Below are 72089 nucleotides of genomic sequence, written 5' to 3'. Positions count from 1 at the left end.
GCTACTAGTTACAAGGATTCCTATCTCTTAAGTCTTCTGAAACTTGGTCTTGAGTCTTGAATGGTGCTTCATACAGACTTTGGATCTGAACCTTGATACTTGCTAGTTGTAGGCGCTAGTTCTTGAGCAGACCACATTTGTTCTCCACTTCCGTAATTTGGGTTCTTTTCTTTTTTTCTTTTTTTCTCTCTTTTTTCTTCTTGTTTTTTTTTTGTTTTTTGGTGACCAGCTTCTGTTGATCATCCCAGACTGTTGGCTTGCATTCTTGGGGCGAGCTTCTTGTTGCTTCTATCTTGGATTGAGTGCTGGGGATTTTTGTTGTAACCTTCTGCTTTCCAGTGGGTCACTGCTTGATCTTGAAAAATGTTTCCCCGTTCTACAGGCGGACTCCTGACTTCTTCTATCTTCGACACGCAACAACCTCCGTTCTACAGGCGGGTCCCTGACAATTAAAACAAACAAAATTTCCTAACCCAGTTTGTACTGGGAAGGTTTGTGAGTCGTTAGCAAAATCGTAACTTACTTACACTACTGATGCAATGATGAGAGTGAACTAAAGACTAGGCTAGGATGTGCATCTCCTATAAGTAAAACCAAAACTCTTGCTAGCAAATGTGTCTGCTAAAATAAAAACCTCAACGACTCAAACTAGAAAGTGTGTCTTCTATGGTTGAATCGGAATGAGCTAAACTAGGAAGTGCGTCTCCTAAGGGTGAAAACTTCAGTGACTAGAAACTAGGAAGTGCGTCTCCTATGAATAAAATCTCGATTAGGAAGTGCGTCTCCTACGGGCAAAACTAAACTTTGAGGAAGTGCGTCTCCTGTGGGTACAATAAACTTAGGAAGTGCGTCTCCTATGGGTACAATAAACTTAGGAAGTGCGTCTCCTATTGGGGATAACTGTTCTTAGGAAGTGCGTCTCCTACTGGGTGAAACTATTCTTAGGAAGTGCGTCTCCTATTGGTACAACAGATCTAGGAAGTGCGTCTCCTATTGGTAAAACTTAGCTTAGGAAGTGCGTTTCCTATTGGTAAAACTTAGTTTAGGAAGTGCGTCTCCTATTGGTGAAATCAACTTAGGAAGTGTGTCTCCTATTGGTGAACCTATTCTTAGGAAGTGCGTCTCCTAATGGTAAAACTGAACTTAGGAAGTGCGTCTCCTATTGGTAGAACTAAACTTAGGAAGTGTGTCTCCTATGGGTGAAATGAACTTAGGAAGTGCGTCTCCTATGGGTGAAATGAACTTAGGAAGTGCGTCTCCTATGGTGAAACTGAACTTTAGGAAGTGCGTCTCCTATGGTGAAACTGAACTTTAGGAAGTGCGTCTCCTATGGTGAAACATATCTTAGGAAGTGCGTCTCCTATTGGTGAAACTTTCTTAGGAAGTGCGTCTCCTATGGTGAAACATATCTTAGGAAGTGCGTCTCCTATTGGTGAAACTTTCTTAGGAAGTGCGTCTCCTACTGGTGAAACTTGCTTAGGAAGTGCGTCTCCTACTGGTGAAATATTTTTAGGAAGTGCGTCTCCTACTGATAAAACTTGCTTTAGGAAGTGCGTCTCCTATGGTGAAACTGAACTTTAGGAAGTGCGTCTCCTATGGTGAAACTATTCTTAGGAAGTGCGTCTCCTATGGTGAAACTATTCTTAGGAAGTGCGTCTCCTATTGATGAAACTTGCTTAGCAAGTGCGTCTCCTATTGGCACAATGGATCTAGGAAGTGCGTCTCCTATTGGTAAACTTAACTTAGGAAGTGCGTCTCCTATTGGTGAACCGAACTTAGGAAGTGCGTCTCCTATGGTAAAACTGAACTTAGGAGGAAATGCATCTCCTATGGGTGAAACTGAAACAAACCTAGGAGGAAATGCATCTCCTATGGGTAAAACTAAAACTTAGGAGGAAATGCATCTCCTATGGGTAAAGACGTGGAATGTATGCCTCTATTATCTGGGCGGGCTCCCAATTTCAACACTTGAAATAAAAGACTGAATGTATGCCTCTGTTATCTGGGCGGGCTCCCAATTTCAACACTTAAAAAGACTGAATGTATGCCTCTGTTATCTGGGCGGGCTCCCAATTTCAACACTTAAAATAAAAGACTGAACGTATGCCTCTATTATCTGGGCGGGCTCCCAATTTCGACACTTAAAATAAAAGACTGAAAGTATGCCTCTATTATCTGGGCGGGCTCCCAACTTCGACAAAAAATAAAAAGACTGAATTTATGCCTCTGTTATCTGGGCGGGCTCCCAATTTCAACACTTGAAAGTAAAAAAGACTGAAATGTATTCCTCTCGTTATACAGGTGGGCGCCTGGTTACATGAAATGCAAGTACTGAAATGTATTCCTCTCGTTATTCAGGTGGGCGCCTGTCAAACTAGAACATAAAAGTATTCCTCTCGTTATTCAGGTGGGCGCCTGGTTTCAACAATAACTTTGAAAATAAGATCCTATTTGAGGGCGGATGAACCCGACAGATCCTATTTGAGGGCGGATGAACCCGACATATCCTATTTGAGGGCGGATGAACCCGACAGATCCTATTTGAGGGCGGATTAACCCGACATATCCTATTTGAGGGCGGATGAACCCGACATATCCTATTTGAGGGCGGATGAACCCGACAGATCCTATTTGAGGGCGGATTAACCCGACATATCCTATTTGAGGGCGGATGAACCCGACATATCCTATTTGAGGGCGGATGAACCCGACAGATCCTATTTGAGGGCGGATGAACCCGACATATCCTATTTGAGGGCGGATGAACCCAAACATATCCTATTTGAGGGCGGATGAACCCAACATATCCTATTTGAGGGCGGATGAACCCAACATATCCTATTTGAGGGCGGATGAACCCAACAGATCCTATTTGAGGGCGGATGAACCCGACAGATCCTATTTGAGGGCGGATGAACCCGACAGATCCTATTTGAGGGCGGATGAACCCGACATATCCTATTTGAGGGCGGATGAACCCAACATATCCTATTTGAGGGCGGATGAACCCAACAGATCCTATTTGAGGGCGGATGAACCCGACAGATCCTATTTGAGGGCGGATGAACCCAACATATCCTATTTGAGGGCGGATGAACCCAACATATCCTATTTGAGGGCGGATGAACCCAACATATCCTATTTGAGGGCGGATGAACCCGACAGATCCTATTTGAGGGCGGATGAACCCGACAGATCCTATTTGAGGGCGGATGAACCCAACATATCCTATTTGAGGGCGGATGAACCCGACATATCCTATTTGAGGGCGGATGAACCCGACATATCCTATTTGAGGGCGGATGAACCCAAAATATCTTTAAGACTTGAAAATGTCTTACCTCGAATACTTGCTGGGGATTGGGATGAACTTTCCTTTTCTACCTTCCCCACTTTTTATTATTATTCTTTTTTTATTATTATTCCTTTTTTTGTTTTGTTTTTGCATAGCTTCATCCTTCAAAGACTACCTCCCTTGATTTACTTACCTGTTGGGGGGTAAAATGTTATCAGCTGGGGGTACCTGACTTCCAGAAAATTTTCTAAATGGAAGGAAAATTTTCTGCCCCAGTTTGATAATATCCCTTGTGGCACGCAGTTCTGGCATCAATGCCATTTCCTTTACCTGTTTCAAATCAAACAAAATTGTTAGTTTAAAACATGGTGGTTGGTTGTGATACTCCTACTGGGATGGCTTTCCCTTTCTCCTTCCTTGCTTTGCGTTGCACAACTTATTGGGGATGATATTATGTGCTGGGGATAATCCCTTCCTGCTGGGGGATATCCCTCTTCTTTTGTAGCATAGCTTGGAAACTGGCATTTCCCCGACCTCTTAGTCTAGTATGGATTTTGCCAAATCATGCTCACTGCTCTCCTTGCTCTGTTCATGGGCCTTTTGCTGGGGATATATATTTTGACACTGGCCTCGCGCTTGTTCCTCGCTGACTATACCACTTGGATGTACTAGTCAGATCTCATTTTGGAAAGCTGATGCATACTTGTTCTGACCAGACAGACTCTATTGGGGAATTTTTTATGAAAGGAGAAAGATAACAGAAACAAAATAAAAGACAAAGGAAACAACGACTCTTTTATAAAAGAAACTATAAATAAAAACCTATCAAACGCAGATACCGACTCTAATGGCCATGACATGCGTATGTGGCCTATCCTCTACCGTCAATCATCTTTCAAGATCTTCAATCGGCGATTCCCCATCTGATTCTCAATCTTATTCGACTTGTAGTGCCCGAAGGGTTTTCACTATCAAGTCTCTCTCATTTTTGGCTTTTCTCTCAGCTTTCATCGCCTTATGGTGCCTGTGAAGGTTTTCACCGATAAGACTCTCTCATTTGTATCATTTTCCAACTGGGGATTTGGAGTGTCGCCGGTATGACTCTTCCTACTGGAGATTAGAGTCCTTTCTGCTGTGGAACAGAATGTTATGTTCGCCGGTAAGACTCTTCATTTGTCTGACTTGGCATCTTTTGAAGACTGATCGGAAGGTCTTTCTTTGGACCGTAATGTGGGTTTTGGATAGGGCTAGAAAGAAAGGGTATAAAAGGCTCAAAAATGCATTAATTTTGGGTTATTAATTACAACCTTCGGAATTAGATTTATTTACAACAAACGCAACTTTTGCCCCAGTTTCTTGCTTGGGGATATTTTAATTGATGATTTTTTCATTTTTCAAAACTATGACCGAGCCGTGAAGCGCCTACGTATCCTCTTTGAGGAATCAGGTCAAACGTAGTTCCCAATTCCTCTATTTCATTTGACTTTCCCTTTTTTGCTTTTTGTTATCATTTTTCTTTTCTCTTTTTCTTTTCTCATTTTCTTTCGTCGTTTTTTTTTCTCTTTTTCTTTCATTCTTCTTTTCCTATTTTGTTGTTTTCTTTTCTTTCTTTTCTCTTACCCGCCATGCTTGCGTATTTTATTCGTTGCTACTAACTCCGAACGAGGGGTATGAAAGAAAATAAATAAGGCTCAAAAGGGGTAACAAAGGATAAAGTGTTTGGGTAGCAGAACAAAATGCCTTCGTCATTCCAGTCTTCAAAACATGCCAAGTGCAAACAACACACTTTAAATTTGTAGTCTCTTCTGATGGTGCTGGACTTGACAATTATGTTAAACATTTTATTTTTCCTTTGTCATTTCTAAGCACCGTTGGGCGACACTCTCATTATCATGACCGACCCTCATGCCAATTTTGCGAACCTTGCTTTTAACGGTTTTCTTTGTGCTTAACTTGCCCCAGTTCCACATGACTCGGGCTTCAAATAATCCCAAACCGTTCTTATTTCCTTTAAATGGTTTGGTCGCCTTTCTGGGATTTTATGATTAACTTTAAAGACTAGGCCCAAAGTGTGTGCGCATGTCATGTTCCTAGAATCGGCATTGAATCAAAAAATGATAGAAGAACTAAACAAAAAGATGACTGGAGATAAATAGAGGACCGAATTTTTTATTAGATTACCGGTGAAATGGTTTGAAGAAATAAAAACAAACCGAAACAACCAGAATAAAATCCTAACACAGACTTGACAAAACTTACACAAACTGATATGACAAAAGGAAAAGATAAGAAGGTTTGACACAAGACAAAATCAACATTACAACCTTAATAATCCGGACAACAGAAATGACAACAAAATAAGCCACCAACTGCTTCTTTCTTGTTAACCAAGGAACGGAGCGTCCTCCCATTTTATCAAACTTGGCATCGTAGCCACTGAGCTTTGCATTAGTATTGAAATGACTTCAATATCATTACCCTTAGTCAACAAGTTCCCAATAGGACTCGAATGCTTCTGTCATCAGGCCTGATCCCCGCAGAGTGTGCATCATGAGGTGCAAGTAAAGGATTCCGGGTGTCATTGCCCGGCTTACCACAAACCAACCACCTTAACTTTTTTGCAAAACAAACAGGTTAGAATGGACTCAGTCGGTCCTCATTATTAACAACATCTTTTTTCTTTTTCTTTTTCGATGTTCTTCTTTTTTTTCTTTTTTTTTCGCTTTTTCTTTTTCATTCTTTTTTTCATTCTTTTTTCATTTCTTTTTTTCATTTCTTTTTTCATTTCTTTTTTCATTTCTTTTTTTCATTTCTTTTTTTTGTTGTGGTCGAATCTTATGGAGATTGCCTACGTATCATGACCCCGCATGAATCAGACCTTGCGTAGTTCGGCCAAATAAACGATAAATAATAATAAAACATTTTTTTTTTGAATTTTCAATTTCATAATAAAACAAACTTGATTACAAAAGTTTAAACACTAACAATACTAACAGATTTTGACAAAAGATAACAAACGGTCTCGAAAATCAAATAACCTGCATACTCTAAAATATTATAAACTCAAAACAAAAGGCCAGCTCCCTTTCTCCGTTTGACAAATGAAACCAAACGGTCATTTTTGCAAATGTGGCCCCTGGCAAACTTCACATGAATTTTGAGGTTGGGGAGGATTATTTTGACACTTTACAAGCTTGTCCATTCTTTTACGAAAATAACCTTTCGACAACTGAAAGATTCTCTAAGGCTATTTCGGCAAGAACGGTTTAAGATGCGGCCGAAGCTGGCTCGGCTCATTATGACAAAATTCAAACGGTATTCACCTGACCGCCGACTCTTTGTTTTTTTTCTTTTCAAATTTCAATAAGAACCTGGTGTTGCAAACACGACCCTTCAGCGCCTCGGGGACGAAGATTTTTAAGGCTGTGTGGGTCCATATCTCAGAATGACCCAAAGGTGGCTGTTTACGCAAAGTCAGCCTTCCGGCGTCCCTTTCGGGAACATTCAGCTATTTATGACAAACAACATCTCCTGACTTAGTTATGGCTCTTTTATTGTTTTTTTCAAAAATAGGAAACTCAATATTGCAAACACGGCCTGTCAACGTCTCGGGGACGAAGATTTTTAGGCTGTGGGGGTCAAATGGACCAAGTCTTAAAAATGACCCAAAAGTGGTTGTTTATGCAAAGTCAGCCTTCCGGCGTCCCTTTTGGGAACATTCGGCTATGTCTTGATAAAACAGCATCACCCGACTTCTTTATGAAACTTGACATATTTGCTATTTTTTGTAAAAGGGGAAGTTGGACATCACCCGACTTATTTATGAATAAAAACTTGACATGTTTTTTTTTTTATTATTATTATTATTTGTTTTTGGCCTTTTTAGCAAAAAGGGGGTTGGACCCGATGAGGGTTGCCTACGTATCTCACATCCGGTGAGAATCAAACCCGCGTAGTTCGGGCGAATAAACTATTATTGAGAAGACCCTTTTCCATTTCTATATAATTATTATTCTTTTTTTTCACAACAATCAAATAGACTATTATTTTTCACTCATAACAAACAAACATATTAACGAAAAACATAAAACATCCCTTCTTTTTGAGAAGGTGGGGTTGGACCCGATGAGGGTTGCCTACGTATCTCACATCCGGTGAGAATCAAACCCGCGTAGTTCGGGCAAATAAGAATAAGTAGGCAAATAATAATAAAAAGATGAACTAACTTTTTTTTTGAATTTTCGTTTAAAAGAACTACTTTAAAAGAAGCAAGGAAATATTATTTTTTGGTTGATTTTCTTTTTAAAAGAAAGACTAATATTTTTGAATTTTCGTTTTTTTTTATTCTAAAGAAAAGAAAAAAATATTTTTCGGAATTTTACCTTTACCTTATATTATATATTTTTTTTATTTTTATTTTATTTTTTTATTTTATTTTTTAAAGAAACAACTAGAAAGACTTTCTAAAGAAGTCAATAATGGAAAATATTTTTGGATTATTTGTTTTGAAAATTGGGATTCTAAAAACTTTTGGTAAGACAAATGTTCTTGCAACAGATAAAGATATATATATACATATTTGGGAATAAAGAAAAACTTTTTGGATTTTTTTTTATATATATATATATATTTGCAACAAATAGTAAAACTACTTTCAGCACCCAACTCTTTTTATTTTATTATTTTTATTTTTATTTTGACATTTTAATAAATAGATAAATAAATAAAAACCCATTTTAAAACAAAACCTTTTTTTTTTATTTTTATGGCAAAACAAACTATTTTCTTTTCTATATTTTTTTTAAAAACAAGACAGAACAATGATGATTTTTTCTCTATTTTTCCTTTGCTTTTAATATAACAAACTAATAAGACCTTTTTTCATTTTCTCAAAATTTCGGCAGAGTTTCGATACTACTTTTTCTTTTTCTTTCTAAAAATAAGTAGTTATATCTCTACACTGCCATTTCCTCATCTTTTCACGATTTTCTAATTTGTGGAAAATGATGACAACATACAAAATCTTTTGAATTTTCATGCCTTGTTTTTATATGTATTTTTATTTTTTTATATTTATTGTTATTTTCAAAATGTGGCATGGGAAACATAAGGATTTCCAAGACATCTTGGATTTCGCAAATGTTCCCCATGCGCTTTTTCCAACATATGAAGCGTGGGGGACATATGGGAATTCCAAGACTTCTTGGATTCCACAAATGTTCCCCATGTGTTTTCCCAAAAAGCAAGCGTGGGGGACATAGGGAATTCCAAGGCTTCTTGGATTCCACAAATGTTCCCCATGCTTTGATTAAAATAACATCATGCTGGAAATGACCAAATGACCCATTCGCCCTTGACTGAATACAACATGTAGCACATAGGATGCCGAAAGATTGTCTATTATTTTCAGGTCGTTTGTCCTAGACGGACCCAACCCCTATGTTGAGTCCCCTAAGTCAAATGCACATGATGCAAATAAACGTTCCTACTAGGGATCCGGCATGTGGCTTTGTTATACTAGGTTCAAAAACCTGGGTCGGTGTTCTAGACAGTGTACCCGAGCGGACAACTCGAGCTGAGGAAGGAGCTCCTTTCCGGGAACCAAAAGGCCAGCCGGCTTAGAAACTTTCCGAGCCTCGTTTATTTAGGGTATGACACTAACAGAATAGGGAGTCTCAACCAGTAAGCACATCCCCGGAGGTAAGAAGAGAAAGGTTTCGGCACAGTTTATATACAGTTCAAATAATATCAAAGCGGTAAAAGCAGCATTTAGCACATTAGGCTCAAAACATGTAATAATCAGATAATAAATAAAGCCAAATAATAACAATTATTCTAAGCTCGAATTCTTAACCCTAAACCAGTGATTCTGGGTTTTCATCCCCAGCAGAGTCGCCAGAGCTGTCACACCTCCTTTTTCCGCGCCCGGGGGCGCAGGGGGAGTTTTTTCCAGTTAAAGGACAATCGAAACGGGATTCGTTTAATTATTTCAGAGTCGCCACTTGGGAGATTTAGGGTGTCCCAAGTCACCAATTTTAATCCCGAATCGAGGAAAATAATGACTCTATATTACAGTCTGCGTACCAGAAATCTAGATAAGGAATTCTGTTAACCCGGGAGAAGGTGTTAGGCATTCCCGAGTTCCGTGGTTCTAGCACGGTCGCTCAACTGTTATATTTGGCTTATTTATCTGATTTTTAATACACTATGAACTTATGTGCAAATTTATCTTTTAACCGCTTTACTATTATTGTTTTTAGGAGAATGTGAACATCGTTTAAAACACGGCTTTGGACTGCGTCACATGAAATGCACCCACAATCCGGAACGCATTTTATTTGATGTTTTGAGATTTGGATTTTGGGTCGCATGAAATGCACACCCGAGCTTAAGAAAGTAAATTATTAAACACGCGCCTAAAGAGACTATCGCGTTATTATTTTGGGAAGGCCACGAAATTCACTAAGCGGCCCTCCTGAATTCTAAGTAATTTAAAACAAGTATTTACTGAGGGCCCCGCAATTTGTATTTTTATTCGGCGAGGCTCATCTCATTCTTATTTTTTAAAGGAATTTGCAACGTCATGGAAATACATCTCGGCCACGCCACAATCAATGCGCCCGTGACTAGAGACACATTTCGACTCCGTTGAGATTTGGATTTGGGTCACATAAATGTGCACCCGAGTTTAGGGAGATAACATTATTGAAGGCGCGCCTAAAGCAACTAGCGCATTATTATTTTGGGGAAGGCCGTAAAATTCGCTAAACGGCATGTCCCGAATTCTAATTATTCTAATATATACATTTAGAGGGCCCCGCAGCTTGTGCATTTTTCGAGGCTCGTCTCATTTTTACTATTTAAGGGCAAACTTAAAACAACTACGATTTCCTACTAGTGAAGCCATCCAAGATTAAACGAAAAGAAAAAAAAACGATTCTAACAGGTAATAATATCCATGGTAAAAATGAAAAATAGAATAACCTCGTTCATATGCTCACATTTACTTTAAGCAAGCAGTAACTAAACATAACATAAACATTTTTAACACAACAACACAAATTGCATTGTTGACATTCATATATATCGAATATTCTCATTTATTGCCTTGAACCATAATATGCAAAACGAACAAAATGAAACAAGGGACGAAGAACACCAACCTTCGAACCTCGACAATCCTAGAACGACAAACAGTGCTTCCTACGGAACTCGAATCGGACCTCACTCGACGAGGAATAATGATAAAACCTCGGACAAACACCTCGACGTACCGGACCTCGACGAAAAATAGAAAACTCGGCAAGGCGGGATCGCGGCAACCCACAACTGCTCGCGAAAGACGGAACGACGTCGACAGCAGTAAGGTCGACGCGGGGGGGGGGGGGGGGGGGGCTACTGACGGACCTGTTTGGTGGTGTACGCCGGTGGCTTTGGACGCGAGGGTTTTGTTGGTGGTTTTGGACGTGAAGGGGTGGTGTGTGGGCAGTAATGGAGGAGTGGGTGTCGCGGACGTGAGGGAGTAGTCTTTTGGACGTGGGGGGGGGGCCTAGGGTCGTTGGGTCGTCGACTGGTGGTGGTCGATGGTGAGGCCGGTAACTGGAGGTGGAAGGGTGGTTGTTCTTGGTGGTTTTGGGCAGTAGGGTCGACGCGGTGGAGCTGGAGGTTGTTGGGGTTGTTGAGGGAAGTTGGTCCGGTGCTGGGGAAGGTGACGGGGTCCGTTGGGTGCGATAGTGGGTCGACGGAGGGGAAGTGGTTAAGGTCGTTTGAACCGTTGACGGAGGTGGAGGGAGCTGGTGGTTTTGGGTTGAGGTCCACGGGAAGGTGAGACAGAGGGTTTGGACAGTAGGGTGTTTTGGTAGGGTTCCGCTGGTGTTTGCTTCTTCTTCTTCTTGAAGAAGAAGATTCAACAGTGGTCGTCGGTTATGGTGGAGGTGACGGGGAGTTGGTCGAGACGGGGTGGTTGGACAACGACGGCAGTGACGGGTTGACGATGGTGGAAGGCCATGAGGAGTTGGGCTCCCTTTTTTTTTGTAGGGTTTTTCTTCTTCTTCTTTATGAAGAAGAAGATGATGAACATCACTCTTTTTTAAAAATCCCAAGTTCTGAAAGTCTGTCCGTGTTTTGTAATGCTTTGCCCATGAAAATGAGCCCCACGCGTGGTGGGGTTCGAGGCATATGTCCCCCACGCGTGGTGGGGTTCCCCACGTGTCCTGGACACGGTTTATTATGGGCTAGGTCCGAAAATTAGGCCTAAAACTGGGTAGTTTAAACCCGAATATTATTCTTTTGCCCGGACCCGAGAAATAGGAACACGTTGCTTAACTAGTCCTATGTAAGCAAAATAACTACCAAAAATAAGACTAGTATTTAAACAAAACTATATCTTTTTAAATATTTTTCAAGGGTTAAAATAGCTACAAAATATTAATAAAACTATTTTTTTTGTAATTTTCGTTTTAAAATATTAAGATAAAATATGAGGTAATATTTTTGTATTTTTTCAAAGTTAAAAATGCCTATAAAACTTTAATAGAATTATTATTTTTGTATTTTTTCGAAATTATATAAGGTACAAAAATAAAGTGCAATTTTTGTATTTTTCAAGTTTATGGGAAATACATAAACTAAAATTTATATATATATTTTTTGAAATTTTCTTTTTGCAACGAAATAAAGTAAAAATAGTTAAAATAGCTATACTAGACCCAATTTCACATATTCATGCTAAAAATGTGAAAATTCTCGGGGAGGGTCAAAAATCACGTGCTTACAGCTGCCCCTCTTTGACTGGAAACACGAAGAGTTTTCCGACAAAGAACGACTAGACGTGTTTTTGACCCGACCATTACTTGGACGGACTACACTTAAGGAAAGGGAGGGAATGTGACCGAGCCCTGGTATCTGAGCTGCCTACATATCCTTGGTTATACAGGAATCAGGCCACGTGTAGTTCGGGAATGGAGAGAGATGGTAGAGTGTACCGAGGTGAAGAGCCGATCGAGGTGCCGTTCCGTTGAGGTTCCGGTCCGCGGTCCTGTCATTACAACAAAAATGAAAACTGAAAAAGACTAACTAAGCCTATCAGCTACTAGTTACAAGGATTCCTATCTCTTAAGTCTTCTGAAACTTGGTCTTGAGTCTTGAATGGTGCTTCATACAGACTTTGGATCTGAACCTTGATACTTGCTAGTTGTAGGCGCTAGTTCTTGAGCAGACCACATTTGTTCTCCACTTCCGTAATTTGGGTTCTTTTCTTTTTTTCTTTTTTTCTCTCTTTTTTTCTTCTTGTTTTTTTTTTTTTGTTTTTTGGTGACCAGCTTCTGTTGATCATCCCAGACTGTTGGCTTGCATTCTTGGGGCGAGCTTCTTGTTGCTTCTATCTTGGATTGAGTGCTGGGGATTTTTGTTGTAACCTTCTGCTTTCCAGTGGGTCACTGCTTGATCTTGAAAAATGTTTCCCCGTTCTACAGGCGGACTCCTGACTTCTTCTATCTTCGACACGCAACAACCTCCATTCTACAGGCGGGTCCCTGACAATTAAAACAAACAAAATTTCCTAACCCAGTTTGTACTGGGAAGGTTTGTGAGTCGTTAGCAAAATCGTAACTTACTTACACTACTGATGCAATGATGAGAGTAAACTAAAGACTAGGCTAGGATGTGCATCTCCTATGAGTAAAACCAAAACTCTTGCTAGCAAATGTGTCTGCTAAAATAAAAACCTCAACGACTCAAACTAGAAAGTGTGTCTTCTATGGTTGAATCGGAATGAGCTAAACTAGGAAGTGCGTCTCCTAAGGGTGAAAACTTCAGTGACTAGAAACTAGGAAGTGCGTCTCCTATGAATAAAATCTCGATTAGGAAGTGCGTCTCCTACGGGTAAAACTGAACTTTGAGGAAGTGCGTCTCATGTGGGTACAATAAACTTAGGAAGTGCGTCTCCTATGGGTACAATAAACTTAGGAAGGGCGTCTCCTATTGGGGATAACTGTTCTTAGGAAGTGCGTCTCCTACTGGGTGAAACTATTCTTAGGAAGTGCGTCTCCTATTGGTACAACAGATCTAGGAAGTGCGTCTCCTATTGGTAAAACTTAGCTTAGGAAGTGCGTTTCCTATTGGTAAAACTTAGTTTAGGAAGTGCGTCTCCTATTGGTGAAATCAACTTAGGAAGTGTGTCTCCTATTGGTGAACCTATTCTTAGGAAGTGCGTCTCCTAATGGTAAAACTGAACTTAGGAAGTGCGTCTCCTATTGGTAGAACTAAACTTAGGAAGTGCGTCTCCTATGGGTGAAATGAACTTAGGAAGTGCGTCTCCTATGGTGAAACTGAACTTTAGGAAGTGCGTCTCCTATGGTGAAACTGACTTAGGAAGTGCGTCTCCTATTGATGAAACTTGCTTAGGAAGTGCGTCTCCTATTGGTGAAACTTGCTTAGGAAGTGTGTCTCCTATTGGTGAAACTTTCTTAGGAAGTGCGTCTCCTACTGGTGAAACGTTCTTAGGAAGTGCGTCTCCTACTGGTGAAATATTTTTAGGAAGTGCGTCTCCTATTGGTGAAACTGAGCTTAGGAAGTGCGTCTCCTACTGGTGAAACTTATCTTAGGAAGTGCGTCTCCTACTGATAAAACTTGCTTTAGGAAGTGCGTCTCCTATGGTGAAACTGAACTTTAGGAAGTGCGTCTCCTATGGTGAAACTATTCTTAGGAAGTGCGTCTCCTATGGTGAAACTATTCTTAGGAAGTGCGTCTCCTATTGATGAAACTTGCTTAGGAAGTGCGTCTCCTATTGGCACAATGGATCTAGGAAGTGCGTCTCCTATTGGTAAAACTTAACTTAGGAAGTGCGTCTCCTATTGGTGAACCTATTCTTAGGAAGTGCGTCTCCTAATGGTAAAACTGAACTTAGGAAGTGCGTCTCCTATTGGTAGAACTAAACTTAGGAAGTGCATCTCCTATGGGTAAAACTAAAACTTAGGAGGAAATGCATCTCCTATGGGTAAAGACGTGGAATGTATGCCTCTATTATCTGGGCGGGCTCCCAATTTCAACACTTGAAATAAAAGACTGAATGTATGCCTCTGTTATCTGGGCGGGCTCCCAATTTCAACACTTAAAAAGACTGAATGTATGCCTCTGTTATCTGGGCGGGCTCCCAATTTCAACACTTAAAATAAAAGACTGAACGTATGCCTCTATTATCTGGGCGGGCTCCCAATTTCGACACTTAAAATAAAAGACTGAAAGTATGCCTCTATTATCTGGGCGGGCTCCCAACTTCGACAAAAAATAAAAAGACTGAATTTATGCCTCTGTTATCTGGGCGGGCTCCCAATTTCAACACTTGAAAGTAAAAAAGACTGAAATGTATTCCTCTCGTTATACAGGTGGGCGCCTGGTTACATGAAATGCAAGTACTGAAATGTATTCCTCTCGTTATTCAGGTGGGCGCCTGTCAAACTAGAACATAAAAGTATTCCTCTCGTTATTCAGGTGGGCGCCTGGTTTCAACAATAACTTTGAAAATAAGATCCTATTTGAGGGCGGATGAACCCGACAGATCCTATTTGAGGGCGGATGAACCCGACATATCCTATTTGAGGGCGGATGAACCCGACAGATCCTATTTGAGGGCGGATTAACCCGACATATCCTATTTGAGGGCGGATGAACCCGACATATCCTATTTGAGGGCGGATGAACCCGACAGATCCTATTTGAGGGCGGATTAACCCGACATATCCTATTTGAGGGCGGATGAACCCGACATATCCTATTTGAGGGCGGATGAACCCGACAGATCCTATTTGAGGGCGGATGAACCCGACATATCCTATTTGAGGGCGGATGAACCCAAACATATCCTATTTGAGGGCGGATGAACCCAACATATCCTATTTGAGGGCGGATGAACCCAACATATCCTATTTGAGGGCGGATGAACCCAACATATCCTATTTGAGGGCGGATGAACCCAACAGATCCTATTTGAGGGCGGATGAACCCGACAGATCCTATTTGAGGGCGGATGAACCCGACAGATCCTATTTGAGGGCGGATGAACCCGACAGATCCTATTTGAGGGCGGATGAACCCGACATATCCTATTTGAGGGCGGATGAACCCAACATATCCTATTTGAGGGCGGATGAACCCGACAGATCCTATTTGAGGGCGGATGAACCCGACAGATCCTATTTGAGGGCGGATGAACCCAACATATCCTATTTGAGGGCGGATGAACCCAACATATCCTATTTGAGGGCGGATGAACCCAACATATCCTATTTGAGGGCGGATGAACCCGACAGATCCTATTTGAGGGCGGATGAACCCGACAGATCCTATTTGAGGGCGGATGAACCCAACATATCCTATTTGAGGGCGGATGAACCCGACATATCCTATTTGAGGGCGGATGAACCCGACATATCCTATTTGAGGGCGGATGAACCCAAAATATCTTTAAGACTTGAAAATGTCTTACCTCGAATACTTGCTGGGGATTGGGATGAACTTTCCTTTTCTACCTTCCCCACTTTTTATTATTATTCTTCTTTTTTTTTTTATTCCTTTTTTTGTTTTGTTTTTGCATAGCTTCTTCCTTCAAAGACTACCTCCCTTGATTTACTTACCTGTTGGGGGGTAAAATGTTATCAGCTGGGGGTACCTGACTTCCAGAAAATTTTCTAAATGGAAGGAAAATTTTCTGCCCCAGTTTGATAATATCCCTTGTGGCACGCAGTTCTGGCATCAATGCCATTTCCTTTACCTGTTTCAAATCAAACAAAATTGTTAGTTTAAAACATGGTGGTTGGTTGTGATACTCCCAACGGGATAGCTTTTCCTTTTTTCCTTCCTTGCTTTGCGTTGCACAACTTGTTGGGGATGATATTATGTGCTGGGGATAATCCCTTCCTGCTGGGGGATATCCCTCTTCTTTTGTAGCATAGCTTGGAAACTGGCATTTCCCCGACCTCTTAGTCTAGTATGGATTTTGCCAAATCATGCTCACTGCTCTCCTTGCTCTGTTAATGGGCCTTTTGCTGGGGATATATATTTTGACACTGGCCTCGCGCTTGTTCCTCGCTGACTATACCACTTGGATGTACTAGTCAGATCTCATTTTGGAAAGCTGATGCATACTTGTTCTGACCAGACAGACTCTATTGGGGAATTTTTTATGAAAGGAGAAAGATAACAGAAACAAAATAAAAGACAAAGGAAACAACGACTCTTTTATAAAAGAAACTATAAATAAAAACCTATCAAACGCAGATACCGACTCTAATGGCCATGACATGCGTATGTGGCCTATCCTCTACCGTCAATCATCTTTCAAGATCTTCAATCGGCGATTCCCCATCTGATTCTCAATCTTATTCGACTTGTAGTGCCCGAAGGGTTTTCACTATCAAGTCTCTCTCATTTTTGGCTTTTCTCTCAGCTTTCATCGCCTTATGGTGCCTGTGAAGGTTTTCACCGATAAGACTCTCTCATTTGTATCATTTTCCAACTGGGGATTTGGAGTGTCGCCGGTATGACTCTTCCTGCTGGAGATTAGAGTCCTTTCTGCTGTGGAACAGAATGTTATGTTCGCCGGTAAGACTCTTCATTTGTCTGACTTGGCATCTTTTGAAGACTGATCGGAAGGTCTTTCTTTGGACCGTAATGTGGGTTTTGGATAGGGCTAGAAAGAAAGGGTATAAAAGGCTCAAAAATGCATTAATTTTGGGTTATTAATTACAACCTTCGGAATTAGATTTATTTACAACAAACGCAACTTTTGCCCCAGTTTCTTGCTTGGGGATATTTTAATTGATGATTTTTTCATTTTTCAAAACTATGACCGAGCCGTGAAGCGCCTACGTATCCTCTTTGAGGAATCAGGTCAAACGTAGTTCCCAATTCCTCTATTTCATTTGACTTTCCCTTTTTTGCTTTTTGTTATCATTTTTCTTTTCTCTTTTTCTTTTCTCATTTTCTTTCGTCGTTTTTTTTTCTCTTTTTCTTTCATTCTTCTTTTCCTATTTTGTTGTTTTCTTTTCTTTCTTTTCTCTTACCCGCCATGCTTGCGTATTTTATTCGTTGCTACTAACTCCGAACGAGGGGTATGAAAGAAAATAAATAAGGCTCAAAAGGGGTAACGAAGGATAAAGTGTTTGGGTAGCAGAACAAAATGCCTTCGTCATTCCAGTCTTCAAAACATGCCAAGTGCAAACAACACACTTTAAATTTGTAGTCTCTTCTGATGGTGCTGGACTTGACAATTATGTTAAACATTTTATTTTTCCTTTGTCATTTCTAAGCACCGTTGGGCGACACTCTCATTATCATGACCGACCCTCATGCCAATTTTGCGAACCTTGCTTTTAACGGTTTTCTTTGTGCTTAACTTGCCCCAGTTCCACATGACTCGGGCTTCAAATAATCCCAAACCGTTCTTATTTCCTTTAAATGGTTTGGTCGCCTTTCTGGGATTTTATGATTAACTTTAAAGACTAGGCCCAAAGTGTGTGCGCATGTCATGTTCCTAGAATCGGCATTGAATCAAAAAATGATAGAAGAACTAAACAAAAAGATGACTGGAGATAAATAGAGGACCGAATTTTTTATTAGATTACCGGTGAAATGGTTTGAAGAAATAAAAACAAACCGAAACAACCAGAATAAAATCCTAACACAGACTTGACAAAACTTACACAAACTGATATGACAAAAGGAAAAGATAAGAAGGTTTGACACAAGACAAAATCAACATTACAACCTTAATAATCCGGACAACAGAAATGACAACAAAATAAGCCACCAACTGCTTCTTTCTTGTTAACCAAGGAACGGAGCGTCCTCCCATTTTATCAAACTTGGCATCGTAGCCACTGAGCTTTGCATTAGTATTGAAATGACTTCAATATCATTACCCTTAGTCAACAAGTTCCCAATAGGACTCGAATGCTTATGTCATCAGGCCTGATCCCCGCAGAGTGTGCATCATGAGGTGCAAGTAAAGGATTCCGGGTGTCATTGCCCGGCTTACCACAAACCAACCACCTTAACTTTTTTGCAAAACAAACAGGTTAGAATGGACTCAGTCGGTCCTCATTATTAACAACATCTTTTTTCTTTTTCTTTTTCGATGTTCTTCTTTTTTTTCTTTTTTTTTCGCTTTTTCTTTTTCATTCTTTTTTTCATTCTTTTTTCATTTCTTTTTTTTTCATTTCTTTTTTTCATTTCTTTTTTCATTTCTTTTTTCATTTCTTTTTTTCATTTCTTTTTTTTGTTGTGGTCGAATCTTATGGAGATTGCCTACGTATCATGACCCCGCATGAATCAGACCTTGCGTAGTTCGGCCAAATAAACGATAAATAATAATAAAACATTTTTTTTGAATTTTCAATTTCATAATAAAACAAACTTGATTACAAAAGTTTAAACACTAACAATACTAACAGATTTTGACAAAAGACAACAAACGGTCTCGAAAATCAAATAACCTGCATACTCTAAAATATTATAAACTCAAAACAAAAGGCCAGCTCCCTTTCTCCGTTTGACAAATGAAACCAAACGGTCATTTTTGCAAATGTGGCCCCTGGCAAACTTCACATGAATTTTGAGGCTGGGGAGGATTATTTTGACACTTTACAAGCTTGTCCATTCTTTTACGAAAATAACCTTTCGACAACTGAAAGATTCTCTAAGGCTATTTCGGCAAGAACGGTTTAAGACGCGGCCGAAGCTGGCTCGGCTCATTATGACAAAATTCAAACGGTATTCACCTGACCGCCGACTCTTTGTTTTTTTTCTTTTCAAATTTCAATAAGAACCTGGTGTTGCAAACACGACCCTTCAGCGCCTCGGGGACGAAGATTTTTAAGGCTGTGTGGGTCCATATCTCAGAATGACCCAAAGGTGGCTGTTTACGCAAAGTCAGCCTTCCGGCGTCCCTTTCGGGAACATTCAGCTATTTATGACAAACAACATCTCCTGACTTAGTTATGGCTCTTTTATTGTTTTTTTCAAAAATAGGAAACTCAATATTGCAAACACGGCCTGTCAACGTCTCGGGGACGAAGATTTTTAGGCTGTGGGGGTCAAATGGACCAAGTCTTAAAAATGACCCAAAAGTGGCTGTTTATGCAAAGTCAGCCTTCCGGCGTCCCTTTCGGGAACATTCGGCTATGTCTTGATAAAACAGCATCACCCGACTTCTTTATGAAACTTGACATATTTGCTATTTTTTGTAAAAGGGGAAGTTGGACATCACCCGACTTATTTATGAATAAAAACTTGACATGTTTTTTTTTTATTATTATTATTATTTGTTTTTGGCTTTTTTAGCAAAAAGGGGGTTGGACCCGATGAGGGTTGCCTACGTATCTCACATCCGGTGAGAATCAAACCCGCGTAGTTCGGGCGAATAAACTATTATTGAGAAGACCCTTTTCCATTTCTATATAATTATTATTCTTTTTTTCACAACAATCAAATAGACTATTATTTTTCACTCATAACAAACAAACAAATTAACGAAAAACATAAAACATCCCTTCTTTTTGAGAAGGTGGGGTTGGACCCGATGAGGGTTGCCTACGTATCTCACATCCGGTGAGAATCAAACCCGCGTAGTTCGGGCAAATAAGAATAAGTAGGCAAATAATAATAAAAAGATGAACTAACTTTTTTTTTGAATTTTCGTTTAAAAGAACTACTTTAAAAGAAGCAAGGAAATATTATTTTTTGGTTGATTTTCTTTTTAAAAGAAAGACTAATATTTTTGAATTTTCGTTTTTTTTTATTCTAAAGAAAAGAAAAAAATATTTTTCGGAATTTTACCTTTACCTTATATTATATATATTTTTTATTTTTATTTTATTTTTTTATTTTATTTTTTAAAGAAACAACTAGAAAGACTTTCTAAAGAAGTCAATAATGGAAAATATTTTTGGATTATTTGTTTTGAAAATTGGGATTCTAAAAACTTTTGGTAAGACAAATGTTCTTGCAACAGATAAAGATATATATATACATATTTGGGAATAAAGAAAAACTTTTTGGATTTTTTTTTATATATATATATATATTTGCAACAAATAGTAAAACTACTTTCAGCGCCCAACTCTTTTTATTTTATTATTTTTATTTTTATTTTGACATTTTAATAAACAGATAAATAAATAAAAACCCATTTTAAAACAAAACCTTTTTTTTTTATTTTTATGGCAAAACAAACTATTTTCTTTTCTATATTTTTTTTAAAAACAAGACAGAACAATGATGATTTTTTCTCTATTTTTCCTTTGCTTTTAATATAACAAACTAATAAGACCTTTTTTCATTTTCTCAAAATTTCGGCAGAGTTTCGATACTACTCGGACATTGATTTCTCTCTAAAAATAAGTAGTTATATCTCTACACTGTCATTTTTTTTTCCTCTTTTTCACGACTCCTTTTTTTTAACCTGTGGAAAATAATGAAAACATACAAAATCTTTTTTTTTTGAATTTTCATGCTTTGTTTTATTTGTAATTTTATTTTTTTATATTTATTATTTCTTTCAAAAATGTGGCATGGGAGACATAACGATTTCCAAGACTTCTTGGATTCCGCAAATGCTCCCCATGCGCTTTTCCCAACATGTGAAATGTGGGGGACATATGGGAATTCCAAGACTTCTTGGATTCCACAAATGTTCCCCATGTGTTTTCCCAAAAAGCAAGCGTGGGGGACATAGGGAATTCCAAGGCTTCTTGGATTCCACAAATGTTCCCCATGCTTTGATTAAAATAACATCATGCTGGAAATGACCAAATGACCCATTCGCCCTTGACTGAATACAACATGTAGCACATAGGATGCCGAAAGATTGTCTATTATTTTCAGGTCGTTTGTCCTAGACGGACCCAACCCCTATGTTGAGTCCCCTAAGTCAAATGCACATGATGCAAATAAACGTTCCTACTAGGGATCCGGCATGTGGCTTTGTTATACTAGGTTCAAAAACCTGGGTCGGTGTTCTAGACAGTGTACCCGAGCGGACAACTCGAGCTGAGGAAGGAGCTCCTTTCCGGGAACCAAAAGGCCAGCCGGCTTAGAAACTTTCCGAGCCTCGTTTATTTAGGGTATGACACTAACAGAATAGGGAGTCTCAACTAGTAAGCACATCCCCGGAGGTAAGAAGAGAAAGGTTTCGGCACAGTTTATATACAGTTCAAATAATATCAAAGCAGTAAAAGCAGCATTTAGCACATTAGGCTCAAAACATGTAATAATCAGATAATAAATAAAGCCAAATAATAACAATTATTCTAAGCTCGAATTCTTAACCCTAAACCAGTGGTTCTGGGTTTTCATCCCCAGCAGAGTCGCCAGAGCTGTCACACCTCCTTTTTCCGCGCCCGGGGGGCGCAGGGGGAGTTTTTTCCAGTTAAAGGACAATCGAAACGGGATTCGTTTAATTATTTCAGAGTCGCCACTTGGGAGATTTAGGGTGTCCCAAGTCACCAATTTTAATCCCGAATCGAGGAAAATAATGACTCTATATTACAGTCTGCGTACCAGAAATCTAGATAAGGAATTCTGTTAACCCGGGAGAAGGTGTTAGGCATTCCCGAGTTCCGTGGTTCTAGCACGGTCGCTCAACTGTTATATTTGGCTTATTTATCTGATTTTTAATACACTATGAACTTATGTGCAAATTTATCTTTTAACCGCTTTACTATTATTGTTTTTAGGAGAATGTGAACATCGTTTAAAACACGGCTTTGGACTGCGTCACATGAAATGCACCCACAATCCGGAACGCATTTTATTTGATGTTTTGAGATTTGGATTTTGGGTCGCATGAAATGCACACCCGAGCTTAAGAAAGTAAATTATTAAACACGCGCCTAAAGAGACTATCGCGTTATTATTTTGGGAAGGCCACGAAATTCACTAAGCGGCCCTCCTGAATTCTAAGTAATTTAAAACAAGTATTTACTGAGGGCCCCGCAATTTGTATTTTTATTCGGCGAGGCTCATCTCATTCTTATTTTTTAAAGGAATTTGCAACGTCATGGAAATACATCTCGGCCACGCCACAATCAATGCGCCCGTGACTAGAGACACATTTCGACTCCGTTGAGATTTGGATTTGGGTCACATAAATGTGCACCCGAGTTTAGGGAGATAACATTATTGAAGGCGCGCCTAAAGCAACTAGCGCATTATTATTTTGGGGAAGGCCGTAAAATTCGCTAAACGGCATGTCCCGAATTCTAATTATTCTAATATATACATTTAGAGGGCCCCGCAGCTTGTGCATTTTTCGAGGCTCGTCTCATTTTTACTATTTAAGGGCAAACTTAAAACAACTACGATTTCCTACTAGTGAAGCCATCCAAGATTAAACGAAAAGAAAAAAAAACGATTCTAACAGGTAATAATATCCATGGTAAAAATGAAAAATAGAATAACCTCGTTCATATGCTCACATTTACTTTAAGCAAGCAGTAACTAAACATAACATAAACATTTTTAACACAACAACACAAATTGCATTGTTGACATTCATATATATCGAATATTCTCATTTATTGCCTTGAACCATAATATGCAAAACGAACAAAATGAAACAAGGGACGAAGAACACCAACCTTCGAACCTCGACAATCCTAGAACGACAAACAGTGCTTCCTACGGAACTCGAACCGGACCTCACTCGACGAGGAATAATGATGAAACCTCGGACAAACACCTCGACGTACCGGACCTCGACGAAAAATAGAAAACTCGGCAAGGCGGGATCGCGGCAACCCACAACTGCTCGCGAAAGACGGAACGACGTCGACAGCAGTAAGGTCGACGCGGGGGGGGGGGGGGGGGGCTACTGACGGACCTGTTTGGTGGTGTACGCCGGTGGCTTTGGACGCGAGGGTTTTGTTGGTGGTTTTGGACGTGAAGGGGTGGCGTGTGGGCAGTAATGGAGGAGTGGGTGTCGCGAACGTGAGGGAGTAGTCTTTTGGACGTGGGGGGGGGGCCTAGGGTCGTTGGGTCGTCGACTGGTGGTGGTCGATGGTGAGGCCGGTAACTGGAGGTGGAAGGGTGGTTGTTCTTGGTGGTTTTGGGCAGTAGGGTCGACGCGGTGGAGCTGGAGGTTGCTGGGGTTGTTGAGGGAAGTTGGTCCGGTGCTGGGGAAGGTGACGGGGTCCGTTGGGTGCGACAGTGGGTCGACGGAGGGGAAGTGGTTAAGGTCGTTTGAACCGTTGACGGAGGTGGAGGGAGCTGGTGGTTTTGGGTTGAGGTCCACGGGAAGGTGAGACAGAGGGTTTGGACAGTAGGGTGTTTTGGTAGGGTTCCGCTGGTGTTTGCTTCTTCTTCTTCTTGAAGAAGAAGATTCAACAGTGGTCGTCGGTTATGGTGGAGGTGACGGGGAGTTGGTCGAGACGGGGTGGTTGGACGACGACGGCAGTGACGGGTTGACGATGGTGGAAGGCCATGAGGAGTTGGGCTCCCTTTTTTTTTGTAGGGTTTTTCTTCTTCTTCTTTATGAAGAAGAAGATGATGAACAACACTCTTTTTTAAAAATCCCAAGTCCTGAAAGTCTGTCCGTGTTTTGTAATGCTTTGCCCATGAAAATGAGCCCCACGCGTGGTGGGGTTCGAGGCATATGTCCCCCACGCGTGGTGGGGTTCCCCACGTGTCCTGGACACGGTTTATTATGGGCTAGGTCCGAAAATTAGGCCTAAAACCGGGTAGTTTAAACCCGAATATTATTCTTTTGCCCGGACCCGAGAAATAGGAACACGTTGCTTAACTAGTCCTATGTAAGCAAAATAACTACCAAAAATAAGACTAGTATTTAAACAAAACTATATCTTTTTAAATATTTTTCAAGGTTTAAAATAGCTACAAAATATTAATAAAACTATTTTTTTTTGTAATTTTCGTTTTAAAATATTAAGATAAAATATGAGGTAATATTTTTGTATTTTTTCAAAGTTAAAAATGCCTATAAAACTTTAATAGAATTATTATTTTTGTATTTTTTCGAAATTATATAAGGTACAAAAATAAAGTGCAATTTTTGTATTTTTCAAGTTTATGGGAAATACATAAACTAAAATTTATATATATATTTTTTGAAATTTTCTTTTTGCAACGAAATAAAGTAAAAATAGTTAAAATAGCTATACTAGACCCAATTTCACATATTCATGCTAAAAATGTGAAAATTCTCGGGGAGGGTCAAAAATCACGTGCTTACACTGTACATCCTGTGTTATTTTACTGATGTACTTATTTATAATGTTCTGCCCTATACTGCCAATCTTTATATTTTATTTAACCTTAGTAGGGCCCTAACCTTCCTCGTCACTACCCAACCGAGGTTAGGCTTGGCACTTACTGAGTATCGTTGTGGTGTACTCATGCCCCTTCTGCGCATGTTTTTCATGTGCAGATCCAGGTACTGCTACTCAGGCTACCATCCTTGAGGGAGGCGACTTCTCTAGAGACTTTGAGGTACATCTGCCGCGTCCGCAGACCGAGAAGTCTCTTTCTATTCTAGCTGTCAAATATTGCCCTTCTGTATTTTTCTTTCTTGTTAGATATTCTGGAGTTAGACTGTTAGATATTCCAAAGGCTTGTGTTTCCGTGAGTTTCCGGGTTTTGGGATAGTGTACTTGGTTTTGAGAATGTTGTGTTGTATATGCCGAGCGACATTATAACTATTGTTACATTCAGTCACTTTTGGTTTTGGTTATTTTCTTCCGCAAGTTTCGTTTATGTTCCGCATTTGTTAGGCTTACCTAGTTATAGAGACTAGATGCTGTCACGACAGTTCACGGAGGGCGAACTGGGGTCGTGACATAACCTTAACATTTAAACCTTCTAAATAATTATAGATAATCGTCAGATATTAATTAAGAAACATTATATGAAAAAAGACTAACATTTTCTCAATTCTCGTAGTGATAATTTTATTTTTGTATTATTCTCATAGGTGTTATTGGAACCTAAAAATAGCCACAAAGTGAAATAATAACTCATATTTATGGCAAAGCATAAAGGTTGACACGATATAAACGATTCTTTGATTACGACGTGACTCTTATACTACGACTTGAACTCTTATTTGGTATGATTTTATCTTTCAAAAAATAATTCTATTTTGAAATTGCAGTTTCTAAATATATATATATATATATATATATATATTATAATGATGATTATCTTTATATTGATGCAAGTGAAGATATTATCCTTAATTTAAAATTCACTTTAATCGGCTATCTAAAAATTTAAATGATTCTTTAGTCGGATTTATTTCAGTATGACTCCACTTTAAGTTTATCGATATCTCTAACCCTAAAATTTGAATTTTTAATACCCTATATATACAAGAAATTTATTCTTTGAATCATGAAATGCTAAATTAGTTGATTATTATTATAAAATATTGCATATATTGTCTTAAAATTGGCTAGTAGTTTATTTTTCGACACCTTACTAATTGGCTTAACTTCAATGCAAACTACTCAAATTGCATTCCAATTCAAATTCTAATATCATATTAGTTTGTTAGTAATATTGATTTTTTTAAAAAGACACATAATGTAACTTAAAAAAAATTCTAAGATATCCTTATCTTATAATCTATGTATTTGAGTTGAAAAAAAGTATTTGAAATCGATGAGATTAACTTTCAAATTTTTTATACTCAACAAAGATGAAACATAAGAAGAAATTTGTTGTCATCTTTTATTTCTCGTTTTAGATCTTTCTAACAATTTTTCAATATTTATTTTCTTTTTATCTTATTTTTTATGTCATTATTTCTTTTGTTACAAAAAATTAATTTATTTCACTATAAAAGGATGAGATTTAATAAAAATTGTGTACATATGAACTTTAATTATATTTTTAGTCTTTGGTTGAAATTATTTCATATTTTTCTTTTGGTTTTATCTAATCAGCCTAAATAGGTGCTCACCCGACCACTTAAATTAAAAAAATTGAATGATATGTAATTTATATATAATTCATATATAATATGTGTATAATCGTGTGTTATCGGTATATCATCTATTTATATTAGCTATAAAAAGTAAATAATAAATATGGCCGGATATTATGTAAATATTCCATAAGACTTCGGTTTTTTGAGTTTATCCATGATATAACTTCTATTATAATAATTTTAAAAATCTTTACTAATGTTCAAAAATATCTTATCTTTTTATTATCTTTGAATTAAAAAAAGTAAAGAGTTTTTTCGAAATAATTTGTTTACATTTTTAAAAAAATATTTCACGTCATACCAATTTTTTCTTTATATATAATCTTTGTTACACTTAAAAGTCGCTATAGAAACTATCAATTAGAAACCAATTTCTCTCTTGTTGAGTTTGAAAAAAAAACTTTCACATAATCTAATGATTCAAAACTAATATTCTTCAACGAAAAAAAATATTATACCCTTGCAATATTGGCTTGACTACAACTAAATGAAGGGGTTTCAGCTTATACCCTTCAATTCCTTGAATGTGCTAAATTAAAATTAATGATAGCAATTGTATAGTCAAAGTTTGTTATTTGTTTGATGTCCATTTATGCAAATTGACTCTTCAAACAAATATTCTTCAAGAAGAAAAAAGAAACAACTTTTTTTAATATTGACTGATTTTGTGATGTTTCTTTCTCCAGCATGTATGTTTACTTTATTATATATGCAAGTAAACTTTTATTTGGTTTTGTAAGCTCTTTTTTGTTATTTAAATAAACATATACATGTACTCTATATATTACATTTATTTTAAAAGAATTTCGTTTTACTCAAATCTAGCTACAGTGTTTCAAAGAACTATACTTATAGGATTTTAAATGTGAAAGAATTTTATAGTTATATGGAGTAGTTTTTTTTTTTTTTTTTGCTAGAGGCGAAGTAGTATTTAAATAATTAGAAAAAATAACAAAATTTCCTAATATGATTGCATATGATCATTAACCGAATAAAGTATGATAACATGATAAAAAAGATAAATTTTATTTTTAATTTAAATTCGAATTTTAGAACTTTATCTATAATTTCAAAATTAACTTTAAATCAAATTCCATATATATATTATATTTGTATTTAACTAAAATAGTCAAATATAGAATAAAGTTACCATATATTATTGACATTTATTAGCTTGTCACTTGGCTTAACCATAATGTCAATTATATATGGTAACTTTCTTGATTTAATATATATATAGATATAGATTATCGCTCACTCATGATTAAATGATATGTATTCTCACTTTTAATTTTTAACTGCCAAGCTTAAATTATTTGATTTGATCTAAACATCAAATGCAAGTAAATATCAGTTAAATAACTTTAATTTTTCTATGTTAAAGTAACTGGACTTTAAGCCAATGTTACATTCATATGACGGAGGTAAGTTTTAAATTACAATGACCTTACTTGAATTAAAATTTAACGTTACAGAGAAAAAATCTCAATACCTCAGCTCAGTTCATTCTTCACCATAGAAATGGGTCCTTTTCTTCGCACTTGGGGCAATCTTTTTGCTTTCTCGATTACTATGTGACTCAGAAAATAAAAGGAGACAAGTGGAAAATAATTCACTTATTTAAGCATGCGTTTTTGTCAAAGCAAGATTATACCTGTAACTGAAGACACTGCCAATCTGAAAAGGAGAATGGGACACACAAAAAGACACAAATATATATTCATTGGAAGAATTCTTGCTGCTATAACCACAAATATGTAAAACAACAAGTCCGGTGTAATCCAACAAGTAGGGTATGAGGAGGGTAGTGTGTACGCAAACCTTACCCCTACCTTAAGACGATAGAGAGTTGTTTCCGATAGGTATGTAATTCTAGAAAAGCTGCTGCCTTGCCTTGTGAATGGCAAGGAAGAAAACAATCTATACAAATAAAAAGGCACCCCGCAATAAATAGACATCGGCACAGGATTATTCTGAGCACTCAAAGCTATAATATAAATACTCTTGAATGAGATATGACATCTATACACATTTTAACCTATGATGAATAACTTATCATCTCAAAGAAACATATGATAAGAAGAATTTGGAAAAACAATGGCGAACTCTCAGACAAAGCACTCCACATCCATCAACTCATGCCCGGTGATTAAACTTACACGATAATTTTTCTTCACCCCCATCCTCAGTAAAATGAAAAAACCCAAATGTCTTGGCTTCAAGATCGATCTCATCCTTTTCAGTTTGCTTCTACTACCACCTCTTGTTTGTCGGTGGTTGTCTCCTTAACTTTGCTGCTCACTTTTTGTGCAGCTACTTCATTTGGCTTTTTAGCTTTTACGGTGACTTTCCCATTAGGCAAAGACGATTTAACAGAAATTGGTGTTTTCTTTGTCGGAGTAGTACTACTTTTAGTGGTCTTACTTGCTTTACCATTGACTTTCTTTGGACTTGTGTGAACAGGAACTCGGCTTTCCCATGGTCGAGCAGCAACCCATCGATCCGTCCAGCTCCAGCCCCAATTAGCTTTGCTCATTTCATGATTACCCGATCCAAATACTGGGCTGGAATTGGCCCTCCACTGTAACATAATAATATTTCAGTGGTAGTTCCTGCTCTGAGATCGCAAATCTAAACACGTTGAAGATTGTTATCCGGTTTAACATACCTGATGTGAAAATGCATAGGCCATAGCACGCTCCCGTTTCGTTGCGGCTTCTTCTCTCTGGTGAATCCTTGCTAGAATAACTTCCATTGTTTCTGGGCCACCACTCCACTCTACCTGTCAGCCATTCACATAGCTAATATAAGTAGGATAATAAATTGCATGTTGGGTCAAGATTAGGAAAAAAAACTAAAGCAAAACGTTCTCAATTAAGATGATATTGTAGTTGTTCCATGTTTTAGAAATTTCACTAGGTGTGAATCAAATACTAAGGAAAATGAGAAAAAGCATAAATGTTAAAATTTCACTTATCTATGCTCTTGCGCCTTTAGATCTCTGATAAACTCATTCAAATATTATAGGACTGCAATTAGCCACACACACCACTTAGACCAATCTGATGAACTCTAGATTCATCTCTAAGCTATGGCGGAGAAAGCTAGAATGAAGAAGAAACAGACGAGAGCGCAAAATGAGCAGTTATGCTCTGTTTCTGTACATTTTATACTAATCTAACTACTTACTACTTAACCACCTAACTCCTTCTAACTACAACTAATCACAATACTAACTTATTACATATAATTAACTATACACAGCTGCCAATAGTACTTGATTCAACACCCCTTCTCTAGCTAATGGTTGAAAGATATCTTTTAACTTTAGCTCGGACATTAAGTAGTCATGCTGCGCCAAGGCTCTTTGTTAGAAGATCAGCCTGCTGTTCTTTAGTAGGCACATGGTGTGTTTTGATCAGGCCTTGCACTAACTTCTCGCGAACAAAATGACAATCAATGTCAATGTGTTTGGTTCTTTCATGAAATATAGGATTGGCTGCTATTTGAATAGTAGCTTTACTATCACAGTTAAGAGTTATAAGTAGCTCAACCTCCACCCCTAACTCTTTGAATAGCCATGTGACCATGTGAGTTCAGTCACTGCTATGATCATGCTCCTGAACTCTGCTTCTGCATAGCTTCTTGCTACAGTTTCTTGGTTCTTTAACTTCCATGAAATCAATGCATCCCCAAACTTCACCAAGTAACCTATAACTGATCTCCTGGTCTGTAGACATCCTCCCCAATCTGAGTCACAAAAATCTTCCAGTTTACCTGAGAATCTTTGATATACCTTACCATTCATGTTAGTCACATAGGGTCTGTTGCTATTCTTAAGGACCTAATAGTGTCTAATATGATGCATATTACTGACTTCAAATACAACCTTCTATCTGAGATGGGTTGTTATGTTCTTCCCTGATTTGATTTCTTCACTTTTCAGGAGCTCTTCAGTGGACAGGTGAGGGGGATTGGTAGAGAGGAACATGGACTGTATGTGTTCAACTTTACTCCAAAGAAGTCAGTAGCACTACAAGCTCAAAGTCAAAGCTCAGTTTTAGATACCTTGAATGTTCCAAGGCAAATAAACTCTATAAATACAATAAAGGCTCCAAATAAAGTAGTGAGTATAGCTGTGTGGCATAAAAGATTGGGTCATGCACCCCTAGATACTTTGCAGAAACTAAATGGTTCTTATGATTTTCAAGCTGTTGAATATAGTAGTAAAGACAAGCATTGTACAGTATGCCCCTTAGCTAAACAAACAAGATTACCTTTCTCTCTTAGCCCTACATTCTCCAAATCCTGCTTTCATACAATTTATGATGATGTTTGGGGTCCTTATAGAGTCCCTACCTATGATGGAAAGAGGTATTTCTTGACCTTGGTGGATGACTGTTTTAGGTATACATGGCTCTTCCTTTTACCTACTAAAGTTGAAGTTGTTGTTGCTCTTAGGTCTTTCTTTACTATGATTAAGAATGTCCACTCTACATCTGTTAAGTTTTTCAGATCGGACAATGGGTGTGAATTCTTCAATTCCCATATGTCAGAATTGCTACAATCTCTGGGGATTATACATCAAAGCTCATGCATCTATACTCTCCAGCAAAATGGAGTTGCTGAAAGGAGACACCGGTATATTCTAGAAGTTGCTCGAGCACTCAGATTTCAGGCTTCAGTACCATTAAGGTTCTGGGGAGAATGTGTTAGTATTGCTGTATACATCATTAAAAGACTCCCTTCAACTGTCCTTCACAAAAAAACATCTTTTGAGATCTTGTTTGGGCATTCACCTTCTTTACAACACATGAGAGCCTTTGGATGCCTAGGATATGTAACTACAGTTAGAAGACCTGACAAATTTGCTCCCAGAGCATGTCCTGTAGTTTTTCTTGGTTACTTTGCTACACAGAAGGGATATAAAATGTTTGGTATTCACACAAAGGAGTTTCATATTAGCAGGGATGTAGTGTTTAAGGAGGATGTCTTTCCTTTCAGCACTTGAACTCTACTAGTTCCACTTTATTCCCAGTTTTAGATATTTCTACTACTTCATCAAGTAGTCCTGCAGATGCTCAGTTCCCACCTTCTTCTTCTTCTTCTTTTCCTGCCTCTCCTATCTCTCCTTGTTCAATTGACCCTTCTATGCCTCTTTCACCTACTAGTTCCATTTTATTCCCAGTTTTAGATATTTCTACTGCTTCATCAAGTGGTCCCGATATTCCTATCCTAAATCATGATGCCATTAGGGTGAGCAGGCCACCCATATGGATGAAAGACTATATTGTTCCTGGTAAAGGAAGTGCACACTGCTGTTATCCAATATCAGACTGTGTCAGCTATGCCAATGTGTCACCTTCTTTTGGGGCTGCTTTAGCTGCTTATTCAGCCATTGTGGAGCCTAAAACTTACAATGAGGCAGTCAAAGATGCCAAGTAGATCTGCCTCTTGGGAAAGTTCCCATTGGATGTAAGTGGGTGTTCAAGGTCAAATATACCTCCTCAGGTGCAGTGGAAAGGTACAAGGCTAGGCTTGTAGCCAAAGGGTATAGCCAGCAGGAGGGGTTAGACTATACTGAGACCTTTTCTCCTGTAGCCAAGATGGTTACAGTCAGGTCAATTCTTGCCATTGCTGCAGCCAAGCACTGGGCCATCTTTCAAATGGATGTGCACAATGCTTTTCTTCAGGGAAACTTACTTGAAGATGTTTACATGGAGGTTCCTCCAGGGTTTGCTAGCCAGGGGGAAGCACAGTGTCTGCAAGCTCCATAAGTCCCTCTATGGGCTTAAACAAGCTCCTAGACAATCAAATAAGAAGTTAACAGATGCTTTACTACAACTTGGATTCACTCAAAGTCACTTTAACTATTCATTGTTCACCAGGAAAGTGGAGTGTGAGTTAATAGTAGTGCTTGTTTATGTGGATGATTTGCTTGTAACTGGGAGCAGCCAAAAGTTGATTCTTCAGAACAGAAATGACTTAAAGTTGAAGTTCAAAATGAAGACTTAGGGTGAACTCAAATTCTTCCTTGGAATAGAGTTTGCTAGATCATCTAAAGGAATTGTGATGAATCAAAGGAAGTATGCCTTGGAACTCATTGCAGAAATGGATCTTAGTGGTGCAAAACCAGCTGGTACACCTTTGGAAGCAAATGTAAAACTCACATCTGAAGAATATAACAGGTTCATTCATGATCAATCTTCTCTTGAAACAGAAGACAAGCTGCTAGCAGATGCTGGAAAATACCAAAGGCTAATAGGCAGATTACTCTATCTTACTATGACTAGAGTTGATATTGCCTATGTAGTGCAAGTTCTAAGTCAATACATGCACAAACCAAAGCAGTCACACATGAAAGCTGCATTGTGAGTGGTAAGGTATATCAAAGGTTCTCCGGGACGTGGTCTTCTAATGCATTCAGCTGAACTGGAGCTCCACTTGATGTTCCCTTGTTATTGAACAAGGTTGTACCTTCATTAACTTCAGAAACTTGAGAGGATTGGGACAGTGCTCTTCTGCTTTCTTCAGAAATAATCACTGAGTAAGCTTTGTTTATGGAAGGTCTAGGAGACATGTTCAAGATCTGATTGCTTGATTGAGAATATGTCTCATTTAGGCCTATGAGAAACTGTAACAGCCTTTGGTACTCAAAGTACTCAACATATTTCTTCGACTCTACACAGCCACACCCAGGGCAGGGTATAAGAACATCAAACTCTACCCATAGTTCCTTCAATTTTGAAAAATAAGGAGACACAGAAGACAATCCTTGGGCCAGAGTTGCAATTTGTTTATGCAGCTATAACACTCTAGAACCATTAACCTTATCAAATGTTTCTTTGAGGTCCATCCATACTTTGTGCGGACTCGAAGCATAGACCATGCCACTTAGCAATTCAGCACTCACAGAGTTCATAATCCACAATAGAACTATAGCATTACATTTTTCCCAAAGTTCATGAAGAACAGGAGGAAATTTCTCTTTTTGGATATCTTCCATCTACAAACCCTAGCTTACTTTTACCTAGCAGACTAACGCGCATAGTACTACTCCACAAAGTGTAATTCTCAAGTCCTGTCAAGCAGAGATGAGAGAACTACCTGGAGTGTCACTTGGTTGCAGAAACAACGGATGATGCTGATCGATCACTGGTGCTACAGCTACAGCTTCGTGAGTCGATCCATTGTCCTCGTCAGTAATCGCCATTGTCAACAAAAATCTAGCTCACACAAATGCCAATTGCTCAAAATCGATCTAACCCTAATTATGGGAATCGAAGCAATTGCTCAAACTCAAATGAGTAACTAACAGAAACAATTTAAGGAAGATGAATCTGGAGACCATGATGAACTCTAGATTCATCTTTGAGCTATGGCGGAGAAAGCTAGAATGAAGAAGAAACAGACGAGAGCGCAAAATGAGCAGTTATGCTCTGTTTCAACTAACTGAACTAACAAATGGAATAGTACTGTACATTTTATATTAATCTAACTACTCAACCACCTAACTCCTTCTAACTACAACTAATCATAATACTAACTTATTACATATAATTAACTATACACAGCTGTCAGTAGTACTTGATTCAACACAATCTCCATCTTATCTTCATATGAGAGTGATTACAAAGTTGTAAAGTTTAACCCCAAATAAGTTTCAGAAACCGGGATAGGTAAGCTTAAAAAGTATCCTACTTTAAACTAATATCCACAATCCAAGAGAGATCCTAAACATCTATAACTTTGAAACTTTTTCATTTTTTAAATAATACATTTTTTTAGCAAAAGACGTTGAAAAGTTTTGTTTGTGTGTTTGTAATTGCGCAATGTATATAGAACACAGTGCGATTAAGAAGGCATCATATGACTTGGAAACTGTCATGAACTCCTATAACATTACAGGAAAGAAAAAAAGAAAGCAGTTTAAGCATGGAGTTTATCACATTGTACTTGCATGAGAAGGTTTTTAGGTTGAATTGTGTTAAAGCAAAAGCATCAGATTATGAGAGATCAGTATCATGAATTATAACTCGTAAGAATGACAATCACGCGAACTGGAGCTTTCATTTTGATACAATGAGTTTGGGATACCTGACTTCTATTAACAGAGTTCCACGCATTCCTTCAACAAACAGTGGTTTATTCTATTTAACAGAATTAATAGATCTTTTATTGAAGGTTAACAGAAATAATAACTGTTGAAATATCAAGGAAAGAAACTCTCTTGACAGCAGAAAGAGAACTAGCAAATACTGATTTGGAGGCTTCAAAGACTGGGGAGAAAGATGGTAAGATAAACAATTAGTGAGCACAAGAGCATCGCTGACTAACCTCTAAATTTTGGAGCTTTGCCTCTAGCTTCAATTGATTCTCCAGCTTCTTCCGCTCAAGACGCCCTTCCGTTACCATACGAACACGGCGATCTATAATCTCAGTTTGCATCCTGTTCCACGAGTGGATATAGTTCAAAGCTGATGAAGCTTGTTTTTTCACCGACGGACGTTGTGTCAGGGACTGTAACCTTGCATTTCCTTTCAATCGACGTAAAGATTTCCTAGCCTGCAAACGGAGAAAACTCTATTCAACCTAAAGAGAAGAGTTGAAGCACCTTCTTTGGATGACTCAGACGATAGCAAGACAATAGCGTCATGTAAGATAAGAGAAAATGACACCAGTAAGAACCAGAAAATATTGGCCTGAGATGAGTTTAAATGGAGTAATATGGTCAATGAGGACTCATATAGTCGACCCCAACTAGTTTGGCACTGAGGCGCAGTAGAAGTAGTAGTAGTGGTAGTTGTAGTCGTAGTTGTTACAAAGGTTTGAAAGATACACTCCCAATCTTATTTGTTACACAATTTATCAGCTGATTAAACAGATCTTTGGTCTAAGAGTGCAACATCTAGCTGAGACACCGTGAAGGGCACAATCTGATAGCCCTTTGTTGAGTGAAAAGAATACAAATCATATACAACAGTCTGTCACGTACCAATGGGAACCTAAGAGGTCTCTCACTGCATGTTTTGAGGTTATAGAGATGCTCATCTGACATCAGTGGTTCAATTTGTACTAAATAAACCAATAAGCCACCCTGGCAGGATCGGGGATATTTTACTAATATTAAAGGATTTCACTAGTTAAAGGAGTGATCAAAGAAGTGCAGTGGCAGTACAGAAAAGATACCCAAACCATTTTGCAGGATATGATACTTCTCCCCCCCCCCCTTTTTTTGAGACTGCAATCCTACTTTATAGCATGATTAAAATGATTTGACAGGAAGTACATTACTTATAATCTTCTGTCACAGTAATAACAGAAGATAGCTTTTTCCCATGCCATGAAATAACATACCAGTAAATATCAGCAACTCCAAAGTCCAAACTAAAGTCATAGTTTTATTTTACCCATCTTCTGTCACAGTAATAGGAAAGACGGCTTTTTCCCATGCCATGAAATAAGACACCAGTCAATTTACCAGCATGTTCCAAGTAAAGTCATAATTTTAAGAATCCTATTCCCTGGTGCCCCAACCCCGCTCAAAGATACAAAAGAAACCATAAAGACGAATTGCATGTGAACTGTAAACAATTAGGATGTTTCAGATATATAAAAAAAGATAAAATGCACATATGCGATTCCTTAATTTGTTAGTGTCCTAAATTTGGGAGTGTATCTCTGACGATCAGGACTGTAGACAAATGAAGGTTTATATCACTCTGTAACTGCATTGCGTCTCAAGAGAAGTTATTAGAAGAAAAAAGTCACTCAAGAAATATTTAATCGCAAGAAGAATACATTAAAAAGCATCTATATGTTATTATAAATAATAATTAAATACTATGCTTTTACCACGTAAGCACGGAATGCTGTCTGAATCTTAATAGCTGCTCTGTCATCAATAGGCATTCCCAGCTCTCTCTGATTCTTGATCAAGACACCATTGGTTATTTTGGATGGCTCTTTCTGGAGGGGATCATCCCCTTTGCATCCATTAGACTTTTTGATTGCTGATGTTCCCTGTCTCAAACTAAAAATATGAATCCAGTTGACCTTACAAAGTACCGGTGATTCTAAAATTGATAATGAAAATATAGAAGGAATGAGTTGTCATGGATATCAATTAATGATACAACTTGTGGCCTGAAGAGTACAAATTTTGTCTGAAGCACCATTCGGGGTCTTTCGTCATCTCATTCGATCCAAAAGAAAAGGTAAAAGGAAAAGAAGGAAAAAGAAGAGAGAAAAGAACAAAGTCTTAACCTAGATAATCAGAGCCAGCAGCCTGCTTGTTCCTAAGATACTAAATACACTGTTTATCAAACACCTTCCCTTTCTTGTCCACAATTGCTATCACATATGTAACTCTAATACTGAGTACAGATATCTAAGGCAATTCATCAGCAAAAAGAGACAAGTGCGGTAGATTACCTTTAATTTTTTAGATTTCCCATCCTTTGATTTTCTCATACCAATTACATTCTTAAGCCAGTCCGCAGAACCCATTGCAGGTGCTTGTTATATATGTCTTACTCTGCTGCAAATCACAACGAACATGGAACTGTATTAGTTGTAAACATATCCAGATTGAAGGTTTATTATTTTACGTAAGCCAGGCTCTTATATTCTCTTAATCAGAGGGTTAAATAGAAAGCAGCTATTTCAAATGGTTGCATTATCCATGAAAATATTCATTCAACTGATCAAGCTGACAACACGAAGTCCTTTTACCCATACAAAAGAAAAAGAGGGGAAGTAAAGAATACTCTAATCGTGGGAAATTTCATGTTGCCTAATATATGTTTAAACTAATTTCAGGCAGCACTAAGAAAATCTAGGTTTGTATTGTATTTATGTTTCCTTTTGAGGACTTGATGATGGTCTTCTGAATATATCCGAGTTACTTTATAGGCAGCACCAATTTCTTATAGCATAAGAGATAGAGAAACAAGAGAATGACACAGGCAGCACCAAATTCTTAGTCGCTTGCCCGTGTAGACTCTGGTGTTTACTTCACATTTCTCATTGGGGGCCGCAGGATGGTGAGAGATTTTGGTTGACTACAACTCTAGAAGGAAAATTGAGATCATTTCTACCTAAAATCAAAGCCATTATATTTGTGAATACATTACTTTTATTTCTCAAGGGTGAACTAGCTAAGGCAAATATATGGACTAAACTCTGCGGAGCGTAGGTTATACTCCATTAATTACCAATTTACCATAGCAAGATATAAGTGGTTCTTACTTAAGGCCACTGATCTTAAAATTCATCAATCCATTTATCAGTAGGGTAAACTCAACAAGTTACTAAAAACATCTTAATTTCAATATGGACTCTCAAACTATAAGCTTCGATTCAATACCAAAAGTTCCTCCTAATAATTTGACTTGACTGGATAGTAATAGATCATCAGCTACAAAATTGTAAAACGCTTAGAGGCAAATACTCACAGAAACAATATGAAGGAACCAATAATCAATTAAGCTGAAACCTTTGATTGTTTTTCCCCATTACCAGACAGATTCTAAATTCTATTTCAAATTTCAAGAAACTGAACAGTACCCAGATACATATTTACACCATAAACAAAGAATAACACATAAAATTGCAAAATTGAAACACACAACACAACAGAGTAAACAAATTGTGTGTAGGACAAAGCATACCAGGAAAAAAAAAACTTCACATGTAGGCTCAGCTATAGCCCTTTCTAGCAAATGGATATCTCCAAAATGCGAAGAAGAAACAGAATAAAAAGAGGAAAATCAATTAATTGCAAGAGTAGTGATGGCAGTGCAAAAAAAAAAAGGATGAGTAGAAGAGAAGAAATACTTGAGAAAAAGTGACATAAAAAGAAAAGAAAGAAAGAACAAATGGTTGGTATAATTTGTGATTGTGTGGAATATGGACATTTGTCATGGCCCCATGACACAAAATAACAGAGCATGTTTTCCAAAAGAAGTTGAACTACCAAGGAATCAGATGGATATAAATATTTTTTTTTAAAAAAAACAACAAAAAGAAAAGTACTCCATCTGTTAAAATTTGAAGAAGAACAAAGGGCCTGTTTCTCCTCTATCAAAGGAGGGCTAAACAAAGTCCAATAAAGCATGTCAACAAAATAAATTGCTGCTGGTAGGGACAGCAGAATAACCAGCTGTTAACCATGGTTTGATTAGGATGGTTCTCATCTTTAGCACAAAAAAAATGATATAGGAGAAGTTTATGGCATAGTGTAGTTGGCGTTCCTTTTTTTTATTAATTTTTTTTTTAAGGAGTAGTTGGCATTCTTTGAAGAGAAAAATACTTCTGCTTCTTTTTATAGACCATCTATCAAGACAAAGGAAAATTTTATTCGCATGCATTTGAGTAAAAGAGTAGGACCTTTATTTATCTTTTTTAATTTCTTCTGACATATACAGTAACATTACTGTTTGTTTGAACTAAATCTTGAAAGATGTTACCTTTTTATTATTTCTTAAAATCAGTTTTCCTAAATTATTAAATACTGAACTTTTTGCTGTTTTTGAAAGAAAACACTAATTGTAAAATTTGAAGAAACTCCAAAACTTCAACTGACACTTGGATTTGAGAAAATAAGCTTATGTTGTTAATTTTCTTCGATGTCTTCCATCTTTTCATGGCACAAATGATTGAGGATATGATACAGAAATATTATGCCGCATAAGAATTAAGAATTCTCTAGTGAATCTGGTCTAGTGTAATTAACTAGTCTTTTCTTGTCCCTCCTTAAACTACATTTTTTAAGGTCAGGCTGGGAATTTTTTATCAAAAGAAAATACGTAGGACAATATCTTTAGAAAATGTAGGTATGTATATGTCCCTTTGCATGTATTTGACGGTAGCCCCAGTTTTCAAGAATGTCTATAATCTAATAAAAAAACATATTTGCTCGATGATTATATAAAGTTTTAAGTAACGATCAGGGACGGATTTAGGGGCGCAAGGCTGTTTACCCGAACCCCTTTTCCGAAAAATTATAACTGTATATATAAAATAAAATCTATTTTTTACCTCTATATATTATGTTTTGAATTCCCTTTACATAGTCCAAACGCATGGCTTAATGGTTGAGGGGGTTTAAAGCAATTATGAGGTCATTGGTTCAATTCCCATTAGCTTACAGTATTCTTTAAATTTTTTAACTTATTCCTTTTTTAACCCCCTTAGTAAAAGTCCTGCCTCCGCCACCGGTAACGATTAGTCAAAAATAATACTCCTACACAACATGCATAGTGCGACACACAAATAATATAACTTTTAAACTATGATAATTATCAAATATTCAGCTTCATAACTAGGGTTAATGGGGTAAAAGTTAGAAAGAGAAATTATCCCTACAATTTGATCTGCTTAATGTGCCAAGCATAATAATAGGAGAAAATAAAACGGAAAACAATGAAGATAATGATTGAAGTTAGTTAATTTCACATAAGATAAGCATAATCTCAATCAATCTTGATTGTTCTTGCTGTTATATGTTAGTTGCTGAATAGTTAAGGTGATCATTAAAGTTGTGCAATAATGTCACAACAAATAATGTTGTAAGGTATGAAAAAATATAAAGGAAAATATTGGAGTTAGGTGCATCGGGCCCTACCATAATTCCGTGCCTGGACCCAATGCGATAAGACCAACGGGGCCGAAAATACGTAGCTACAGAAAGATAGCCCCAGAACTAGACCCTGGGGCATGAAAAAGCTGGTCCCGGCGGGGCTCGAACCCGCGACCTTCGGCTCATAAGACCAACGCTCTAACCAACTGAGCTACGGGACCATGTCATTAGATAAAGGAAATTGCAATTTGATTTAACTAATGAAGCCATTATGATAATGTCACTACTGCTGTCGCTATCTGAACTACGCTTTGTTATTGGGCTACGAGGTATCCATCATTAGGTTAGGCTATTGAGTTATCCTTGTTTGATGTTTCCCTAGTGACAGGTCTCAAATTACAAGTTGGATGATTATATATGTAGAGTTGTGTAAGCAACAAGATTTTATGTTTGAGTTGCAAATATTTCGGTTTTTCTAGTTCTTTACCATGTTTCATCAAGTACAATGATAAGCGGAACCCTTCCTTTTGTGTTAATGAGATATAGTATTTGGATTGGCTTATTTTAAGTGTTTATTGGCTTTTAAACACTTTTTTAGTTTGTGTAGTGTTTGACAATGATAAAAAGTGTTTAAAGCACTTACTTTTAGGCATAAAAACTACAAAAATAAGTCAAAAGTCAAAAGTTGGGTATTACCAACTTATGGCTTTTGGCTTTTAACTTAAAAGCTACTTTTTATAAGCCAATCCAAACACCCTCACAATGATGTCTTGTAGGAATACACTCGTACTTGTTCGTTTGACATTATTATTTCGTAAAAGGGTCAAAAAATTATTATTCAAAAATATTCACTTTATATCCTGTGTTATACTATTGGTTCACTGTAGCCCTAACGTCATAAAACTACTGCAAAAATACCCATCTGCCATTAGGACCCTCCGCCATGGCAAAATTATCTCACATGGCTTGACATATTACTGAGGTGGATGCCACGTGGCATGCCATCTCATCGCACCTATCCCATTTTGACTTTATGCTCCCTCCTACTTCATCATCCACCAACATCACCTCCTCCTTCACCAACATCATCTATCCCTTTACCACACCATTAGACCGCTAGTGTTGATCACCATCAAACCATTATTTTTTCATCAGAAATCAAATTGAATCGAAAATTTGATTTCTTGGTCTGTCTTTATAAATGCTACTGTAAACTGTACCAGAGAGTATGGGAAAAGAACAGTCTATTGAGATTTTTTATCCAATTTTTTCTACCATAAAATCCAGTTCACACAAAAAGCTTGACTTGCTTTTATACGTCTCATCACCGTCTCAGTGAGTTACAAATTCTTACTGCATCACCTTTGATATTGAGATTTTCTATGTCACGAGACTGCTACTCCTTTTTAAGAATTCTAGGATCATCTGACATGAAGAATTTTGCATACACTGTCTTACCACTTTCCATAGCCTACACGTTCCAGAAAATTGGTTGTCAAATCTTCTCCATATTGCAACAAATTAATAGAATCCAATTAAGTAATGATGAGGTGACATGTTACATGGCATCCACCTCACCAATATGTCAAGCCACGTGGACTAATTTTGCCATGGTGGAGGGTTCTAACGACAAATGGGTATTTCTGCACCAATTTTATGACGTCAAGGACTATAGTGGACCAATAGTATAACGGATGGTATAAGTGAACATTTTTGAATAGTAGAGGGGTATTTTTTATCTTTCTCCATTATTATTTTCTCATTGGCCTTATTCGACCACTCTTTTCGATTGCTCTTTCTCTCTTTTTGGTTCATGTTGGCCCCTTCGCTCGCGCGCTCTCTCTCTCTCAACCCTCTGTCGCTAGCTCCTATTTAGTTTCAAAACATGTCAATTCATAACGGGGGCAAAAATAACTTTTAGCCCTCAACGAAAATTATTTATATTCGGTAGCCGTAAAAGTGGATAAATTTATATATTTTTTGTATATAACATATAGAAATGTATACATTTTTTCGGTTTTTATCTTAAGAGCGGTTATACAATATCATTTTTTCATTCATAAAATAGAATTAAACGCACCAAATGAGGGGAAAATTATTATGGATTGATATAAAATGATAGAATTTTTCTTTTTTACTCAACAGCTTGTACAAGTCTTCAAGACCAAAGAAAATAAAGCACCTCTCTTATTTACTTTTCCATTTGAGCTGAGAGGATAGGTGTGAATTGGGGTTGTATGTGGTATTATGATACCACTTAGGCCCATCCAAATACACATTCAAGAAGGTAAAAGAGCAACACCGAGAAAGGGTATAGAGAAAATGCTAAGAGGCAAGTCCAAAGTGGATATGTAGTGCTGAAAAATGCAAGAAGTCCAACTACAGAGCAAACCACCAAAACTATTAGCACTTCAGCTGAATAATCCCATCTTAGGTCCTTTATACACACCACTGCCAAAAGTGTTGTCATGCCCATGATATTGTTCATGATCACTCCTCCATAAATCTGTGAGTAACAATCACACATTTAGTAAAATCAAACTTTTTTTATTTCTACTTTAAGAGGGTTATCAAATTGTTCAACACTATTTCTTTCGCGTGTAAAGTGTCACAAGTTCGAGCCGTGGAAACAGCCTCTAAGGCTGCGTACAATAGACCCTTGTGGTCCGGTCATTCCCAGGACCCTGCGCATAGCAGGAGTTTAGTGCACCGGACTGCCTTTTTTTTTTAATTACATATTTAGAAACTATACAATAGATCAAAATTTTTAATAGATAGAATGTTTGAAAAGATCATTGTGAGAGAGTGAAGAGAGTTAAACCACCTCTGAGAATGTCAAAGATGCAGTTTTTGAACTCTTCTGACTTGCTGGAAATATTGCTGCTATTGCCATTCTTGCATTTAGAGCTAGAGGTACCATAACAAAAGGGATAAGGAAAGAAGGCATCCCCATAGCATCTGATAAATCTTCTATACTAATCACAAGAGGTTTTGCACACAATGTCAGTATTGCAATCCCCAACAAAACTTGAAGCACAGATTTGTTAAATGCCCATGTCAACAACTTATAGTTGATTTCTCCATCCTTTTCCACCTCATAGACTAACTTGTCAACTTCACTCCACTTAATCTACAAAATAAGCCATACAGTACTGACATTAGTCAACTGTGTAATAAGCATTTTCTTTAAATCAATTTTTTTGAGAGAGCAATGCTATTTTACCTTCTCATATTCATCAATGGCCCTTTTCTTGTCAGGGCATTTAGTCACACTAATAGCCTCATTGAGCCATTTTGTCATCCCGTGGACAAATTCATGTTCGTCGATCATGTTATTACCATCTTTATCAAAATCCCTCAACACTTTCTTAACTGAGTCATCGCGATTGATTTCAACTTCTCCAAACTTGACTGAACCTATTAGCTCTTCCAATTCAGGTTTTGTTATGACGTTGTTCCCATCAAAGTCATACTGATGGAAGATTCTGCCACAATATTATAACTACAGATGATCAGAAATAGGAAGGTCTAAATCTTTTATTGTGGATTTAACTTATATACGTTGATAGTATATGGAATTTTTACACTATCAGTATAATTTAACATAGACATTTTTTTTCGGGGAGACGGGTGGGGTATTGAATAAAAAAGAGTAACTTACTCTTTAATCCGTTCAGTATTGGGGCTTCCATCATCATTGACAAGGTGTTCAGCTTCTAATGCTTGGGTTTGAACATGCTTCAAAATTCTTGCCATTATATGCTCAATCTCAGCAATTTCATCCCTTTGTTTTTTAGTAAATTGCTCAACAACCTGTTGAGGAAATTATGCTTAGTTATCTAATGAGGTCACTGTAAAAATGCTTGCTCCACTTTCTTCTCAGACCTTAGGGAAAATAGACAAAAACTCGGATAATTTTCAGTAAGAATTTACTTGCCTTGTGTAAAATCTTTTTAGAATTTGAATCATTACTTTGAGCTAACTGCTTTGCTTCTTCTATCCATCTTTTGCATCCCTCGACAAACTCATCCTCTTCGATTATTTTGTCGTTGTTTTGATCAAAAGAATTCAATATCTTAGTAATAGCATAATCTTTGTCCACCTTAACTTTCCCTGATTGAATATCAAGTGTTAGATTCTCCAATTCGGCTAGTGTTAGGCATTTGTTGGCATCTTTATCAGTCTCTAGGAATAATCTGAAAAAGAATAATCAGTTTTATTAGCTGAATGGGAGCCTTGGCTTAACTGATAAAGTTACTGCCATGTGACCAAGAGGTTATGGGTTCGAGCCGTGGAAACAACCTCTTGCAGAAATGCAGGGTAAGACTGCGTATAATAGACCCTTGTGGTCCGGCCTTTTCCCAGACCCCGTGCATAGCGGGAGCTTGGTGCACCGGGCGACCCTTTTTAGTCTTATTAGCTTCATTGCAAAGAGACATCTATAATTTTTCTTTTCTTTCAAGGATCTATCATTACCTTTTGATGACATCAATATCAGGTTGTCCTTCTTCATTAATGAGCTTCCCTCTTGCATGCCTCTGTACATGATGCAGAAATCCTGCTAGCAAATTCTCATATTTGGAATATTCTAAACTTCTTTCTTGCATCCAAGGATCAAAAATCTGGGGAAAACACACAAATTAAGAGCGATGCAAGAATCCTGATCAGGCCTTGAACTAGGATATATGCATGAGTATGAAATTCGTTCAATACGACTTGTGAACAGAGGTGGATCCAGCATTTTGCAATAGGTGTGACCTAATAACCTCCTAGCCCTATATAAAGGAGGTCATGTAGTAGTTGTAAGATCATCTTGCAATCTTGTAACCTTTGTAAATCTTTGTGATATATTACATATTAGTTCCTTCTAAATTTCCTTCTTGTTTTTTGTTTCGAATGGATGGAGAGGTCGGTCCATGTATGAAAATAGAGCAAGAATACTCTAAGAAAGTTAGCTTATTGTAGTACGAAAATTTTCTGAATTATAACAGCTAAGTTGGTTATAGTACAAAAGTTTTCTGGGTTGTGTAGCTTGACAAGTCGTCCTTGTGGGTTGTTGAAGTCAGCCCTTTGTAAGGAAACTTTCGTAACTATGATTTAGTTTGCTTTCTTGGAGTCTCTTGCTTTTTTTTTTCTATAGTGTGGTATATGTAGTGTCCAGTGAAAAAAATAAACTAGTGTACATAATGACATAACTTCCGATCTAAACCTACTGACTCTAAATCCAGTATCCAACTCTGTATATGAAATGTTTTTTCTCAAAAAGATGCGATTGTTTTCGAAGTTTTACAATATGTATTTATATTCTACGTAATTAATGTAAGTATCAACAGATGATAGAATATTAGTAACAATTAGCAGAAAATTTGATTACCTGATAAAGAAAGTATGACATTAAAAGCATGACTGATACCAAAAGCGTGATGAAAATTAGAATACGCCTTGCAAAGAATGAGTTGAAAGTAGTGACTGGCTGAACTAGTGCTAATGGGATCAAGGAAAGGAGCATGATTCCAGCTGTTTTACTTGTTTTTGGGTCAATTGTAACCCCAGTTTCTGTAAAGCATAAATTTCAGCATAGACTCCAATAAAAATTTCTCACATACGAATTCAGTAACTTAAATTCAAGAAAGAAATACCACTTAGGCCCTTCAAACTTTTGAAAGGTGAAGAAGATGCTGCAGCTGATTTTTCTGTCATGTCTTTAGTGCCAAATATCACACATATTCCCCACATTAAAGTAAGATTGAAAACTGTAGCTCCAACTGTAGTGCTAATTCCTGAAGATATTTGATTCTGAGCTTTCTCTTTACTTGCTGCAACTCCAGATGCTACAAAGAAAGTACCATTAAAATCAGTCCATTTTGTTCAGGTGTAGCTACAACTCTATGGTGGATACCCATGTGTCTTAAGTAGCTAATTGGATCTATGTTTATTCTGATAGGAAATTAAAGGGCAGCCCGGTGCACTAAGCTCCCGCTATGCGCGGGATCCGGGGAAGGGCCAGACCACAAGGGTCTATTGAACGCAGTATTATCCTGTATTTCTACAAGAGTCTGTTTCCACAGCTCGAACCCGTGACCTCCTGGTCACATGACAGCAACTTTACTAGTTACGCCAAGGCTTCCCTTCTTATTCTGATAGGAAATAAGATATTCCAAAATAATAATTGTATTGTAAATGATCTCTATTCATCTATTGCATGCAAATTGAGAAAGCAAGCTAAACTTTGTGCTAAACTTGGTACTATAGGACCTATGAAACTAGACAACTGAACCAAAAGTCAAATTCCAGGTTTATTAATATCTTAAGCAGTTAAATTAAAGGGAGACAGAAAGGTTGAAAGTTAGACCATAGACTAACCAATGACCATGACAATCCTGGGCAAAGTCTTCAAGATTTGAAAAATAGTGGCACCAAAAATGCCAGGGCCAAGAATATTAAAGAGAGTCTTGCTTCCTCTTGAGACCAGTCTTTCTCCTGTAATCAGTAAGTATTGGTAGACTATTATCAAGAAAATGTAGCCTCCTATGCTGTTTGCACAGGGAAAAATACCATATAACTGTTGACATATTTTGCCTGATGAAAGCAAGTGTTGTCCATATTCTTGATTGTTAAGTCGATGATCGATTCCATCTGAGATCAATTGGTTGGAAGAATTAAGCCTTAGAAGCCTGCCTTGGACCTTTCCAAGTAGAAAAATAATTGTGATAAAGCATAATGAAAGGCTTGGCATGATCAGTATCAAACACAAATTTATAAATCTACTAGTATATGAGTTCTGAGGATTGAAAAGAATGAATTCCAAATTAAGATAAGGGTAAGCTTATCAAAAAAAGACAAGGGAACTTTTAATAGTGAAAGTTTGCACAAAAGATTAGGGTACTTTATATTAGTGAGAGTTCAGTTATGAAATAACCCCACATCAGAAAGCTAACTGGATGGAACAGTCATCTATCATGCACAACATGAAATAAAGGCTACTTATTATTAAGAAAGAATTCTCTCTTGTTTTTAGTTCAGGAAATAGGTTCTTTAATCCTTCTTTAACAAGATTGGCATTTATTGAAGCTGTCATCTATATGATTGAGTATCTTATTCTCATATTTGATCAAAATATATGGCTCTTCGCTTATGGAATCCTATTCTTCAACGCTTGGAATTCAAACACCATAAAATGTAGTTGAAGCTAGTGACAAAAATAATTTTGCGTTAGATTCAATATATATCGGTATTTCTAATATCAGTAGAATGATTTTAGGATGCCAACATCATGGGACTAACATCATCAGCATTTAGGAACTCAAAATATCTAGGGAATAACTTAACTATATTAAAGTGATTAGGGGTATACATAGGTCGGGTTGATTCGGATTTTACAATTACCAAATCAAACCAATTGTGTTGGGTTATTAAATCTAAAGACCAAACCAAACCAATAAAACTCGGGTTTTTCACTCTCGGGTTTTCGGGTTATTCAGGTTTTTTCCCGGTAAAATCTTCGTAGAATAGAACATATAAATTGTGCTTAAATATTTTTTTAATCCTAGTAAAAATGTAAAATACAACTATATAAAGTATTTTCCAAGAAAATAATACAAAATCTGAGATATGTCATGGCATTATCCTAAAATATTCAATAATAAAAACAATAAAATTATGTAATATAAATATTACTAATTAAAAAGCCATAATAAAAATAAACATAATCTAAAAGTACTAAGCCATGCTAAAATAAGTAGACTAATAAGGGAGTATCAATTACATGACTAAACGCTAAAGAAAAAATAAAAATAGATTATGCATTTTTATCTAAATTATTGCAAAACAAAAAGTAGATATTCAATACATTCCCTTTCGTAGTATTGAATTGAATGTCTTTTGTTAGCATTAGTATTGATTTGACTTTGGTTTGGGCATTTGTTAGCATTATTTAATTTAGTAATATTAATGGCTATAAAACTTATTGGAACATTCAAAAGTTCTAAGTCCAACCTTGAAATAATAATATATTAAATATATCTAAAATTTCAGTATATGTAATGTCGGGTTGGTTTGGTTTCGGTTTGACTTTCTTTAGTTAAAACCAAATCAAACCAAACCATAGTCGGATTTTTTTCTCGGTTTGACTCGGATTACCAGGTTGGTGCGATTTGTCGGTTTTCTTTGTACACCCTAAAAGTGATCTAGATAATTTACTAGACGTCCCTTTGTCATCTCTTCATACCGTTGACTGAATGATCATTATCTTCTTGTCAAGCTCCGAAAAATATCTATCATCATATCTATCTATCTATCTATATACTATATTAAAAATATGAAGACCCTTAGCGAAATGTCGTTCGCCTTTTTTACCCTTTTAAAATACTTTTCATAATGGATAAAATTGTAACTCAAGTGCTTTCCTAATATTTAGGATATTAAAATCAATTAAAACTTATCTTTCCTTATTAAATTAGGTAAGAAGAAAATACATATATATTTTACCTTATATATATTATACTAATTGAAAATAGATGAGAACATTTATACGGTGCTTTGAATTGAATTCTAATTTAATTGAAATATGAGGACATGAAATCGCATATTAAGTTAATGTTTTTTAATACAATAGCATCCACATTAAAATTGTTTTAACATGGAACAATTAAAATGTGCACTTTAAATATTCTTATTTTAGTCATATAATATAATTAATCCATATTCAATTAAGCAACCAAAATAATTATTTGATGCATATTTTAATCATACTAAACCGTAAAAGCAAGTCTATATTATAAAAGCACGAAACCTCTACAGAAAATGATGATTGACTTTTTATTCTTTAAAAATAAATTTCACATTGAATACTAATATAATTTAAATATTTTTCTAATATTTCGAACTTTAAAATCAATTAAATTTTTACTTATTGAATCTTTTTTTATTTAAACTATATAGGAAGTATAAATATTTAGAACTTTAAAATAGATTATATATTAAAAATAAAATGTTTAAATTAATATGTACATGCACACGCATTAAATTTCAATAATGTTTTATAGTATTTGTGCATCCTATTAGATTTTTATGTTTTAGTAATGCTTTCTTTGTCACGCACGTTTCGACAAAGTTATGTAAATCATAATATTTTTTTCATCTCAGCAACTAAAACCTTACTACTTAGGTAATATTGAAACCTTTGAAAGGAGATAAATTGAGACATAAGATTGAATTTTTAAATTTATGTTATATGATTTTTTTTAAAGAATCGTAATAAAAGTGCTAATTAAACATGTTTGTATCTTCTCGCATGAACTTAAGAATAGCTTTTGAATAATACTTTTAGAAAAAGTTTTAAATCTTCAAGGCTATGTGTTTTTACTGAAACTAAAAAGGAAGTATAATAACTGGTAAAATTGAACTGATTAAACTAAAAAAAATAGAACATAATTTAAAGTGAATATATTGATAATGATTGAGAACTTCTATGAACAAAATTTTTTCTTTATTGAGTTAGTTATATAGGATTAGTATTTAATTAACTACGGAATCTTACACTTTATTTTATAATTTAAAAATATATTCTTACCAAAAATTACTTACTAAGATAGGGAACACGCGCAACGCGCGTACACTAAGACTAGTTATTATAAAAGCACGAATAATTTATGCTAAATATTGAACGACTAAAATATCCCTCAAACATTGATAGACCTTTATACCCTTAAATATTCATATTATTTAAGGATATAATTGTAAATCACCTGAGGCTAGAACATTTTTCCGATTTATACTACAATATACAAAGTTGATTTTGAGCCAAATTCTTTTGGGACATCTTCAAGGTAGCCTATCAAGTCTACAAGTTGATTTTCTAATACTGAAGTAAATCTATGCTGAATGACATTGTAATATTCAATACCTTTGCCTAATATTAGAGTCCAAATTCAACTAAATTTTGCATATATTTTACCTTTATTTAATAAATTTTTTCCTTTCCTTATTTCATTGAATTGAAACATATATATTTCTCCGGACCAAAAAAACTCATGTATTATTCTCATCTGTCTAACCTATATTATTATTATTATTATTATATTACTGTTGTTGTTGCTGCTGCGACTACTACTAGTGTCGTTGTTGCTACCACTACTACTATAAGAATTGCTTGTTGTACTTTGTACATATTCCTCAATAATAATTACTTTATGAAACTGGATATTACATGTTTCATAATTTGTAACGCAAGACATACTCGTGCAAAGCACGAGCATAGAGACTAGTACTATATTAAAAGCACGAAACATCTTAGCGAAATATCGTTCTTCTTTTTTACCCTTTAAATTCTTATTTCACATAGGATAAAATTGTAATTAATTTAATTATTATTCCTAATATTTAGGAGTTTGAAATCAACTAAAATTTTGATTATTAAGTTTTTTCTTATTTGCATTACATAGAAAGTCTAAATATTTAGGACTTTAAAATAGATAATTTTATATAAATCCTATCTTATTTGAAGTTAAGTAACATAACTATAATATATTCCATGTTAACATTTCGAAATCAACGAGATTATTATTTATTAAATCCTTCATCATTTGACATATATAGAATACATGGCGACGAACATGCTAATCAGTTTAAGAAACTTTTATTTCCTTATTCTTTGTTACTTTAACTCCACGGAAAAAGGAAGGAGCCTAATTTTACGCTGCACCCTATTTTTAGAACAAGAAGAGATGAAGAAAAATAAAAGTATCGCATAAGCTTTCATCTAGCTCTCTAAGTTCTTTTATAATTAAATATATTTGCATTATATGTATATGTACGTAATTAGAAAAAGACTTGACTGTTATTTTGTTTGACTCAATTTGTGACAAAAAACTTAAACTCAATAATTAACAATTTAATAATATGTGAGTTATATCAAACAGTTATAAGTTAATAATTCTCTTTTCAAAGTTTTTAAGTTTTTATTTTGATTTGTAAAATTCGGAATAAAAATGAGAAACATTTCAAAATATTCTTATTTAAGTAAATTATTTTTGTAGAATCTTCACAATACAAAAAAGGTTTTTAGAAAATATATATAATTAAAAAGACATTTTTCAAAATCAATTTCGGGCTTACTTTTAAAAATACTTTAATTAAATGAGAACTGGTCACAACGCACAAGAAAATTAAAACAATATTAACTTTTAATCTGTAACTCAAGTACAAAATTTAATATAATCATTAAGTGATTTTTTAAATTATTGCATGTATTGAAATAGAGTACACTCGAAACTCACGTACCCTAAGACTAGTATACTATATTAAAAGTACGAAGATCCTTAGCGAAATGTTGTTCGCCTTTTTACCCTTTAAAAATAGAGTTCATGCTAGATAAAATAGTCAATTAAGTATTTCTTAATATTTAGGACATGAAAATTCATTAAAATTGGTTATTAAATTTTTCCTTATTTAAAGTACATACCTAAAATTTAGGACAATTTAGGACTTTAAAATTGTTAAATTTTACCTTAACTAAATGTTTAATAAGTCAATTATTTGGTATGTTAGTACAAAAGTTGTAGACGTTTATAGTTTCCGCAATTAAGTGACATCGTAATGACACTCTAATTGTATTCATGATGAACAAAATAATTTTTAACATCAAATAAGTAATTTCTTTTAAGAACTATTTTACTTCATTTAGTATTTACAACAACTTAATTCTAATTATGTGGTAAATAGTGAGAGACTAAAATTAAAAATTACTCAATATATAGAAAAATAACATTTCGCTTTTCTTTTTTTGTCTTCTCCAATTACTTTAGACTATTATAAAAGCACGAAACTTCAATGCAAATTGATTGGGCTTTTTATTATTTAATAATAAATTTCACATTGGACAAAATCATCATTTAATTGTTACTATCTCATATTCAGGACGTTGAAATTAACTAAAGTTTTGACTATTAAATCTTTTCTATTTAAACTATATAGGAAATCCTAATATGTAGGAATATAATCACAATAAGATAAATTATATAAGTTAAGTTAATTTTCACGAAAATTCATAATTTTAAAAATTGCTATTTCACCTGGAACAACAATAATCTAGGTGACATTAGAAGTCTTCCACTTCAAAATAACAAGAGACGAAAACTTAAAGTAAATTACATAGAAGTCATACTTAGGAGCTCAAGATTATTTTCAGCTTGCTAAAATTTTAAGATTTAGGGTTTGTAATATTGAAAATGTTAGCTATTTAAGATTTTCTTTAAAAGAAACAGTTAATAACATATTTCCAAAAGTGTTGTCATAGAGTTTCTTAGTTTCTTATAGTGCCCATAAATTTATCTAGCGAATAGATATTGCATGTAATCACGAATAAATATCAAATTAGGAATGTGTGGCTAATTGATATTACCAATTACTATCAAGTTAAAGGAATTAACAACATATATTAGCAAGTATCATCTTTTATCATGATAATGATCAAATCTACCTAGAAAGTGCCGTGAGAACCTAAATCTATTCCAAACAAAAGTCCAAATAATAAGGCATTTGTAGAGAAGAGATCTTCTTTTATTGAGTTAGATAAATGTGATTAACGTTCATGATTTTTCCCCCCAGTAATTTAGATTTTTTAATTTTTTGTTGATAATTCAAACACTTCTATGCATAATATCTATGTAATTATTAAAAATTTATATTCATTGATATGAAATACACGTGCAACGCGCGTATCCTAAAGCTAGTTATTATAAAAGTGGGAATCTCTAAAGTTGAAAGTTAGATTACGAAAATGCCCTTAAAAAGTTGATCAACTTAATTACCCCCAAATATTTTTTCTATAACATTTTAATACTACCAAATAGTAAATTGACCATCTACTCCCTCCGGTTCACAATAAGTGTCCAATTTGCTTTTAGCACACCCATTAAGAAAATACTAAATTCTATACGAAAATACTTACTATGACTAAACTACCCCTAATTAAACATTTAATGTGAGGAGTAAGAAAACTTTTTAGGGATATGTACATAGGGGTTATTTTGTAAAAACAAATTGAATTCTTTCTTGATTACATAACTGGACACTTATTTTGAACTAAAATAAAAAAGCAAATTGGACATTTATTGTGAAGCGGAGGGAGTAATAAATAGAATAAATAAATGATAATGAAAAGTCATTAGCGTGAAGTTGTATCTAAAGAATTTGAAGAGTACTTTGAGTAATTAATACACTAAATTCAGTTAACCAAAATATCTTAATACATACATGGACCATATTTAAATGCCTATACATAGATAAAATGATGTTTGGAGAGACCTTTTTTTCCCATTACTTTCTTCCTTTCAATTCTCCTTAAATTCTTACATAAAGTTTATGTTACATTCTTTAGCTTAATTAATTGTCATTTTCCTACTTAAGATCCATGTTTACAAGAAATCAATATAGTCTCCATTGCATCTCACCTAATGTCTCTTAGATTTGCGCAAGTTTCTGTACCGTTTTTCCTTAACAAATTACTGTAATTTATAAATTACGTCTTTGTTGATCTATTTTTGTTCCGTCAATAGATCTGCAAAGCAAAATGCGAGAAATCACTAATATTTATCAAAGGGTCCTTTTTCTTTCATTATATATATATGTTAGTTTCTTTGCCTATAATATCTTATGGATTTTATTGCTTTTAATCTACCTTTGACAAATTGCTACAGCAATGCAATGCAATGCCTGTGATTGTGAGTTATATGCATGTCTTTTCGTGGGTTATTTCCTACTATATTTTATTGGTAGCTCTTATTACCCACTTTTGGTATATATTTGATATAATTGCTTGATTTTTCCGTCTTTTTTTAAAGTGAAAGAAGTCTAACATTGTTAGAAGAAAAACCTACAAAAGGCTGAAAGATGTGCCTTCCAAGAAGTTCACTAAAGCTACTGCAAAACGTGTGACCTTCTAAATTTGTTTCTATAACTATGTGTTGATTTTGTACAAGATAAGGTTTTTTTTTTTTTGACAAACTCTGTACTAGATAAGTGTTGCATATGTGCAATGTACGAATGGATGCAATATATTTAATTTTACTTGTGAACAAGCTAAGTTATACTAAAATTATGATATGGGGATTAATCAAAGGCGAAATAAAGTCAATCGTGATTTTCATATATAATTTTTTATAGAAATTCCTTTTATGTACATACTAGTGAACTTGCCGCGCTTCGCGCGGAAAAACCTCTTTATAGAATAAAATTTTAATATTAGTATTTGAATATTAAAAATAATAGAAGTAGGTTATATATACCTTATTGTTTACCTTTTTGTTCTTTTATATCATGTTGAGTTTCACAAAAGAAAGGAGAAAGATAAATGAGCTATTCATAATTTACTCTTTTAGTTGCTTGATACGGGTACATACTTTTTCATCTTTATATTTTGATGGGATATAGTAAATTAAAGTGAATAGGTATTTCTTTTCTATTCATGGAATATAGACATGTTATTATGACATACATGTAAAATTCACGAATATATAAAAAAAAAATGCGGGGGAGATACCACTGCATGTCTACCGTCTGCCGTTATCGCAATCACTTCAAATCACGACAACTTTTTGTTAGTTTGAGATCTCTCCTCATGTATAAATTAACAATGAGAAATCTTTTACATAGCATATATAAATTAAATTATCATCTTAAAAGTGAAAGCAAAAATTTAAATTATAGTAGTATTAATTTAATCTAAATTTAACTTTTCCTTCATTTTACTATCAGAAAGAAATTACGACTTATTTCCTTCTACTCTGCCAAAGCAAATTCTTCTAGCTTTGCACAAAGTCTATACCTTATATGTCCATAACTTTAAAATTAAAACCACATCTCATCATCTTATTCAAGAAAGTCCACCTGACACCTCTATGATTTCAACCTATCTAACTTCTGAATAATATCATCCTCTTTTGAACCCCTTTCATTCATCTAATTATCTCTTTGACAAAGTATTTCTCGATAGTCTATCTAGGTTTCTACACTATCTTGGGCAAAAGTTACATTAACTTGCAAATTAATGAGTCAAAGATTAGGAATCCCATAACTCATAAGCATCACATTTGTATGACCGGAAACTCCAGGAATTATAGAACCACAGAAAGAAAAGAAGAAGAGAGAATAACCTTATAATATATATATATATATACACCCCTGCAAGTTCGACTATAAAATTCCCAAAAGAGAACTCTACTCTCTTGCCCTCTAAAGACAAAATGTTATGGAAAAATGAGATCAAACACGAAGCTTCTTAAGAATCAACACTTCCCTTAACATTAGAATTAAAAGCACTTTCAGATTTTTATCTTCCTCTGTTAGTCATTGCCTTTTTTTTCTTTCAATTTTCTTATAGATGAAAATAATCATCAATTTCCAACCGTTGTTTTAACATATATAACTTTCCAACTGTGTCAACTCCTGCAAATTTCGTTTTAACATATTTCTTGTGCAAGAACCAAAATCTCTTGTTCCTTGATCCTCTCTTAAGTACCTTCGACGACTCTGACACAAAGTCGAGGAAAACAAACATAAGCCGTGGGATTAAAAAAGGAAAAAATAGAAATTTATAAGTAGATATTTGAAAATAAAATACCATACGTACGTGACAGTTGAAAATAAAAATAGAAATTTAATTAATAGATATTGAAAATTAAACACCACATATATATATATATATATATATATATATATATATATATATATATATATATATATATATATATATATATATATATATGAAGCTTCAACCGTACCATTAGTTTCTTCTCTGCCAAAACTTACTCACTGATAGTTGACTTCCTCTACTCCGCTAGTTTATTATCTTTTGTAAAGTAAATGATCGACTCACAAAAAAAATCAATTGATGAGGAAAGTAGATAATTTTACCCTTAAGAGAGTCTTTGTCTCAAGAATTGTGCATTCATCACAAGATAATAACCTTCGTCAGAAGAAAAGGTGGAAAGGTCGAAAGGTTAAAACGAATTTCTTTTTCATTCCTTATTTATTATGCAGAATGTTACAGAGAAATTTTTGAAGAGTGAAAGGTTGCAATGGTTCGGGTAAAAAGAAAAGGGTATAACGGTTAAAATTTGAAAGTAATGATTTTCGTTTCCGCATTTCTGGAATTTAATAATGGATTACTGTATTAAATTGAGTGAGAAAAAAATTTAAAAATTAACAAAATAGATAAATTCATTTCCTTGTCTATGAGATATGCCACATCATCTCTTAAGGTCCCTCAATTATAGATATATATAGATTTATACAACTTGGTGCTATGTTGGACTCGGGAGGCGCGATACAAATATGGCGATTATTAATTTAACTCATTTTGAGATTCGAGTTTTCATCAAAGATAACAATTTAATTACTTATTTCGTCCTTAAAAGTCAAATAATGAGTTGTCTTTATATATTACCATAACAATTTTATATTTTCGTAGTACTCTTAACAAACTACATGCAATTATCTAAACTATATATAGAATATTGGAAAGGCAGAAAAGCGGGTAGGTAAATAAATAGTAGATACCGAATATTTAACTTCTCTTGCCAGAAAATGAACAATATTTTTGCAATTCCATTATAAATAATTTTCAATATATTTGTATTTTGTGATAATTTATATGGGATACACGTGCAAAAAGAAAAAACTAAAAGGAGATCATTATGTGGGAATTCAACCCATATTAGACTATAATTAGTTAAACACACTGTTTTTGTACTTCCCTTTAATTTTTTCCGAAAACATAGTTATTGCTAATAGGAAAAGAGAAAAGTTGAAGTTTACTACACACTAATTCCTATACTTCATTACTGCAATTAGAATTCTAACACTCCCGCAAAACAAAAACAAAAAAAGAAGAAGAAGTTGAACTTATAATTATGAATCTGTTTATTTGTTTGTTTAAACAGGAAAGAATTCATCTTGACTTTCTGAATAAAATACCCCAAATTCTTTCCTTTGACAAAAGATAAGATGATCAACTTATTATGATAGGTTTGGGTAATGGAATACTATTCTTTAACACTTGGATTTCCAACCGCGTAAGATAAAAGTTGAGAGGGACATAAATTTTTGCATGATAATGAAGATTCCTTTTTGTTATGACAAAATTTGACTCCAAAAGAAGCGTCATTAATAACTTGTTCGAATACCCTTTCCCTTTGCCTGTCGATCGGGAAATTTATATAGCCTATCTACATATCTCGATGCATTTGACCGATGGTTGTTGCATGGTGAAAACTGTAACCTATTTTTATAATTACGCGTCATTTTCTAATAAGTTAATTTTTACCTTATCAAGTTTCCTAAAAGATAAATTGCAAATAACTTGTCATGATAAGTGGAAACACTTACCAGCAAAATAAGACATGCGACAACGTAACAGGTAAAATATTACATTAACTCGTATAAATAGCTGCACTGAGCAGACAAAAGTTAAATCTTTTTACGACTTATTTTAACTACCAATAGGGAACAAGTAACTGGGTAAATGTAAAGCACAACCTTAGATTAGACGACTTTAGATGAGCACTCAAAGCGTCAAGTATAGGCGAACCAATGCAAAAAACTAAGCCCTTTCGTAGTTGGAAATACCGTAGTAATATATATAGTAATTATTCATGATACTTGATAGTACGTAGTATGGCTTAAGGATGCCGACATGATGGAAATAAGTGGCTTCCAAGAGCAGACACAGAAAAACCAAATACAGTTGCCTAAAAAATTGATAACATTACATATACAATAACTAAATACATCTGCATTAAATTTTGAGAATATTAAAACAATAGTATATCATTCCTGTCACAGCTGAGGGCTACTTCCTACAAAACTCTGCTGTAAAGAAAATTTACAAGACATTTTGTGCACAAAAACCGGTCTTACAGTGATGTCAATCAATCAGATCCAACCCAGAAATAACAATACACTTCTTTCTACCTTTTTGTAATGCCAGAGCAGCAATTAGACCGTCAGATCATCTTACTCTAGAGCACTAACAATGCAACATAAGTTAAACAATTTGACAGGAAAGACAGAGATACGCATAAGGTTAACTTGCTGAGTGGGTAGCCACTTGCATCTTTTGTCAAGTTCTTTCCCCCTTTAACAGCATCCGTCAGGCGACAACTACAGTTGATCACAAATCAGACTGGCAGTGCTGAGTTGAGATCTGGTGCATTCACATAATGACCACTCTCTGCAAGGATATTTGTGGTACCTGAGCCTGATATCAAGAACTTCCACAAGATCCCATTTGCCTACTTAGCCTGTTGTACTTTGAGAAATTATAGCTAGTTCATCATGGAGCATCAAGATCTCCTGATCATTCATTTGCATTCCATCCGTATCAAGTTCAAAGTAGATTTTCAAATCACAAAGCTTGAATGTGGCCCCCATATCCGTAGTTCTTGAGGAGACCTTCATTTTGCCTCCAGTTCTCTTTCACCTTCACCTCAACCTGTTTCAACAAAGAAATTAACATGAGAATCACCTTTTCCAGTTGTACCTAGGCAAAATTGTGTTAGCAGGAAGTAGGAAGAAGCAGCTGCAGCACGTTAGTTCGAAGTATCACAATGTAAGAGTACCCCAATGTCTTTGCAATCCATCCTACAGACAGATCATCATGACAATTACCTCCAGAAAAACTTTCTTTTGCAAGAAATCTTCTATGTCAAGCCTTGCAGCTGTAGCAAGAAGCTTCAAAGCCTTTCCTTCCTGAAACAAATCAAGAGACATGTAACACAAGAATACATATAATAATCATGTTTAGGGAAAGCCTAATCAAGGACCTAATTGGTCATGCTAGATCTTATTAGGGAGTCTAATCCAGGACCTAGAGTGCTAGGATCTTGGTCTTTCCACTACTCATTGGCAAAGAACCTGCAACTGTTGCTGATTACTTTAGCATCTGAGTGTGAACTATGTCTGAAATTGGTCAAAGAGCAGAGTTTATGAATATAAACATTAAATACACGATATAGGACTCTTTATATCTAAACACTCTCCCACACTCTCCCGCAAGTGTAAACTGTTTTTGGGGTTAACACGTGCACCTACAAGTGTGGGGAAGGGCTTGGCAAAACTTAACTCTAATACATGTGAGATCTAGCATCCAATATTAAGACAATGGGTGGAGTAGTACAAGACCTTTATAAACTCTCTGGATGACCTTTTCTACCTATATGTGGGACGCTGTATGACTCAACAATATATAAGTGCAAACTCTAGGTTAAGTTGTAGTCTAGCACGATAGATAAGGCAGGGTGGACGGCCAAGGAGAGGGTGAGAGTGGGGGACAGACACTGCTTATTTGCATTATTCAAGGTAGCAGCCGCAATTACAGGATACATAGTTTACAAAAGTTGTAATGCCAACTGCCCCTATAAAAGAAGGATGACTCTAATATAGCATAACCGAAAAGGATGGTTTTTTTTGTTTGTTAAAAAGCATATCTCAAACAACAAACACCAATGACACACAAAAACTGACTGATGAATATTACCTTCCCAATAAGGATGATCTTTTGAGTGTTCTTCTCCACTATAACTTCGACTTGAATGAAGTCTTTCGCGTTCGGTCTAGTCTTGTAGCTAACTACATTAACCTGCAGTGAGTATGGGCATATTTAGAGGAAAACTGGAAACTGGTGATGTAAATTCCTACAGAAAAGAAAAATAGACGCAAATTTTATTTACCCATCAACTTGAGGGTTTCAAACAAATTTTTACCTGACACGCATAAGGAACTTCATTTCGGTATTGCAAAAATATCTTCTCTCTGACAATTTCAGCTACAAAAAATCTTTCGGGATGCTCACTAGCAATGTCCTGAAAGTAAGATGATGGCTTGTTAATTGACCTTGGCAACTACTATACATTATTATAGGTGGATAAAGACTAAAATTGCTACAAGACTTTTATGCATTAAGCAATGTCATTTTAATTATAGCATTGCACATGCAAGTAACGGGAAAAAGAGCAGTTACTTGTAAACATCATGCTGTATGCATATGAGGACATGGATAACCTTATTCCCAGGTTGAAGACCTGGAGTTCCCCACCCCACCCTGAGAATAAAGAAAAGCTCCACACCTTCCATATCTCTTAGTAAAACATAGAAAGGAGGATGAATGTAGAGAAAAAGAAACTTCTATGGAAAATCAAATCCAAGACAATGACCGCTAATACTAACAAAGATCAATATCAGGTATATACTGGAAACTGCTGGCTTATTATACTTGCATACTCATACTTTCTCAGTGTTCATGCTACATCATTCAGACATCCCACAGACCAATGGGAACATTCTTCTGGAAGGTATAGACAAACATTCTTTTTTTTTGGAGACCTTACACCAATCAACTTTGATTCTATTTTGTTGCAACTCTTGCAGGTTTCATTTTCATAAAGTTACATAAACTGAATAAGATAATCCTCCCCCCCCCCAACCCTACTCTGACCTCCCCCACACTCGACCTATTCAAAGAAATGATTCTCCTTGGTTGGATATAAACAACAGATTTGCAAATGCACATTGTTTAAATGAATTTTAAGGTGTAATTCAAATGTGCATCAAGGCTGATTTTGAATTTTTATAGAGTTAAGTATAAAATTATTGGAACTGTATCAGTTGTATAATATTGAAGAAGAAAACAAGACTCGCTCCATTTTAAATAAAAAATGTCATCACTTTCAGATGGCATACAAATCATACTATTTAGTTTAAAAAGCAGAGAATTCAAAAGAAATAGATAAAAACACCTTATGGAATCAAATTTACATAGAGAAGTTTTGGCAGTATTGGCAAGCGTAGTTGCATGGAGAGCTGAGGAATGCAATCTACTCACATTTTGAAAAGAACTTATCTAGCAAAATATAGATGCCATTTGTCTAAGGCCCAAATTGAGTGGTTGACCCCAAAAAGATCTCTACAAGCTTAAATGCCACAAAAAATCATAAAGATTAAAGTTGAAGATGATTCCAAAGTCATGAATTTTTCCTCATTTTCAAGAAAGAAGTCAATGAAAAGAGGAGATGGGAACATAGAAACAGAGTATATTTACACCTTGGGATAATAAGCAGGCCCAAGAGGAAGCTTAGATAATATCCAGTCCTTGATATCTTCTACTCCATGACCATACTTTGCACTTACAGGTATGACCTCATCAACGTCCGTAAATTTCTCATACCACTGAAAGGAATAAAACATAACATCAGAAAATGCCAGAATTTAAATACTTGACTAGTTGGTCTAATTTCGTTAAAAGAATATCCAATCTATATAAGTTCAATTACGTATGTCTCAAATTCATAATTTTGACATCTGGCTCAAATCCATGTTCTACGTGACCTTTACAACTATTAGAATACGTCCACCTTTAGATTTCCACACCAATATACTACTAATTCAAAAATGGGTACTCCAAAACGCAAAATTTTCTTTCTTTTCTTTTGGATAAGGTAATCAAACAGCAAAATTTTGGCTCAATTCCAATGATAATAGCCACTGCCATGTAGTTGATGGATTCTACAAAGAATCGCATAAGTTGATTCAAATTGCTTATACTTTGTCTGACTAGAATAATAATGCGTCTTTGCAACACCTAATGCAATAAATGATCTCAACATCAACAGGTACCTTACCTCAAGTTTCTTTGCAATTTCACCAGGCTTGATCAGGTCCTTCTTATTCAAGACTAACAATGTCGGTACTTTATATTTCAGGTCTCCAACACCCTCTTCCATCACTTCATCTATCTGAAAGCAGCAAACCTAGAAAAAGTTAGAAAGAGATCATATTTTCCAGATGGCTATTTACAGTGAAGAACTATACCTTTTCAGGAGCCTTACATGCGTCCACAACAACAACCACACAGTCTGCGTTAACAGCTGCACTCCGGACATTCTTCATCATCATTGAATCTAACTTATGCATTTTCTTCTCTATGACACCGGGAGTGTCATAAAGTATCATCTGTATGGGAACACCCAGTAATGGTTCATGAGTCTGAGACAGGGGATTACAAAATGTCTGGAACAAATTGAATTCTATGGAGCAGATATAGAAGGCATATTGCAACAGCTAAAAGAGGAGTGCATATTGATTACATATGACAAGCTGCAGACTGCATGAAAGAATCAAGCATGCTTAAGTAACTAGGATTAACACAACAACGACTACAGGTGTGCAGGCAGAGCGAGGCAAAAGTAAAAGGCCAAAAAAGAGGTTTCTTCTGATTTCTGACAATAGTAAAATTTAAAAGAAACAAAATTTCTACCAAAAAGAACCACCTGCTTGCCACCCATTTCACAGCTACATGCAAAAAAGAAAAATTATCTAAGGGAGGCTCAGTTGAAAGATAAGGTGAGCAAACCATCACTCTCAAATCTGTTTTTGAGAAAACTAGGTATAACTACATAAAACAAATTTCCGTTGCAATCACTAATAAGTAGCACAAAGCAATGTATAAGCACCATAGTTTCACATGAATGAGCAGCCAAAGATAAGTAATCTCAGACATGTTGCAGCTCAGCAGAAACATAGTACTCCCTCTGTTCCCTTTTACTAGTCCACTATTGACTTGGTACTCCCTTTAAGAAATCATTTATTAAGAGTTTCTTTTTACTAAATCACCCTATTAAAATTCTATCAACAAAGCAATGATTGGGAAGTGTGAATGGTAACATTGGAAGAAAATAATAAATCTTACTTAATTTGCTAAAGTAAACAAGTAAAAGAGAAAATTTATTTTTAATATAGTGAACGAGTAAAAGGAAACGGAGGGAATAGTAGCAGTAGAACAATCCAAACCTGATACTCTGGGCCAGAACAAATACCAAGAACTCGATGACGCGTGGTTTGAGGTTTATCAGTAACAATGGACAGTTTCTGGCCAACCATTTGATTGGAAAGTGTACTTTTCCCTACATTCGGCTTCCCAAGCACTGCCACATATCCTACATTTAAGAGCAACTTGAACTAAATTAATTCATTTTTTTAAATTAAAAATAAACAAAAGGAAGGTGAAAAAGCAAACCACTGCGATGATTAGGATCAAGGGGAACAAAATCGAGCTCCTCCAATTCGTAATCATCAAGTAAAGCCATGTTTCGGTCTGGTTTCACACTCAGTGACAGCACCATCGGCGAATCCTCTCCCTCTTCTTCTTCCTCTACATTTATGCCTATAACACCCTTAGACCTCATTCTCATAGTCTTAGAGGTTCTTTCACTGTCGTATTCTTCTGCTTCAACTTCTTCTTCTTCGTCACCGAGGACAGGCTCCGACTTGCGGCGACTAGTGGTGGCGCGTAGCCGGAAACGGCCATTGGAAGGTGAAGAGCAATTACAGTGGGAATGGATAAGAGAAGTGTAATTTCTTGTGGGAAGAAGAGTTGCTGGGAATAAAGAAAGGTTCAGACATAACGCTCTCATTTTTGGATTATGAGTCACTCTACTCCTAGTACTAATTTAACCGGCCTTGTATTTTCTATTTTCGATTTTCTTTTTTCCCATGGCAATATGTGCATTATAATGTTGTACTTTATGCCACTTAGTTGGTACATTTCTCTTGCTGCATTAAATTTGCAAACCCAATACCAAAAACCTTTGAGATAAACTAACCAAATACCTATGCTGTAAGTCAATCCATGCCAAATTAAATCCCTGTTAAGTTATCTTAAAAAATTGTACTCCATATATTTCAATTTATTTGACGTAATTTGACTGACCACGGAATATAATAATTTATCTGACATAATTTGACTGACCACGGAATATAATAAGAAGTAAGGCTGTTTTTTGGTAAAAGCAAGCTAATATTTTCTCTACCACACACAAAAAAATGTTGAACTTCTTTTATTGGATTCCCTTGATTTTACTTCGGAAAAGGAGAATCGTGTTTGCAGAAAAAAGGAGCAATAACTGCATAAGAAGATAAAAAGAAATCAAGTTTATTATTTTTTTTCTGTTTTATTTTATTTAATTTATTTATCATGAATTAATTTTAAGAATGCTAAATTTTCAATGCAAGGGAAATCTGTTATCTAATTTATATATCCAATTGAGGAAAAGCCAGCTAATTAAGTTCTGAAATTCAGTTTCTATTATTTTCTAATACTATACTATACTATCATAAGAGCCAATAACAAGGACTACTTAATTCTTCCACAATGAAATTTGTGACATCTTATCTACAGTGTAAGTTCATTCCTTGACTTTATACATTTCAAAGTTCAAACAATTAGCAATTTTCTTTGTGTTCACGATGCAAAAATCACTTTTTTTTTATTTTTGTTACCTAAAAATTATTTAACTTTGTGTTCATTACCTAAAAGACACTTTTCTTTCTTTTGTTACGCAAAAATTATTTTATTCTATATATCACAAAAAGTCACCTTGACCAGAATTTATAATACTTTTACTTGAAAAGCTATTATGCCTTTCACATTATAAGTCCTCTCATTTATGTAATACTTTCTATATTATATACTATATAATATATTTTTACATATGTATTTTACTTATAATTAAAATAAATTTATATTTTTTATTTATTATTTTTATAATATATCCATACATTTAATTTTTTTCATGGCACTCAATTTGTTTAATCATATTCAAACATGAACATATCTTGAATATAAAAATGTTTAAAATATTTATTGAAATAATAAAAACAGATTTGCTTAACAAATGATAGTTTTTTATAGTCAATAAAAATTTTAAAAAAGCATTCAAAGATACTTGTATTTTATATTAGATTTTTTAAAGCTTTATCTATTAATATTATTTATTTGGAAGTATTAATCTGATGTATCATTGTGCTAAATGTGGGTATTTTATTTATTGGACTAATGGGTATGACTTGGCTGATAAATCAGTTAGCTTAGAATTTATAATTTTTATTAAAATTATCTCATTAAGCATGGTTAAGAATGTGGGCTTCAGATTTGTTCACGGTTATATATTGACAAATTTAATAATGCATACTTATTATAAAATAATATTAAGTTATTTTAATTATAAGTAAAATATCTGGGTAAATTATATTATATAGCATATAATATAGAAGATATTACATAAATGAGGGGATTTATAATGTAAAGGGCATAATAAACTTTTCACCTTGTATAACTCAATTTTCTTTTATATTAGTTGTACTTTCGAGGAGAATTCCCAAGGCTGACAAATGAGTCTATTTCTCACCCTTGTACGAGTCCACGCGATTCACTTAACGTGGTGCCAAAGTATATATGAGTGTATGACCATCCTTCTACTTTTCAAATTAAACCACAAGACATAGTCAACTCAACTGTAAACTGAAAAAACCATTTGACTAGTACATAGAAATAAGATTATATATAGTGGTTAATTGTTTTAAAGCAAGAAATCTTTTCAGCTGAGTAGAAAAAAGCATGAGTTCTAAGCCATTCCCTATGTTAATCTTCATCCTCAAAACCTATATTTTAATCTCCCTTTTAACTCTCAAAGCAACTGCAAATGAAACCATAGAAATAGGTGCAATTGTTGACATAAATTCCCGTATTGGGAAGGAACAGAAAACAGCCATAGGTATAGCAGTTGAGAATTATAACCATGACAAAAGAAACCACAAGCAGCTTATAACAGTTCATTTTAGGAACACCAGCAAGGATGCAGTTGAGGACCTTTCCACAGGTTTCATACTTGGCTTTTCATTTAACATTTATCAACTTGTTGTATCTCTATATGTTCTAGGAAATAATTCTATAAATATTATAAACTGATAATCTAGAGATTCTTGCTCTATCAGTGTAGTTTAACCTGCGATAGCATGTTAGTTACCATTTTATCAAGTTACCAATTAAAATTATCATGGAAATTTCGTTGTTATTATCTTATATGTGACCTAATTATGTAAATAATATCTTTTTACAACGTCAATAAATGGAACTTTGACTCATTTCATAAGTGTTAATTTGTCTTAATAATTGTGGTGCAGCTGAAGATCTTGTTGAGAAAAACAATGTCAAGATGATAGTTGTAGGCATGCAGACTTGGGAAGAAACTGCTTTAGTAGCTGATATTGGGAAAAGGCATCAAGTTCCAATTACCTCTTTTGTTACAGCTTCCTACACACCAGAGTTGGTGCAGCTAAAATGGCCTTTCTTGGTGCAAATGAGTTCAAGTAGCTTGGAACAAATTAATTGTATATCTGCTATTGTTCGTTCGTACCTGTGGAGGAAAGTCATAATAATTTATGAAGATGACATGTATAGTGATTCTAGTGTCCTTGCAGTTTTATCTGAAACACTTAAAGGTGATGGTGCAGAAATAGAGCATCAAGTAATTCTTCCACAAACCTCTTCTCTATCCGATCCAAGGGAAGTTGTTCGACGAGAGGTTGTGAAGTTACTAAGGAAACAATCAAGGGTATTTGTCGTTCTTCGCTCATCAGTATCCACTGCAAGTCATTTGTTTAAAGAAGCCAAAGAGATTGGACTTATGGGAAGAGATTCAGCTTGGATACTTGCAGACTCTCTCGCTGATCTCTTGGATTCTGTTCATACCCCCTTTATTTCATCTATCCAAGGAGCTTTAGGAATCAAAACTCACTACTCAGAAGCCACTAAGTCTTTCCAAGATTTTAAAGGTCAATTCCAAAAGATTTTCCTGTCTGAGTACCCTATGGAAGATCACTCAGAGCCTGGAATTCATGCTCTAAAAGCATATGACAGTATCACAGCTTTTGCTATGGCTGTGAACAATTTGGGTACAAAGACTTCCAATGACTCAAAGTTACTGAAAAACAGAATTCTTTCGAGCAATTTCACAGGTTTGAGTGGCCAAGTTAGCTTTGTTGATGGAGCATTGTCACACCCTTCAACATTTAGGATTGTAAACGTCGTAGGAAACAGGTATAAAAGACTTGGCTTTTGGTCATCAAAGGTTGGGTTCTCGGAAGTTGTTGAAGCTGAAAATGGGGGGAGAATCCAAGTTAATGGTTCCCATACCATGAAGTCTAGTGAGGTAAAGTGGCCGGGGGAATTGAACCGTGTCCCAAAAGGGTGGGCAATGCCTACTGATTCAAAACCATTAATCATTGGTGTTCCAGGGAGAACCACTTTTGAGAAATTTGTAAAGGTTGAAAAGGTGGCAAATTCAAATGAAAGGAAGTATAGTGGTTTCTGTATTGATCTTTTCAAAGAAGTACTTAAAATTTTGGAGCAAAATTATACACTACCTTATGAATTTGAACCATATGATGGCTCATATCCTGACCTGGTTCAGCAAGTTATTAATAGGGTAAGCATTTAGTTTCTGATATCCTAAATATACTATCCAGTTTTCTTTTGTTACCTATTTTTCCTATATCACAGTTCTTTGCTTTGGACTCCTAAAATAATGGGGTGTGTTATTTTTTTTTCTCCTTCTGTCAGAGGTATGATGCTATTGTTGGAGACATGACGATATTAGCTGAAAGGATAAAATACGTGGAGTTCACACAGCCATTTGCAGAATCAGGATTGACCATGGTGGTTCCAGTGAAGTTTGATGGATCGAAGAAGGCATGGATGTTCTTGAAGCCTTTCACTATAAGCATGTGGATAGTAACAGGTTCTATCTTAGTTTACACAATGCTTGTAGTTTGGTTCATGGAGCATCAGTCGAATCCTGAATTTAGAGGCCGGTGGAAAGATCAACTTGGAACTGCAATGTGGTTTACATTCTCTTCACTGTTTTTTGCTCACCGTAAGTATTGCTATCCATCAATAATGATTTAATGTTAAATGAAGTGTCCATGAAATGCTGGTTTGTTCGATAAGGTTATATTTAGCTTATTAGCTATGTTTAAATAATAAAAGTTGCAAGGAGATAACTTTTTTTACTTTGGCTGATAATCAGGGGAAAAAATCAAGAGCAACTACACGAAGATTGTAGTCGTAGTTTGGCTTTTCCTGGTCTTTGTGCTGACCTCGAGTTATACAGCTTCTTTGACTTCAATGCTGACTGTTCCAAGACTGGAACCAAGTGTGAAAGACATAAATTGGATAAAGAGAACAAACACAACAGTTGGATGTGATGGTGATTCCTTTGTTAAGGATTATTTGAGGCAAGTCCTGGAGCTTCAAAATATCAAGAACATTAGCAATCAGGAAGATTACCCAAAGGAATTTGAAAGTGGAAACATCAAAGCAGCCTTTCTTGAAATCCCATATCAGAAGGTTTTCCTTAGAGAGCATTGCAACCAGTATGTTGTAGCTGGTCCTAATTACAGATTTGGCGGACTAGCCTTTGTAAGCAGACATTGCCTCTATTAAATAAATAACTACGACATTTGCTTTTTTCACTAGCATGAATAGTCCGTTATTTATGTCTAGTAGTCTGTAGATTCGACTCATTTGCATAACGTGGCTAACAGGTGTTCCAGAAAGGCTCTCCGCTAGCTCGTGATGTGTCTGAAGCCATACTGACTCTAACACAAGATGGTACGCTTAACAGTTTGGAAGAACGTTGGTTTGCTTTGTCAAGGAATTGTGACAATGTTGATGCTAGTAATGAAACAGAAAGTCTCACCCTAGGGAGCTTCTGGGGCTTATATCTAGTGTCTGGTGCAACATCTACTGTCTGTCTGCTATTTTTCCTGTGGCGTTTATGCAGAAAATCCTGGCAACAGAGTCAAGCATATTATGACAATGTAGTTCATCCATCAACTGATCAAAGTTTCTGGACAAAGACAGCTAGAATTATACGGTATTACCAAAAGGACAAGCCTGCAGTATCTTTAAGGAGAGTAACATCTGGTCGGGCAGCAGGGCTCGGGGTAGAGGAGAGAGGGGCTTCGTCAAGGTGGCACTTGGTGAGTCCTTCAGACGCTGCACAGGTTTTTGATGGCTCTTCCCAACATCCTCAATCTTCCCTAGAAATGGGGAATTTAAGGTCGGAATGAAGTAGAATTATTCAGATTGTAACAAAATGTCTAATATATACTAGACTCAGTGTAGGTTCGTATACTAATTTCTCGTAGGTATTTAATGATTCCTCAATTATCCATTTAATGATTTTGACAGAATTATAAATTGTAGACTAGTGTATTCTTTGGTTAGGTTTGAGTAACACTGTCAGAAAGCTAATTTCATGCACAGTAGTTGAAGGGCATCTATTTCTGGTATTAAGAGAGTGCACTTAACATTTTGGCTCTGCATCATGATGGTTTTATATTACATATGCTTTCTCACTTTATCAGGATACCTCTCCAGAAAGAACTTAAACCAGTGCTACCAAAGTCTTCCATGACCTTCAAGTATAGAACACTTGCAATACTGGTCATAAAATACCAATAATGGTACACACACTCGGTGGCGTACGCAGAATTATTCATAAGCGGTGTTATATTTAAAAATTAAAATGAATATTGAATTATAAAGCTACTAATTAACGATAGTAAATAATTAAAGAAATTTTACCACAAACATAAATATTCTATCTTTTAATTCTTCATCTATGTTGAAGGAAATAAAAAAGAACAAGACAAATTTTCTGTAGAAATAGAATTATGTAGTCCTTTTGCAAAGTTTAGGATTAGTAATTCTATAGAAATAGAAATATTTATCACTTAGAATGTTATGAGAGCTTCATCCATGCAATTTCCAAACAATGGGGCTAAAAAAGGCTATAAAAAGTTTAAGGAATTAATGTGGCTTTCTTGGTTTGAAAACCCTGACCTTTACAAAAGAAAGACACGCTTAACCAGTGGACCACGCAATGTGAGTTTCTAAGCAATGTCATTGGAAATAAAATATATTTTGTTAAGTATTCTTTGTATGTATGCAGTAGATATGTGCATCCGCCCCTGCACACACTGAGGCAAAAAAAAAAAAACCAATAACGGGTCGAACTCAGAAAATGATGATAATGTTATGATAAAAATCAAAATATGGTGGATGTCTACTCTTCCTCCATGATCTTTCTCTCAAATGGTTAATGACATATTCAATGACATATTTTCTATGTTCAATGACATATTCCATGACATATTTTCTTCACTTTTCATGCCTATATAAAGGCCTTGTAATAGATAGGAAAATACACACAATTGAAGAAGAAAATCTCTTCTTTCTCTCTATCTCTATTTCTTGTTCATGTTTTACTAAATTGCTTTTATTTCTTGTTCATGTTTTACTAAATTGCTTTTATTTCATAACACGTTATCAGCACGATGCTCTAACTAATTGTATATATATATATATATCTACAAAAAAAAATTCTACATCCGGAAAGATTACAATTAGAAGCCATACATATCATCACATGGTTAAATGTAAAGAGAAACTACATATGGTAAGTAATGAAATGTAAGAAGGTATGATTATCTTATACTTGTCATTCCTTTAAAATCTCATATGCACACAACTTCGTACTACACCTGTATTGCATAAGCACATATTAATATTACATCTTTTATATCACATGAATGGAATAAAATTTTCGAAGTTCTATATGTGAAAATCATAGTAGCAGTTAATTGTTGATATGATGCATGTCATGGTAACCAAGGATATTTTATATAAATTGTCCTATGCATATTTATGTGTTAACTATCTTCAATCTGTCCTGCCGCTTTAAACATTTTCTTTTACTTGGATGAATATTTTTTTTCCTTTTGGATTTTTACACTTGCATATAGTACAAAAAAAAGGAATAAAAAATAAAATAAAATTGGTCATACTGATTAAAAGCATAAATCATCTTGAAGAAAACAAGAAATACTTCACATCTTTATCTAGGTTGATTAATTAGTACTTCTTTGATATTTGGAAAACAAACCAGCTATTTGAAAATATACTTCATAATTTATGATCGTATCATTTGAAAGCAAACAATGATTAGTATGATTACTAGAAGAGGTATTTTTGAGTATCCATGACCTACTTGATGTTTGCTACTGACTTACCATTTTTAAGTATTTTATATGAATGATGCACAAGCTACAACTGGTAAGTTGTTACTTATAATGTCACTTTTCAGGTAATATAAATGCTGAATTTGTGTATTAGTGCTATATATGTGTTAGGTGTACTTTTGATAAATTTATTCACTAATTGCTTGGTTGAATTGAGTGAAGGAAAGTTATGGCGTTAAATCAAATCCAATAGGTAGGGTATACCCCGAAAACAACAATGTTTTTTAGAGAGACTCAATAAATATTATGACAATGATTTTATGATCCTTTTAAACTCTAATAGAATTTAGAAAAAATATTCTGACTACAAATGATTGTATTTCATATAGATGTTACAAATAATTAATAAAGCTTTACGCTGATTTGAGATTTGTACACTTATTTAAGAAAGCAAATTTGATTTGCTAAGTTGCAAATTAGTTGTATATAATTTTTTTGGCATGTGATTGAAATTAAGGCTTGAGAATGAATCTCAATATTGTTTAGCCTATTATGCCATTAATTGAGGATAAGACATCGGGATCAAGTCCTGATGCTCCATAATGATAAGAGTTGGGTTTGAGTCCCAATTTATTATGGCCTAACATGCCTTTATATTGGTAAGACATTGGGTTTGAGTCCCAATGTACCATATTGATGATATAATGATGACTAAAGAAAAATGATATATTTTTCATGAAAAAGGCATGAAAATTGTCCCACTTGATTTGTTTCATTCTTGAAGTGAATGTGATAACAATGCATAATAAGTTTCAATGAAGACAATTGGTTGAACAATAAACGTTGGCGTTCCAAATGTCAAAATAATAATAATAATCATCACTATGATTATAAAAGGAGAACAATAAGGGTCCTCAAAATAGTCCTTCAAAATGTGAAGGCAATGCTTACCATCAAATTGGTATGAAAATAATAAAGCACGTCGCTGATTATGATCCATTCCTTGAAGAGAATGTGACTTATGATAAGCATTGAGAATGCAAACTCATTCCTAAAGTTGAATGTGGCAATATGTGATAAAAGCAATGAATAAAGACATGCAATTCATGATTATATGAATACCACACAACTCCCCTCTAAGGGAGGTTTGAGTAAAATAAAGAGAATAAATATTATTGTGTGGTTACATGAATATGTCATTGGTCGCGTACATGTGATATGCCAAATATTATTTTTCCATGCCTTATAAAAGTTATTAAAGGCAAAATTAAAGCAAGAAATGATTTTGCTTATGATGA

The 72089-nt window shown here is 35.4% G+C and overlaps 4 protein-coding genes and 1 non-coding gene across 5 annotated transcripts; 1 reads left to right on the top strand and 4 right to left on the bottom strand.

Annotated features, from left to right (window-relative positions):
• Positions 1 to 27986: 27986 nt before the first annotated feature.
• On the bottom strand, positions 27987 to 38326 carry LOC104248680 (protein IQ-DOMAIN 9-like). Its single transcript, XM_009804983.2, has 6 exons — positions 37967 to 38326; positions 36729 to 36834; positions 36150 to 36317; positions 34632 to 34859; positions 28963 to 29076; positions 27987 to 28875 (listed from the first exon to the last, which is right to left on the bottom strand). Exons 2-6 carry the CDS (start codon positions 36801 to 36803, stop codon positions 28534 to 28536), a joined length of 927 nt encoding a protein of 308 aa, XP_009803285.1. The 5' UTR covers positions 36804 to 36834; positions 37967 to 38326; the 3' UTR covers positions 27987 to 28533.
• A 1697-nt stretch (positions 38327 to 40023) lies between these two features.
• TRNAI-UAU (transfer RNA isoleucine (anticodon UAU)) lies at positions 40024 to 40097 on the bottom strand. Its single transcript has one exon. It is a non-coding gene; the product is annotated as a tRNA-Ile (tRNA).
• Positions 40098 to 41960: 1863 nt separating this feature from the next.
• LOC104248681 (sodium/calcium exchanger NCL-like) lies at positions 41961 to 46804 on the bottom strand. The gene is made up of 9 exons (XM_009804984.2): positions 46240 to 46804; positions 45516 to 45707; positions 45251 to 45432; positions 44353 to 44498; positions 43814 to 44072; positions 43538 to 43689; positions 43100 to 43361; positions 42701 to 43006; positions 41961 to 42382 (listed from the first exon to the last, which is right to left on the bottom strand). Exons 1-9 carry the CDS (start codon positions 46610 to 46612, stop codon positions 42134 to 42136), a joined length of 2121 nt encoding a protein of 706 aa, XP_009803286.1. The 5' UTR covers positions 46613 to 46804; the 3' UTR covers positions 41961 to 42133.
• A 10843-nt stretch (positions 46805 to 57647) lies between these two features.
• LOC104248682 (GTPase ERA-like, chloroplastic) lies at positions 57648 to 63342 on the bottom strand. The gene is made up of 9 exons (XM_009804985.2): positions 62945 to 63342; positions 62719 to 62864; positions 61741 to 61881; positions 61551 to 61664; positions 60973 to 61098; positions 59637 to 59735; positions 59411 to 59512; positions 58543 to 58623; positions 57648 to 58366 (listed from the first exon to the last, which is right to left on the bottom strand). Exons 1-9 carry the CDS (start codon positions 63339 to 63341, stop codon positions 58280 to 58282), a joined length of 1293 nt encoding a protein of 430 aa, XP_009803287.1. The 5' UTR covers position 63342; the 3' UTR covers positions 57648 to 58279.
• A 1966-nt stretch (positions 63343 to 65308) lies between these two features.
• On the top strand, positions 65309 to 69091 carry LOC104248683 (glutamate receptor 2.9-like). The gene is made up of 5 exons (XM_009804986.2): positions 65309 to 65585; positions 65890 to 67193; positions 67328 to 67640; positions 67794 to 68185; positions 68311 to 69091. Exons 1-5 carry the CDS (start codon positions 65324 to 65326, stop codon positions 68836 to 68838), a joined length of 2799 nt encoding a protein of 932 aa, XP_009803288.1. The 5' UTR covers positions 65309 to 65323; the 3' UTR covers positions 68839 to 69091.
• Positions 69092 to 72089: the final 2998 nt, after the last annotated feature.

This window comes from Nicotiana sylvestris, chromosome 2 (genome assembly GCF_000393655.2).
Source record: "Nicotiana sylvestris chromosome 2, ASM39365v2, whole genome shotgun sequence".
Lineage (NCBI taxonomy): Eukaryota > Viridiplantae > Streptophyta > Magnoliopsida > Solanales > Solanaceae > Nicotiana > Nicotiana sylvestris.
Note: the sequence above shows the minus strand (reverse complement) of the source record. Positions and strands in the feature narration are given on the sequence as shown.

What these genes read in the sequence shown, in the direction of transcription:
- LOC104248682 (XM_009804985.2), bottom strand. Translation starts at nt 63,341, where the DNA reads ATGAGAGCGTTATGTCTGAACCTTTCTTTATTCCCAGCAACTCTTCTT. An exon ending in TGATCCTAATCATCGCAGTG is followed by an intron (nt 62,865 to 62,944) that starts GTTTGCTTTTTC and finishes TCTTAAATGTAG; the next exon opens with GATATGTGGCAGTGCTTGGG. An exon ending in GTTCTGGCCCAGAGTATCAG is followed by an intron (nt 61,882 to 62,718) that starts GTTTGGATTGTT and finishes GTTCCCATACAG; the next exon opens with ATGATACTTTATGACACTCC.
- LOC104248681 (XM_009804984.2), bottom strand. Translation starts at nt 46,612, where the DNA reads ATGCCAAGCCTTTCATTATGCTTTATCACAATTATTTTTCTACTTGGA. An exon ending in CAGGATTGTCATGGTCATTG is followed by an intron (nt 45,708 to 46,239) that starts GTTAGTCTATGG and finishes CTTTCTTTGTAG; the next exon opens with CATCTGGAGTTGCAGCAAGT. An exon ending in TGTCATACTTTCTTTATCAG is followed by an intron (nt 44,499 to 45,250) that starts GTAATCAAATTT and finishes TGTTTTCCCCAG; the next exon opens with ATTTTTGATCCTTGGATGCA.
- LOC104248680 (XM_009804983.2), bottom strand. Translation starts at nt 36,803, where the DNA reads ATGGGTTCTGCGGACTGGCTTAAGAATGTAATTGGTATGAGAAAATCA. An exon ending in GGAAATCTAAAAAATTAAAG is followed by an intron (nt 36,318 to 36,728) that starts GTAATCTACCGC and finishes AGTTTGAGACAG; the next exon opens with GGAACATCAGCAATCAAAAA. An exon ending in CCTATGCATTTTCACATCAG is followed by an intron (nt 28,876 to 28,962) that starts GTATGTTAAACC and finishes ATTATGTTACAG; the next exon opens with TGGAGGGCCAATTCCAGCCC.
- LOC104248683 (XM_009804986.2), top strand. Translation starts at nt 65,324, where the DNA reads ATGAGTTCTAAGCCATTCCCTATGTTAATCTTCATCCTCAAAACCTAT. An exon ending in TTCACTGTTTTTTGCTCACC is followed by an intron (nt 67,641 to 67,793) that starts GTAAGTATTGCT and finishes GCTGATAATCAG; the next exon opens with GGGAAAAAATCAAGAGCAAC. An exon ending in GATTTGGCGGACTAGCCTTT is followed by an intron (nt 68,186 to 68,310) that starts GTAAGCAGACAT and finishes CGTGGCTAACAG; the next exon opens with GTGTTCCAGAAAGGCTCTCC.